The 72,089-nt window shown below is 37.0% G+C and overlaps 1 non-coding gene across 1 annotated transcript; it reads right to left on the bottom strand.

The window, feature by feature from the left end:
* Positions 1-49,460: 49,460 nt before the first annotated feature.
* TRNAS-AGA (transfer RNA serine (anticodon AGA)) lies at positions 49,461-49,541 on the bottom strand. Its single transcript has one exon. It is a non-coding gene; the product is annotated as a tRNA-Ser (tRNA).
* Positions 49,542-72,089: the final 22,548 nt, after the last annotated feature.

The following is a 72,089-nucleotide window of genomic DNA, read 5'->3' as shown; positions in this document are numbered from 1 at the left end:
GATTAAGGATATAAACATACCCAGACTGTCTCTTCTAGAGACGGCTGAAGAATCCACAAGATAGTAAGATCTCCGTAGTCAGGTGCACGAACAGCTATTGAGCTAGAACCGGTGCTAGCCGAAGAACGAAGAAGAACTGGAGAGATTGTGTAATTAGCCAATAAAAAACCCACTAACTCAAATTGTGATTATGTCGAAAATCAATGGTGATTTTTATATAGGTTTGGTGGCCGAATACAACAGTTAGTTAATTAGGGTTTTAGAGTGTTTTAATTTATATATATATAGTGTATTCCTAAACCTAATTGGTTTAGGGTTAATTGGTTAATTACAAAACTAATCCAATCCTAATCTAATTACATAAATAAATACCAATAATATTTATTCTATGCAATTAGTTGTGATTAGATTAAATTTAATTACCCCAATTAAATGAATAACACTAATTAATAAATTGACATATTAATCTAATTAATTATTCACTAAATGCAATTTCATTAATTTACAAATTAATTAATTACATCCCGCAAACTAATTAATCAATTAAATACCCAACACTTAAGACCATTAATCAATTACCTTGATACAAAGTATCAATTAATCAATTAATTAACCACTAATTAATTACCTTGACATTTTACTGTCAATCAATTAATTAATTTCATCTCTCCAATGTACCGTCCTATAAGTTCTAACTCAGATGTTCGATGTGCACGATCCTATGGGACTGTCCTTAGCTAGCAGTGGGCTCACGGCCCACAGACAGTAAGTGGGTTCTAGCAAACCATTACTGCCCCTAACCAATACAGCTATTTCAGCAGTCTAAAGATGCAGAGACCCTGTAGTTATCTCTTAACGTCTTTTACCATTTGATATCGATATTATAAACTAGAGGCATGGCGGCTGTCATCCTCTCTGATGTTTATGATATTTCTTGATCTTAAGTAGATTAATGAATCAGATAAGTAAACTACTTATCAGGGTGTGGCCACACACTTATCAATCTCACTTATCAAGTGGCCTGTGATATCATCTCACTGTTATGTGAGTGGTAATTCCATCACTTCACTATCAATACTAATGTGTTCACCTGTTCACCAAATCATACCCGTATTTGGCATCCTGTTACAGACCTGTTAGGCGTATGTCAAAGTGAACTCGCTCCCACATTGATATTATAATGAAATCTAGTCTGAAGACAGTTAGAGACCTACTTAAGAAAACTAATGACACAACCACCATGTAGTTTTCTCGGGCGGATCGATCCAGTCACATGTATACAACATGTACCCATATTCACAACTGACTTATCAAGTGCTATGGCTAGTATCAATTGCTACCATACAGTCGTCGAATATACAAGTCTGTGGTCCTAATCATTCCCATGATAGAATAGACTTGGGATATGGTTTTATGATTATCAATCAATGGATTCTCTATTCATATTATAGCATAAGATATAAATGAACTAGATTAATGCCTTTATTAATGTGACACAAATACATTTTATAAGAACCAATGCATATGAACTAGGGCACACCAACAGTCTCCCACTTGAACTAGTTCCAAGCGGGTATTGCCCTAAACACTATAGATCTAGTACTACCAATTGCCTTGGTAAACTGACCAGCGACATTGTTCTCAGTGTCAACCCTCTACAATGTAATGTCACCGGGTAAGGTGTTACTATCTAAGTATGCGTTTGGATCTCTTATGTGACATGGGATCCAGGGCTTGTGCTATGACCCCTGTATTGTCATAGAAAACATCAACTGATCTTAAGAGAGTTTGACCTACTCCTAAATCAGTTATGAACTTCTTAATCCAAACTACTTCCTCTGCATTATCACATGCAACGATGTACTTAGCTTCCGTCATAAAATCGGCAATGGTTGGCTACTTTAAGGATCTCCAACTAATGGCATCACCATTCAGGAGAAATCCATAACCAGTATGTGACTGGTTATCATCCTCAAAGTCTCGATCAGTGTAACCTGATATTTCCATTCCTTCTACCCATCAAATAATAAGAAAAACATCCTTGGTACGGTTAAGGTACTTTAGGATTGCATTGACTGTCTTCCAGTGTTCCTTATCGGGGTCTAACTGGCACCGACTAGTCATGTTTGGTGCAACACGCAACATATGGCCTTGTACATAACATAGAGTACATGATGGATTCTTGTCTATGTACGATGCCTGACTCAAGCCTAGAAGTCGGTTGGATCTAACCTTGTAGATCTTGATCGGCTTCTCCTAAGTCTTTCATTGTGAAGCATTTACTCAACCACTGCTTGATCTGGCAGTGTTAATATATTGCCTCCAATGAACAGTATGTCATCGACATACAATATTAGGAAAGTGGATATGCTCCCACTGAATTTCATATACACACAGGGTTCATCAGAATTCTGTACGAATCTACTTGAAACACCACTTGTATAACCGATTTAGCCTCCTCATTATTTAGAGGATCTATATCGGTTCCCAAAGCATCCTCAGCATAAGCTGCAGGAGTTTGTGAGTCTTGAATCTCAACGAGATCAATATCACTCCCACTGTCTACTTTGGAAAGGAATTCCTTTTCCAAAAAGATTGCAAACCTAGCCACGAATGTTTTATTCTCAGCTGGGTTGTAGAAGTAATAACCCTTAGTTTCCTTAGGGTAACCCACGAACTGGCATTTAATAGATCTGGACTCTAGTTTTCCACTTATCAATTTCTTGACATATGCATCACAGCCCCAAATCTTGATGAAGGAAACATTGGGCTTTCGGCCCGTCCATAATTCATATGGTGTTCCTTCCACTGCTTTGCTCGGTGTATTATTAATTATATGAGCAGCAGTTTCCAAAGAAAATCCCCAAAAGGAGATAGGGAGAGAAGCTTGACTCATCATTGAGCGAACCATGTCGAGCAGGGTCCTATTCCTCCTTTCTGACACTCCATTCCATTAGGGCGTACCAAAAGGAGTGAGTTGGAATACAATCCCACACTCTCTCAAGAATGAGACAAACTCTTGGCTCAAGTATTCGCCCCCTCTATCAGACCGGAGCGCTTTTACTTTCTTGCCAAGTTGATTTTCTACTTCATTTTTACAATCTTTGAATCTCAGAAGAGTTTCAGATTTATGTTTCATCAGATACACATACCCATACCGGCTATAGTCATCTGTGAAGGTAACAAAGTACAGAAAACCAGATCTAGCACTTATGCTCATTGGATCGCATACATCTGAGTGTATCAGCTCCAACAGCTCTGTGGCCCTTAAACCAGTCTTGGTGAAAGGCGCTTTTATCATCTTCCCTCTTAAACAAGATTCACACGTGTCATAAGACTGCATGTCGAATGACCCTAGCGCTCCACTAGAGTAAAGCCTAGTTATGCGTTTCTCATTTATGTGGCCAAGACATCAGTGCCAGATATATGTAGGATTTAGTTCATTAGTCTTAATCCTTTTAACGTTTATGTTATGGATTGATTCACTATATTTTAGATCAAGGATATACAAACCATTTTCTAGAAATGCGGTTCCATAAACAATATTGCCACGATGTATAGAAATCATACCACGTCCAATATTAAAATTAAAACCATAAATATCCAACATAGAAACTGAAATAATATTCCTGCGCATTGCAGGTACAAGATAACAATTTCTAATTTCTAAAACTAATCCACTAGGTATCTCTAAGAATAATCTTCGATCTTTAAGGCCTCTACATGAGCACCATTGTCGACTCGAAGATCCACTTCACCAGATCCCAGTAATCTCCTATTTCGTTGTCCCTACACATTTGAACAAATGTGAGTGCCACATCTAGTGTTTACAACCCAAGATGTAGAAATAGCCAGATTAAATTCAACAATATAAATACCTGAACCAGAAGCTTCATCCTTCTGTTTCTCCCTTAGCTTTGGACACGCATTTTTCCAGTGTCCCTTCTCATTACACTCATGGTAGATATCATCTGCTGAGGCCAACCTACATTTAGAAGCTGCCACCTTCCTAGCCTTGGACTTGGCCTTTTGGGCCTTCGCTTTGGACTTGGACTTGGCCTTTCCCTTAGGTATGTTCCCTTTGTTAACCAACAACACTTCTGGAGTCCTCTTGTAGGATTGCTCAGCAAGTTTCAACATGCCATGCAATTCTACTACAGACTTATCAACGCCCTGCATGTGGTAGTGCATGATAAACTGATTGTAGGATGCCGGAAGTGATCCAAGAATGATGTCGACTGCTAGTTCTGCAGGCACTGGTGAGCCAAGCCTTGACAATGTGTCAATAAAACCCTTCAACTTTAGCACGTGTGTGCTAACAGAAGTCCCAGCTTGCATCGTAGTGCTGCATAGCGCCTTTGTTGTCAAGTATATTTCCTGACGAGCTTGATCTTGGAACATCCTTTTGAGTTGATCCATGATCTCAAAGGCATGTTGCTCCATGAACTGTTTCTGAAGATCAGGAACCATGGTACCCAGCATAATGCATGACACATCTCTATCATCCTTAACATGTCGGTCGTACTCCGCCATTTGATCAGCGGTTACGCCCTGACCTGTAGGACGAGCTGTTGGTAAGGCAGCAGTCAGCACATATTCATTCGACTCGTGTCTAAGAACTATTTGCAAGTTCCTGGACCAGTCAAGGAAATTAGTCCCTGAAAGCTTTTCCTTTTCCAGGAGTGGTCTGAGTGAGTTGTTGCTTGTTGCAGCCATTTAATTTTCTTTTCGTGTAATTTTGATGTGGAGTTTAATCTATGTGGAAAAAATTACATTAGAGTTAGAATAAAGGGCTTAAGCCAAAGATCAAATTAATAATCCATTTTAATTCGTTATTGGTGATATTTATTTGGCTATCTTGACCAAGATCCACAATCCATCAACAATCGACCGAGCTAGGGCTCCGCCGTCGACCATTGACGATTTGGTAGGATAAACTATCCAATCCTCCACGAGGACTCTTGGTTTGATGGGCTTTGTGACACTTAGCCCATCTGTGCTTAGGGCTCGCTCTGAGCTAATGCTACCCACGTTGAGTCCAACCACCATACACGCGTTAGCCATACCGAAGTATCCTAACCCTCGACGGCCCACTAATTACTACAGCATACCTGCTAGGGCACGTCATACACTGTAGCACTACCTGGGAGGAAGAGGTGTGAATCTGGAAAGCACTTTTAAGCGACTCAATATTTTATTATCCGGATTAATTAAGTGATACGACTTTAACATATAATTATCGCGGGTGATGATCTGGTGATCGTTGCTACTTATATTTCATGTTATACTAAGCAATTGTATAATTAAAATAAACATAGAGACTCTATGGGCCTTATAATACATCCTAGTGAAACTAGATATACTATCTAATCTCCACGGGCTTGCTTTAAGTCTCCTTGGGCTCCCACCATGGGCTTGGACCATCTGGGCTTCTTCACGATCAATTACAATTTTATAAATAGAATTTATTCTAAAATTACATTAATAAAAGAATGGCACGCATGCCATATTTCCCAAAATAATTAAATTACAAATCGACTTTTATTTAGGGCCCATAGAACTCTATAACACGTTGCTGCACAGTAAGAAATACAAATATAATGCATGATCATGGCATTCCAAAATCATCTAATAAAGTTAAGCCGAGTTACTTAGGGTGAAATCGCCAATTTTACCATATGTGACTAAGGCCCATAAAGGCCCAAACGGTTAACATCCATTTTAAATGCAAAATTACAATTTCGCTCCCACTGAATTTTTAGGGTCGTCACATATCTAAAATTTAGCCCTCCCAATTTAAGCCGGTGTCACGGTCTATTAGGCCAATTTCACAAATTAACCATATTCAATTTTATACAAATTATCAATTTGATTAAAATTAAATATGCATGCCAATAAAAAAACGTTTAATACCAATTAGTTTTTATTCAAAACACGTTTAATAAATTAAACGATATTAGGGTCCTGATTTTATTAAAATTACCCGAGAAAAATTTAAAGATTAAAATCAGTCCCGTCAAATCCAAAATTAGACTAATTCCGAATTTTCGACGGACCCGGGACAGTGACGGGGCTGCTGTCCGTGGACAGTAGCCCCGTGGCTGCTGTCTGGCGGACAGCAGTAGTGCTGCTGTCCACCCAACAGCAGCCGCGGGGCTGCTGTTCGCGGACAGCAGTCCCGTGACTACTGTTCCGTGTCCGAAACTATTTTTTTCTCTTTTACTGCTTAAAATTGCTGCTATATTTTTTTATTTAATTTTCAATTATTTCAAAATTAATTTCAGAACCAAATAATACAAAATACATACAGAAATAATAAATAGAAAACTTCCTAGAACAATTTCTACACGAGGAATTAATAGGAATTCTCAAAACTGATTTGGAAAAATAATAAAAACCAAACTTATTAATTTTCTATCAATCAAAACGGACTAAACCATGGCTCTGATACCACTATTAGGGATTATTGCCAGTTAATCAACTGTAGCGCAGCGGAATTGCGGTTTAAAATTTATTTCTAATCCCTTATAGCTTGATCTTTGTCCGTTAACCATTGATTGAATAAAACCTTTTTATCCGATTAAGGATATAAACATACCCGGACTGTCTCTTCTAGAGACGGCTGAAGAATCCACAAAATAGTAAGATCTCCGTAGTCAGGTGCACGAACATCTATTGAGCTAGAACCGGTGCTAGCCGAAGAACGAAGAAGAACTGGAGAGATTGTGTAATTAGCCAATAAAAAACCCACTAACTCAAATTGTGATTATGTCGAAAATCAATGGTGATTTTCATATAGGTTTGGTGGCCGAATACAACAGTTAGTTAATTAGGGTTTTAGAGTGTTTTAATTTATATATATATAGTGTATTCCTAAACCTAATTGGTTTAGGGTTAATTGGTTAATTACAAAACTAATCCAATCCTAATCTAATTACATAAATAAATACCAATAATATTTATTCTATGCAATTAGTTGTGATTAGATTAAATTTAATTACCCCAATTAAATGAATAATACTAATTAATAAATTGACATATTAATCTAATTAATTATTCACTGAATGCAATTTCATTAATTTACAAATTAATTAATTACATCCCGCAAACTAATTAATCAATTAAATACCCAACACTTAAGACCATTAATCAATTACCTTGATACAAAGTATCAATTAATCAATTAATTAACCACTAATTAATTACCTTGACATTTTACTGTCAATCAATTAATTAATTTCATCTCTCCAATGTACCGTCCTATAAGTTCTAACTCAGATGTTCGATGTGCACGATCCTATGAGACTGTCCTTAGCTAGCAGTGGGCTCACGGCCCACAGACAGTAAGTGGGTTCTAGCAAACCATTACTGCCCCTAACCAATACAGCTATTTCAGCAGTCTAAAGATGCAGAGACCCTGTAGTTATCTCTTAACGTCTTTTACCATTTGATATCGATATTATAAACTAGAGGCATGGCGGCTGTCATCCTCTCTGATGTTTATGATATTTCTTGATCTTAAGTAGATTAATGAATCAGATAAGTAAACTACTTATCAAGGTGTGGCCACACACTTATCAATCTCACTTATCAAGTGGCCTGTGATATCATCTCACTGTTATGTGAGTGGTAATTCCATCACTTCACTATCAATACTAATGTGTTCACCTGTTCACCCAATCATACCCGTATTTGGCATCCTGTTACAGACCTGTTAGGCATATGTCAAAGTGAACTGGCTCCCACATTGATATTATAATGAAATCTAGTCTGAAGACAGTTAGAGACCTACTTAAGAAAACTAATGACACAACCACCATGTAGTTTTCTCGGGCGGATCGATCCAGTCACATGTATACAACATGTACCCATATTCACAACTGACTTATCAAGTGCTATGGCTAGTATCAATTGCTACCATACAGTCGTCGAATATACAAGTCTGTGGTCCTAATCATTCCCATGATAGAATAGACTTGGGATATGGTTTTATTATTATCAATCAATGGATTCTCTATTCATATTATAGCACAAGATATAAATGAACTAGATTAATGCCTTTATTAATGTGACACAAATACATTTTATAAGAACCAATGCATATGAACTAGGGCACACCAACAGTTACAAGTTATCTTTAACCTGACAGTTAGCTAATTGATAACTCATTAATGATCTTTATGGCCGAGTCGGCGGCCAGCCGTTATAATGGCGAATCAGGTGAATGAAGAGATACGCCTCATAGGTCCGCCAGCGGATCTCTCAGAACAGATCCGTGGAGATCCGCCTGCCAGCTCCCCTTTGGGGATCACTACGCGGCGTTCTTGAGGTGAATATCCCTTTTAGTCCTCGGGTTAATATCACGATGTTATCAGAAGCCCCCCCAAAATGCCCTGAAAGTCCTTTAGGGCTTTTGAGCTCCCGCGCGCCGTCATAAACACCTGCATTAATGAGCACACTGTTCAATGCCCATGGATGAATGAGACGTGTAGTGGACGCACTGTCCCAGGAAGGAGAAAACTTTATTCTTCCTCTTTCGCTTTCCCTTTCTTCTTCACTTCTTCATTTTTACTCCATTGCTCGAAGCTTTTTCCAGGAATTTTTCAGAGTTTCGAACCAAGCTTCCGATTTCTCATGTAAGTTCATTTTCTTTTGCTTAACTTTTCTCTGGATGTTTAGAAGTTCGTCTTCATCTTCTAGATCAACTTCAGAACTTTTTAATTCAACCCCTTCTCCTGAAATAGAAGTTGATTTTAGTTGGGCCACTTCGTCATCGGAGAACTCTTCTTCTCCCGAGGGCACGATTAACTCTGATTTAGCTGGGTTTAGTAACTCGGCGCGTAATTATTACCAAACTCGTTCCACTAGGAACCCGAGTCCTTTTACTTCTGTCTTCGACGCCGCTCCGGCCGGTGCATCTAGGTGGTTTCCGGGGACAATGTCCTCTTCTTCAATTCCTCCTAAGAAAAAGAATCCCCGAGCGGAGTCTACTCCGTCTCGTATGAGCACCGCGGATCTAGTGGATTTGGAGAATCGCTTCCCCTGGATCAAGAACTATGAGACTCAGCTTGCCGCATCTCATCAACGTCCTTCCTGTCCGCCTAGCGGTTTCCTTATAGTATATTATAGTCACGTGGAGAGAGGGTTTCGACTTCCTCTTCCGAAGATGATGGCGGACATCCTCTCCTATTTTGACATCACGGTTAGCCAGCTACATCCCAACTGCTGGTTGGATATCGCTTTAGACTGCTACCTCGCCTCAAATTTAGGAGTAGTATATACGGGTCGTATTTTTAGAGCTTTTCACAAACCATCAAAACGGAAGTCCGAATCCTATCTTTCGTTCGCCAAATTCGGAGTGTATTCGCCCTTTAGTGACAAAATGTCCAATGTTCATTGCTGGGATGAGAGATTCTTCTACGTGAAGATAAAAGATGGCGAACCACTGGGTTTTCCTTCATTTTGGAATCCCAGGCCGTTACATATGGCGGGCGATATGCGAATTTTAACGGATAGTGATGAGAAGGTGGCGGAGCTCATGAAGCAGATCAAGGCGGATGCATGGACATATGCGGATGCCTTAGCTTTCATGATGAGTGATATTCCATTGATTCGCCGGGAAGGGGATCAATTCATTTACTCAAAGATTACGCAATTTGACCAAGGTACCTTTCATTTCTTCGTGAACTTTGATTACTTTAATGTTTTCTTTGGCAGGGGTTTATCTAAGGCCAATCACGCTCTTGCAGAGAAGCGTAAGAAGTTTCTGGAGGCTGAAGCACGCAAGAAAGATCAAGCGGTGAATCCTCAAGCGGATACTGGAAAACATCCTGCAGAAACAGTGGTTGAGCCGCCACTAAAGAGGAGGAAGACTACCACCACTGGAGGCCTTAAGCTTATGGCGGATGCCATGAGGCCCGCCAGGCCTGCTGGGGAGATTGCACAGGTAGGTTACCGTTTATTTTTATTTGTTCATCAAGTTTTGGGCTTGAGTTCTGATCTTTGAACGTTTGTGTAGACGGCGAAGCCCGATATTGGTGGATACTGGTCCGCCAAATTTGGAGCCCAAGGATCTTTCGAGAATGAATCCATCCTAAACGATTTGGATGAGGCCTTGGGTCAGGTGGGCGAAGTGTAGAGGAACCATAACCAGATTCCTGGTTCCATTCATGCGCAAAAGGGGAAAACGGAGCTCCTCATGGTGAGTTCCTTTAGCAAGGATTTCATTTTGCAGAAAATACTGGTCCTTCATTCCCTTTTGCTTTTTGACTGAATTGTTGAGCTTTTGACAGTTGTATTCTCGCATACGTACCATGGAAACAGAGCTCCTTCAAAATGTGGCGGATAAGGCAACCATCGAGAAGTTAGAGAAAGAGGTAGCGGAAGCCAATGCGAATATCGCTTCTGTTAATGCAAACCTCGCTTCCGCTAATGCAAACCTTGCTTCCGCCACAGCCGCCTTGGTTCTTAGGGACGCAGAAATTGAGAAGTTAAAGGCAAAGATCGTGTCTGATGCCAAAAATCACGAGGACGCCCTTGGAGAAGCGGAATATATGGCAGGTGAGCAAGCCTTTTATTACGGCGAAATGCTCATGGCGTACTTCTCACTGGCGCATCCTGAGACTAATTTCACAGATCCGCAATTCGCCGTCCCCGAACCAGAGGATGTGGTGAATTTCAACAAAATGTCAGATGCTAAGGAGTACCTCCGTGATTATGTTCGGAGATGGATGAAGGGGCCTATGGAGGAAACCAAGCCGTCCACTACTGTCACGTTAGATGAGCTTGAGGAGGTGCCCCCTAAGGCGGATGAAGGTCCGATTCTTGACCAGACTCTTCCCCTTGGTCCCACGTCCTTTGTGGATAAGGAGGTATCTCCGGCTGGCGTATCTGTGGATGTGGAGAAGGAAGATCCCCAAGCAAGCGTCGTGAGCAAGGAAAGCGCAAAGGAGGATGCTCCCATTGTTACTTAGTTTGTTTTTATTTGTGACATTGTAAAAACGCTTTTAAGTACAATTTGTTTTAATCCTTTATGGAAGCTATGTTATTTTACCTTTACGTTTGCGTAAGGAAATATATATAGGCATCTAGGATTTGGAGTAGGTGGCCAGCCATACTCCATTGTATGAACCTTTGTGAAGGTTAGAAGCTGTTCTATTCCTTCTAGAGGAAGTAAAGCTGCCCAGGGGATCAATTTGCTACCTATCTTTGAGGTGAAGTGATCCACCCGTAGGACTTGTGAATCCTTCTCTGGGAAGGATAAGAGAGTGTAAAGACCTTGCGTCCAAGGATCGTTTTAACTCTATTAGAGATTGGGATCCGCTTAGAGACGGATCCGCCCATAAGATTGATGTTCTTATGTCTTTAAGGCGAAAAGAAAGTAGCTATAAGATAGCGATACGTTGTAAATGTGGAGAGCGTTGGATGCCCCCCTTCTTTTTAAGACTGGAATATTGATATTGCTGTAATAAACTTTAAAAAGAACATAGATAATAGAACAAATGATGTTTATTAATGGGAGAGATGCTTTATTACAGCAAGTAGGTCTTATAGGTGAGCCTCGTTAAAACCTTTAATAAGAAAAACCACATGGGAAAAAGCTTATTAAAGGAAAAAGAGTACTCAAGACCGTGTGTACACTTTATTTTCTGACAAAATATTTGCGGAGATTTTGGAGGTTCCATGTGCGTGGCAGTGTGTTGCCCTCCATGTCTTGGATTTTAAATGTGGCGAATCCAATCTTGTCCACTATCTGATATGGACCCGTCCAGTTGAGCCCTAACTTGCCCTTGCCTTCTCGAGACTGGACTTTTCAGCCTTTCGGAGCACAAGATCACCCACATTTAGATCCACAAGCTTGGCGTTTTTATCATGGTAAGCTGCGATCCGCTGTTTATATGCCGCCATGCGCACATAAGATTGGTCCCTGCGATCTTCTATCTGATCTAGATGCTCCCTTAGTCGTTTACCATTGTCCTCTTCACAATAAAAGGCCACTCTATCACTGGGGACCTGTATTTCGACTGGGATCACGGCTTCGACACCATGAGATAGGGCGAATGGTGTTTCCCCTGTGGCCGTCCTTGGGGTGGTGCGATAAGCCCATAGAACGCTTGTCAGCTGGTCCGCCCACTTCTTATCATGCTCTCCCAATCTCTTCTTTATCCCCTTTACGATCGTCCGATTGGTAACTTCAGTCATCCCGTTGGACTGGGGATAATAAACGGAGGCGAATCTGTTCAGGATGCCCAACCCTTCACAGAAAGCTTTGAATTCGCCACAGTTGAACTGTGTTCCGTTATCGATGATGATGGTATGTGGAACACCGTATCTGCCCACGATGTTGTCTTTGACGAATTCCACCATTCGTTCTGCAGTAATGGAGGAAACAGCTTCGGCTTCTACCCATTTGGTGAAATGGTCCACCGCCACTACCACGTACCTCCTCTGTCGGCGAGTCGGAGGAAATGGGCCAACAATGTCTATTCCCTAGAGGGTAAATGGACGTCCTTCTATGATGGGCCTCTGGATATGTTTGGCAGTATGTGATTCATTCGCATGAATCTGGCAACTGTGACAAGATTCTACCAATTTTTGGGCATCCAATTCAGCCGTGGGCCAGTAGAAACCCGCTAACCTGGATTTCTTCAAGATGGCGGCGGATGCTTCATGAGCCCCACATGATCCCTCATGTAGCTCCTTGAGGATTTGTTGTCCCTCTTCCGGCAGAATGCACTTCAACCAGGGATGGCTAAAGGATTTTCTGTAAAGGCCGTCATTGATCATGGAGAAATAAGCCACTCTCCTAACTATCCGCCGTGCCTCTTCTTTGTCCTCATGTAAGATTCCATTTAGCAGATATTGGCGGATGACTGATCTCCAATCATCTTCTACTGTTGTGAGTAGGGATACTTCCTCTGAGGCGAAGGCTGGAGCTATTTTAACTTCGAAGGGATAATCCGGATCTGTCCAGTTCTCCTCACAAGAGGCCATTTTGGCCAAATAATCCGCCTCTGTGTTGGACTCCCTTGGTACGTGGATCAGTTCCCATTTAGTTTCCTTAGCCTCAAGGTGATCCAGCAATTTTTTGACTTCCGCTACGTATTTGACCAGAACTTCGTCTTTCACCTCGTAATTCTTGATTACTTGGTTGACCATTAGCTTAGAATCACTATAGATCACAATCCGCTCAGGAGTGATTTCTTTGAGTAGGCGTAATCCCAATATCAGAGCTTCATATTCAGCAGCATTATTAGTTGCATGGAAATTTAATTTTGCTGCGTACCGTAATTTTATGTATTGGGGACCCTTGATCACAACGCCTACACCAGCTCCCTCCGCCGAGGAAGCGCCGTCGGTGTACATTGTCCATTCCTCTATTGGAGGCTTGGGATGATCTATCCCTTCATCAGTGAATTCATTCACAAAGTCTGCCAGGACCTGACTCTTTAAAGCTGACCTGCTTTCATATCTTACATCGAATTCGCCTAGGCGAATCGCCCATTCCATCAACCTTCCTGAAGTGTCTGGTTTCTGCAATACCTTTCTCATTGGTATATTTGTTCGAACCACTACAGTATGCGCCTGAAAATATGGTCTAAGGCGGATTTCCGTGGTGACAACAGCCAGCGCCATTTTATCAAGTTTGGAATATCTGGTTTCGGCGTCTTTCAAAACCTTACTCACATAATAAATCGGAAATTGCTGGCCATCCTCCTCTCGTATCATGACCGTGCATACGGCTTTATCCGTAACCGATACATACATGTAGAGGTCCTCTCCCTTCAAAGGTCGACTCATCATGGGTGGTTCCGTGAGGAACCGCTTGATTCCTTCGAAGGCCCTTTCACAATCCTCATTCCACTCGAATGCCTTTTTCTTCTTAATGACCTCGTAAAAGGGATGACATCTGCGAGCTGAACAAGAGATAAACCTGCCCAAGGCTATGATACGCCCATTAAGGCGTTGTACTTCTCTGATATTCCGTGGTGCTTGCATTTCTAGGACAGCCTTAACCTTGTCAGGATTTGGGCTAACTCCTTTTTCGCTGATCATGAACCCTAAGAATTTTCCATACGTCGCACCAAAAGTGCACTTCTCCGGGTTCAGCTTAATGTTGTGGCGTCGGAGTACGTCCAGTACCTCCTTTATATCATCCGCATGCTTTTCTATGGTCGTACTTTTGATGATCATGTCATCCACATAGACAGAATAGTTATCCCCTTTACTATCTGCGAATATCTTGTTCATCATCCTCTGATAAGTTGCACCCGCGTTCTTAAGCCCAAAGGGCATAACTTTGAAACAATAAGTGGCTTGGTGTGTTACGAACGAGTTCTTGATTCTATCTAAGGGCTCCATGGGGATCTGATGATAACTTGACTTCACATCAGTAAAGGAGTACATGGCGTGACCGGCAGTTCCGTCTACAAGCATGTCAATACATGGCAAAGGATAATTGTCTTTGGGGCAAGCTTTGTTGAGATCCGTAAAGTCAATGCACATGCGGTAAGATCCGCCTGCTTTTTTCACCAAAATGACGTTCGCCAACCACTGTGTGTAAAGCACCTCTTCAATGGCATCTGCCCGCTGGAGCTTGGTGATCTCTTCTTCTATCACCTTCTGTCTTTCCGGGCCATGATTTCTCCGCTTCTGAGCCACGGGAACTGCATCTTTATCAATGTTGAGCTTGTGAGTGATCACGTCTGGACTGATTCCGGGGAGAATTTCATCCTTCCATGCGAAGACATCCTCCGCCTCACAGAGTACCTTGGTGATTGCATTTTTAATTTCGCCTTTGAGCCCTTTAGCCATTCGCACCTGCTTTTCATCCGCCATAAGGTACATTTCGGTCTCGCCCAAGGCCATTGTGACGCGCTCCTCTTCATCTTCCTCCTTAGATTGTGGGCGAATCATTAGTGATGCCGAATATGTCTCTTGGGCCACCTTTTGGCTACCTTTGATCATTACACCTCCCTTGGCCGTGGGAATGTAAAGTATTAAGTGGAGTATGGAGATAAGGGTTGCAACTTCGGAGATAAAGGGCCGTCCGAGGATGATATTGTAAGCTAACTGACCATCCAAGACAGAAAATTCCAGATCACCCTTCCAGACCTGATCATCGTCTGTAAGCTCACAATCCAGAGTGACTTGGCCTTTTGTTTGGATAGTATGTCTCGTCACTCCCAAGATATCGACCACCGTTGGCTCTACTTGAACGGGATCAATCATGAGTTTGGCGAAAGCTCCTCTGGTGATGACATTGCATGAACTCCCAGTATCAATCATTACTCTTTTCATCTCCCAGCCTTCCACCATCATAGTGACAACCAGTGCATCCGCATGGGGGGATATTTCAGGACCTACATCGGAAAAGGGGCGATTTAACGACGTCCTGTCAAGGGCGGCAGTCCTTGCCTTTTTTAGCATTGGCTGGTATCCAGGTCCGCCTGCTATGACATTGATGGTACCCTTTCCTTTCTTCTTTGGGTCCTCCTTGGGTCTATCACCATCTCCTTTTTTGCCTTCAGTTTGGATGAACCGATTCAATTTGCCCCTCTCTATGAGACGCTCGATCTCTCGAGCTAACTCCCAGCATGCGTCAGTGTCATGGCCATTTTTCTTGTGATATTTACAATAGTTTTTAGGATTTTTACCATTATTGGTGTACTCCCCTCCCTTCGGTTCGGGGTATGAAATGCTCCGTTTGTGTTGACTGTTCTCGATCCACATAAGGACTTCACTTTTAGAAGCATTGAGAGGTGTGAAAGAGGTGACAAACGTTGATTTGCTCTTAGAATCTCTTCGCCGGTTTCTAGAGGAAGAGTCCTGACGCTTGTCCATGTCTCTATCTCGGGGACGAGATTCGCCTTTGTCCCTTCTAGGCGACGACGGTGATCCTCGGTGAATGTCATCCACCTCTATAAAATCTTTACAACGCTCCATCAACTCTGCCATGCTGGTGGGTTTCTTTCGAATGAGATCTTCCTGCAAACTCTTACAGGTGGTGTTTCTTACGAAACACTCCACAGCTACGGAGATATCCACATCAACGATTTGTATGCACAGCTGGTTGAAATTGTCCACATACTCTCGAAGGGATTCATTCGCCTTCTGTTTTAACTTAAAAAGCTTCCCAGATTTCACCACTGCAGGAATACAGCCGACGAATTTAGCACAAAATTCCCTGCTCAATTGATCAAAGATGTTTATCGAGCCTGGAGGTAAAGATTGAAACCACAAATAGGCTGGGCCCCCCAACGTGGTAACAAACATTTTGCAGAGCACGGGCTCGGTGGCACGGTTGAGCCTAAGCAATATTCGATATTTTCTAACGTGAGCTTCTGGATTGTCACTTCCTGTGTATATTGCAAGATTGGGAATTTTAAAAGCTCTGTCTGTTTCCTCCGCCTCAATCCAAGCTGCGAAAGGCGAATCCCTATTGGTGAACGGGTTATGCCTAGCATTTTCTTCATTCATACGGAGCACCAAGGCCCTAACTCTATCATCAAAATTTTCTGTATCCGCCATGGGACGACCTCTTCGTGGCGATCTGCTTAGAGAAGAAGAAGAAGAACTTGAATCAGACGATGGATCTGATGGCGAACGCCCTCCCCCATTACCGCGTCCGCCTCCTCCTCCACTATCTCCTCCTCTGCCACCTCCACCTCCGCCTCCTCCGCCAGGGGGAGCCGGCCCGTTTCTCCCCCTGGCTTCCTAACGGGATGTGTCCAACAGTTCCCGAAGGTGGTGGTGGTGGTGGTGGTGGTGGTCCACTTGGATGGGGTGTCTCTCTTGGCCTTTTGCTCCATCCACGACCAGTAGATGGGGGCGATCTACCACGATGGGAGGATCTCGGTCGTCGGGGCGAAGGTGACCTGGACCGCCTGCCTTTCTCCTTTCTATGCTTTTTGTGTGTTCGCCCTTTGGATCCGCCAGGGGGAATATTCGTCCGTGGACGCCTGGGAATATTGGGTCCGTCCAGATTTAATCCAGATCCCGCGGATCCACCCGGTAAGGATGAATTATTTCTTTGACTTCCTTTAGCGCCATCAGGAAATAACTCACGATTGATTTGCCGTTCGCCAGTCGACGTCGTGGTGGTTATCATAGAATCCGTGTTGTGAGCTTGGAGGAATGAAGAACTTTGGGCGCCCGGTCCAAATCTTAACAAAGGCCAAGATGATACGGCCGATGTGGATGCCATGCTCCAATGTGGAGGGAGGGTCATGAATGCCCGCAGGCGATTCCCTGTCTCGGTTCCAAACCGTTCTCCAATTGCTTGGGCACACATATTGATGAAAGCATCTAGAGGCATACTATTTTCGACGTGCGTTGCAGGAGCAGTTGAATCAGTGCGGCCAGCACTAGATGGTGTAACTAATGGTGTTTCAATCCCTGAGGAGGGATTTTGATCTCCGTTTGTCATAGTTTTTTAGTGTGAACGAAAAACCCTTTGTTTGGTTAAGGATTCCACGATCACCGCACCAATTGATAACAAGTAGAGAAATTCGGATCAACTTCCGTCCCTGTGGGGGCGTCGTTGGGTTCGACGGGGGGAAGCTCCGATGCCAAAGTCAGTAAGATGATTCAAGGAAACAAACTGAATTGACAAAGGTTGTGAGAATGTGTACCTTGATAGCCTAGAGAATCAGGCTATATATAGTTGTGGAGTCGTAACCTTCAGGTAACTAGAAAGTCTCCATTAATACTCCATTAATGGCGGTTACGAGTTATCTTTAACCTGGCAGTTAGCTAATTGATAACTCATTAATGATCTTTATGGCCGAGTCGGTGGCCAGCCGTTATAATGGCGAATCAGGTGAATGAAGAGATACGCCTCATAGGTCCGCCAGCGGATCTCTCAGAACAGATCCGTGGAGATCCGCTTGCCAGCTCCCCTTTGGGGATCACTACGCGGCGTTCTTGAGGTGAATATCCCTTTTAGTCCTCGGGTTAATATCACGATGTTATCACCTTACTCTTTAATTAATTATGTAAGTTAGCCTTTATTGTAATTTTGTTTAGGGTTTTAGATGATATAAATTCATCTCTTTCTATTGTAAACCTAACTTTTTATCAATCAAATTAAATTCTTCTTCAAGAAGCTTGTTAAGGTTTTCACCTTCAACAATGGGGATTTCATTATTCCTATGGATTTAGTCCATAAAACCCGAGATTAACTCCTTCTAGTTTAGCTAGAGAAGAAATAACTTTGTTAGTTTACGATTAAAACTTTCAGACAAAACCGATCTGTATTAGTCGATATATACATTATCCCAACTTATCAAAACAATTTAAACTAAAACTACTCAATCATCCCGTATGGACGAACTTATACCTTTGTTTGCTAGTTCGGTCACTCCCACTATCACCAAAACGCACATTTTTCAAGAAATACGTTATGATTCTTCCCTAGGAGCAACGGAAAGGAAAATCAAGAAGGTAAAGGTAATCTCCCAAACTCTTCATCCCTAGGCAGACAAATCCAAAACCAGTGAGGCTTGAAGTTTTTATTGTTCGAAGGCTTGTCATTCACAAAGGAAGTCAGTTTAGAAGGAACCTTCGAAATGTACATAGCATCATTAGTTTGGTGGTAGTAAGGAGTCCAAATATGACAAAAGAGATGCCCTGTCAAGGCATATCCCAAATCTTCACAAACCTTGGCCAATCCCAAAAGGTCGAGCGAGACGTTAGGAGACAGTTGAGGAGGGCATATCCCAAGTTCTCCCAAAACATTCAAGACCCCGTCAGAAAAGGGGAGACGTACCCCATTTTCGAGGAAAATCTCATATAAACCTAGATGGCCTTCTAGAGCTTCGGTTATTACTTGATCCTGAGGGGGAACCTTGACTTTAAGGTGGGAAAACACTAGAAAATTAGACACCACGATGGCTAAAGTGAATTCATCAGACTCAGAAGGCAACTGAAACGTTTACCTCGAAAGAATAAAGCACAAATCATCAAAAAAGCCGCCAAAACACAAGATCCTAAAGCCATCCCCCAGCTGACACATTAGCACAAAAAATGCTCTATGGGGATGCCGAAAAAATAAAGACTTGAAAACAAAATAACAAAATACACCTCCCACTTAATGGTTTATTACAGAATCTTGAAATAATGTCTCAAATACCAGGTGGTGGGGAACATCTGATATCAGGCTAAATGGTATCACATGCATGACGTCATCAATACCTTTGTTACAGCCCACACCCACACATAACAAAGGCCCAAAATGGCCCCGATAGGATGGAAACAATTAATGCTGCCCAAGTCCAAACAAGCGGCGGCCTATCACCAAACGTCCAAGCCTCCAGGCCTCAATATATGAAAGGACCTTCTAGAATCCTACGAGATAAAGGAGTCCTCCCAGGATTCGGAATCCTTAAGGGTTACAAAATACTAAGCTTGTAAGGATTCCTAAGGAGGTGACAACCTTAAACCTAACCATGCACTATAAATACACAAGTATAGGCACAAGGTTTGGTACGTTAACTACTATCTCTAAACTAGTCCATTCCCCTTTCATTCGGTCTTAGATCATAAACAGACTTAGGCATCGAAGCGGGTATGCCAGAGTCTAACCCCGTCTAACTTGCTTATTGTTTTACACGCTCTAATACGATGTTGGATCGTCATCACGATCGAGTCACATGGCCAAGTTCAGATAAAAAGTTATCACACCATTTAAAAATATGTTAAAAAATAATTGATCAAGAACTTAATGTATCCATTTGAAAGATTAAGGATTTAATCAATAAAAAATGAATTGATCAGGGTTTAAATATGCATTTCACCAAAAAGATAAATCAAATTATATTGTTTTTTTACTATAAATGAAATAAGTGAAATTAATTTTAGTTTCCGCAAAATAAACTATAGTGGCATAAGTAATTTTATTCCACGGGTAATTTTTTCTTGTGGCATAAATAGATTTAGCCACGAAAAAAATATTACTGTGGCAAAATTCATGGCATAAGTATATGTTTGCCACAACAAAATATTACTTGTGCAATAAATACATCAAGAGATCCTAAGTTTATGGTGGAATCTTTTTTTCGTGGCTAAATGGAATTATGTCACGAATTTTGAATTTTAGTGGCATGATTCGTGGCGCAAGTGATTATTTATTGTAATGATGTGTGTTAAAATGTGGAGAAGTAACCTCTATTTATAGTTGAAGGGGGTTGTTACAGTTGTAACTACCTCCTAATTTCCCTCCACTAACTACCTAACTTCCCTTATTTTTAATTTATAGTTGCTAAGAAAATGAGTAGTTAAGTTAGTTAAAGCTAGAGTAAGAATAACAACTAACTTAACTAAAAACTCTACATGTTCTAGACATGTGCTCTAACTTCCAAAATTTACTTCTCTCTCCATATGGTTCTGAATTCCATGAACATATCCCAGATTCTTTAGGATGTCTAATTTTTGAAACTTTCGACTTTGTGAATAAATTCGTCCATTCGATGCTCGGATGGTCAATTGAAGTGATGTTGGTACTGCAAACACAGGCTCTAACTTCCAAAATTTATTTCTCCTGCCATTTGGATCCAAATCATATATATATATATATAAAATTAGATAGATTGGGGAAAATGTGAATTTCGATTTATTTGCATATTAGATTAGCAAGTCATCTAAAGGTAGCATGCCACCAAGTAAGGACACATCTTGGTGGACAGAAGAAGTACGACAAGCAGTAAAGAGTAAGCGAGAATCCTATAAAATATTAGGGAAGTGCAGGAGTGATGAGAACTACGAAAAGTACAAAGAGGCTAAAAGGGAAGTAAGAAGGTCATACGAGATGCTAGAGCAAAGGTGAATCGGGATCTGTAAACAAGATTGGATTCGAAGGAAGGGGAAAGAGACATATATAGAATTTCTCGGATGAGAGATAGGAAGACACGAGATCTCGGAAAAGTTAAATGTGTGAAGGATGTGGAATAAAAATTCCTAGTTGGAGATAAGGATATCAAGGAACGATGGAGGTCCTATTTTGATAACTTATTTAATGGAGAGCGTGGACAAGAGGTTAGAGATATAAGTATCCCTCACGATATGATAAATCGTGAATGCATACGGAGAATTCAAAAGGGTGAAGTCAAAATGGCATTAAATAAGATGAGATTGAAGAAAGCAGTAGGACCTGATGGCATCCCTATTGAGATTTGGAGATGTTTGGGAGAGAGAGGAATCGAATGGTTGATGACGTTCTTCAACAAAATTTGGAGAAACAATAAGATGCCATCCGAATGGAGGAAAAGTATTCTAATCCTGTTGTATAATAACAAAGGCAATGTCCAAGATTGTGCCAACTATCGAGGAATCAAATTAATGAGTCACACTATGAAACTGTGGGAGCGAGTGATCAAACAAAGGCTAAGGAGGAAGGTGAAGATCTCGGAAAACCAGTTTGGCTTTATACCGGGAAGATCAACTATGGAAGCCATCCACCTAATGAGACAATTAATGGAGCACTATCGAAATAAGAAGAAAGACTTGCATATGGTCTTCATTGACTTGGAGAAGGCATATGATAAGGTACCAAGGGAAGTACTTTGGTGGGCCCTAATAAGGAAAGGCATTTCGCGGAAATATATTGACATCATAAAGGACATGTATGAGGGAGTATGCACGAGTGTACGCACCAGTGTTGGGAAGACTAAAGAGTTCCCTATTACGATTGGAGTGCATCAAGGTTCTGCACTAAGCCCTTTCTTTTTGCCATCGTTATGGATGAACTAACGAGTTCACTTCAAGATGGTATACCATGGTGCATGTTGTTTGCAGATGATATTGTGTTGGTTGATGAGACGAAAGAAGGCATGGAGAGGAAGTTGGAACTATGGATACAAACCTTAGAATCTAGAGGCTTTAAGCTGAGCCGAAGTATGACAGAATATTTGGAGTGTAAGTTTAGCGGCGATAGGAGTAGGGAGGCAGGGACAATTACACTAGATGGGAGAGTTGTTCAGGCATCAGATTACTTTCGGTATTTAGGATCTATTATCCAAACAGATGGAGAAGTAGATGGAGATGTTGCTCATAGGATTAAATCTGGTTGGGCGAAGCGGAACAGTGATATGGGTTTCCTTTGTGACCCCGGCATGCCAAATAGATTGAAGGGAAAATTCTACCGTACGGCAATCAGACCAGCACTGTTATATGGTACGGAGTGTTGGGCAGTGAAACATTGTCACACTCATAATATATCGGTGGCGGAGATGCGTATGTTGAGATGGATGTATGGTCATACGAGAAAGGATCGGGTGAGTAATGAAATAATTAGGACAAAAGTAGCGGTTACATCTATTGAGAATAAAATGAGGGAAAACCGACCAAGGTGGTTTGGCCATGTAAGACGAAGAGCGCTTGATGCGTCGGTTAGGAGGACTGAAGAGTGGCAAAGGGATGTAGTGGTGAGGGGTAGGGGAAGGCCTAAGCAAACTTGGAAGAGGGTGATCGAGAGTGATATGAGTGTATTGGGGATTGAGGAAAATATGGTAGTGGATAGGAAAGAGTGGAGGGAGAGAATTTGTGTCGCTGACACGACTTGATTTCACGGTTTTATATGATGGTTCATGTTAGCCGACCCCGAATCATTTCGGGACTAAGGCTTTGTTGTTATTGTTGTTGTATTAGATTAGCAAGTCTTTGTTGAAACACCTTTCTACATAATTTTGATTTGACAAAATTGTTAAAATACATATTCTAAACACACTAAGTTTAAATGCTTTGATTTATCCTACTAATGTGTTTGTTCAATGTTGAGTATAAATGTTATAAGTCATAAGGATTGGATGGCCCAAGCCCAATACGGAAGCCAAGGCCCAAGTCAAACAACTCAGTACACTCGGCCCGCGTATATCAAGACGTTGCCGTTTTGTTCAAAACGCAACTCAGCAATCGGAAGGATCTAAAAGACCTTCGGGAACAACTTCAAGATGAAGCTGCTGAGTAGTCTCGACAAAGCGTACAAGACAGCAGCTGGCAAAGGAAAACTTCCAGACAAAGTGTTTCCTCTTTTGGCAAAGTTCAGACGACACAGTATGTTGTCTAGTTGACTTTACCATAAAAGGAGAGACCATCTGCTGTGCTGACCGAGGATAGAAGATACACAATTGTGATTGGCCGAGAGCTCTGTGCAAGTCAGGATGACAACGACACATAGCCGTTTCCCTCCAACAGTTATTTCGAAATTCGAAATGACCGAATGACCAGACGTCTATATAAATAGTGCCATCACAAGCTTCACAACACACAGAACTTGATCAAGCCATTACGCTGACCAAATCTCTACAAGTTCTGCAAGCAAGAAGCAAAGCAAAATTCTTACACTACATTTTCATATCTGTGTAAAAGTCTAGAGTGATTGTAAATCATCTAAAGTGTCTTAGCACATCTTTGTATTAGGACAAAAACACTTATCATTTCTAGAGATAGAAAGGAGAGGCTGAGTACTCGGTTTTAAGTACTCAGTGGAGAGATTAGGATTGAGTAGAAGTATAGAGGAAGGTACTCTTGTCATACTCAATTGCTGATATTGTAAAAGGTTTGAGGCTCTACCTTTAAAGAGCTCAGTAGAGGATTCGAAATCTCGGAAGTGTTCCGGGGACAGGACGTAGGCTTAGAAGAAGCCGAACCTGGATAAATCTGCTGAGTGAAGTATTTCTAAACCTTAACTCCTTATCTATATTGCTTGCTTTAAATAATCAAAACTGACCAAGTAAAGAGGTCAAGTTGAGTTGTGCGCGTTGAACGTCTGAGCTCAGGAATAGACTGTAAGTGCTATCTCCTGACTCAAGCTAAGAAACTGACCTAGTCACCTGTTGACTAAACCAGTATCTTGCTGTTTACTCAGCGCCGCTGTTGAAACCTTTTTCTTTAGAAAAAGAAGTCTGCCTAAATTGAGAAAAAAAAAGTTTAAATAGTTCCTAACCCCCCCTTGGAACTATACTTGCAACTAAACAAGGGACCAACAAGTGGTATCAGAGCTTAAAAGCTCATTACTAAAGGTCTAACAACCTTGAGTTGATCCATACCATGGGTGAAAACAGCACTCGGTTTCTCCCTGGAAACCAGACAACTCAGATATTACCTGAGGGGCTGTCCATTACTAGGCCTCCCCTATTCTTCGGGTCAAACTATACCTTTTGGAAGAATAGGATGAAGAACTTCATTCAAGCTACAAACATGAGTGCCTGGCTATCTATAGTCCAAGGCCCATTTGTACCTGTGAAAGTTGTTGCTGGCCAGTCAGTTGTTAAAGCTGAGATTGAATGGACAGAGGATGATCTCAAGAAGCTTCAAAACCATGCTTCGGCTATCAATATGCTTCACTGTGCGCTCGATGCTGCAGAATATAACAAAATCTCAGGTTGTGAGTCGGCACAAGAGATCTGGAAGAAGCTGGAAGTCACCTACGAAGGAACAAACAAAGTAAAAGAATCCAAGGTGAATCAGCAGATGAGACTGTACGAGCTATTCGAGATGAACAATGATGAGGGCATTTCAGATATGAACGCAAGGTTCACCAACATCATTAATGAGCTCAAGAGACTTGGGAAAATCTTCACTGAGGAAGAACAAGTCAAAAAGATACTCAGGAGTCTTCCAAAAGACTGGCAAGCAAAGAAGACAGCAGTTGAGGAAGCTCAGGATTTAACCACCTACAAATATGACGAACTCATCGGTTCATTGCTGACCCATGAGATATCCATGAAAAACTTTGAGGTGAAAGAAAAATCTGATGACAAGAAGCAGAAGTCACTTGTCATGAAGGCTGACTCCACTGACGGGAGTTCAACTGATGATGAGGAGATGGCCATGTTCACAAGAAAGATGAAGAGGTTGTTCAGGAAGAACGACAAATATTCTAAAAAGCCTTACAAAAGGTTTGATAAGTATAAGGCTGACTCAAGCGACAGCAAATACAGAAAGGACAGCTCAAAGCCCATTACATGCTTTGAGTGCCATCAAGCTGGCCATATTAAGTCGAACTGCCCCACGCTGAGGAAAGACAAGAAGAGTGGGAAGAAGGCAATGGTGGCTACTTGGAGTGACAGTGATGAATCTTCATCAACAGAAACTGAGGCCACCGAGTCAGCAAAGATATTCTTTATGGCTGACGAACTTGCTGAGCCATGCGTCTCTGAGCATGCTGACCCATCCATCGCATCAGATGATGAAGAGCAATCAAATGAGGTAATTTCTCTTCCCCAACTCAGAAACGATATGGTTAATGCCCTGAGTGATCTCTATACACTTGTTAAGAAGTGTAATAAAAAGGTTAGAGCACTCAGCAGGCGCTGTGACGAAGTGGAAGATGTCAAACTGAGTGACCTCAGATACCTTCTTCAGGACAATTCGACTCTGCATGATAACATGAAGATCATGCATGAGTATGTGTCTGAAGTCCAGTCAGTTTCAAAGAAACTTAGGAAGGACGTCACAACCATCCAGAACCAACTAAAGGTTCCTAAGAAAAATAACATCCCTCTGAGAACTCAGTACCAAGGTACTCAGCAGAGATGGAATCCCCAGCGAAAAGTCCAGTGTGACTTTTGTGGGAAGTTAGGACACACTACTAAAGTGTGCTGGCACGCTCAGCACTGGGGTGCTGACAAGTCAGTAAAAAATCCTAAACAGAAGGTCAGTTGTGACTTCTGTGGAAAGAATGGCCATACTGTCCATATATGTCGCCATAAAATAAAATATGATGCTATACCTGTTGCACCTAACAAGTCAGGACCCAAAAAGAATTGGGTACCTAAAGGAAACTGATTACAATGCAGGTAAGCCTGAGATGTGCCGAGAAGTCAAAGATGTGGTATATTGACAGCGCATGCTCAAGGCATATGACGGGTGATGAAACTCAGTTCATCACGTTTGAACGTAAACGAGGAGGGAGTGTAAGTTTTGGAGACAACAAGAAGGGTAAGATAGTAGGCTCAGGAACCATCGCAGGTAATCCTACTATTGAATCTGTCTCCCTAGTCAGCGGACTCAAATATAACTTACTCAGCGTAGCTCAGCTATGTGACAATGGGAGAAAAGTTATATTTGATGCTACTAGATGTAAAATATATGAGGGTAAAACTAATGAGTTAATTTTAACTGCCCCTCGGATAGATAATGTCTTTATGCTAGACTTAGAGAAAAAGTTTTCAAAAACTGTGTGCTTAGTAACAAAGGAAGAAAATTCCTGGCTATGGCACAGGAGACTTGGTCATGTAAGCATGGACCTCCTGGCCAAACTAGCAAGAAAGCAATTGGTTGAGGGACTGCCTGAACTTAAATTTCAAAAAGATCAATTATGCCACGCTTGCCAAGCTGGAAAACAAACCAAACAATCTTTTCACAGTAAAAACATTGTCTCAACTAAACGTCCGTTAGAATTACTACACTTGGATCTCTTTGGTCCAGTCCAGCCGCTGAGTCTGGGTGGAAGAAGATTTTCCTTGGTCATTGTAGATGATTTCTCTCGGTATACGTGGGTTATCTTGCTGACCAGCAAGGATGAGACCTTTGAGACATTTTCAAATTTGGTTAGGAAAATTGAAAATGAGAAAGACCTAAAATTAGCTCATATCCGTAGTGATAACGGTGGAGAATTCAAAAACCAAAAGTTTGTTGAATTCTGTGAAGCCAGCGGCATTGACCACAACTTCTCTGCTCCTAGAACGCCTCAGCAAAATGGGGTTGTTGAAAGGAAGAACAGAACTCTGGTTGAGATTGCCAGGACAATGCTGGATGAGCATAGGCTTCCAAAGTATTTTTGGGGAGAAGCTGTTAACACAGCATGCTATATTCTGAATAGGGCTCTAGTTAGACCTATACTTAAGAAAACCCCCTATGAACTTTGGAAAGGACAAAAACCCAACATTGGATACTTTCGTGCCTTTGGCTGTAGATGTTTTATTTTAAATACCAAAGATAGCTTAGCAAAGTTTGATTCAAAAGCTGATGAAGCTATCTTTCTGGGCTACTCAACAAACAGCAAAGCATATAGAGTTTTTAATAAGCGAACTCAAGTTTTAGAAGAGTCAATACATGTAGAGTTCGATGAAACTGACCCTGCAGGTAGATACCAGCCGCTGATCGAAGATGATCCAAACTCAGTAACCATCGCTGACTCAGAACCAGCTACTGAGTCATTCACGAAAAGGCTGACCAAAAGTAAGAGTGAACCTAAGATTACTTTTACTGACCCATCTACTTCTGCAGAGATTGTTGAAACAGGAACAACACAAGACATGAATCTACCCAAAGAAATAAGGATTCCAAGAGGGCACTCCGAAAGTGCAATCCTTGATTCTGCTGGGAATACCCTGATGACGAGGAATCAACTCAGGAAGTATCTCAGCAATGTTGCTTTCGTCTCAGTACAAGAACCGAAGAATTTCGCTGAAGCTGAGTACGATGAATTCTGGATGAACGCAATGCAAGAGAAGCTCGATCAATTTCGAAGAAATGATGTATGGGAGTTAGTGCCTCATCCAAAAAGTCAAAGGCCATCGGAACAAGATGGGTCTTCAGGAACAAGATGGACGAACAAGGAAACGTAGTCAGGAACAAAGCAAGGCTTGTAGCTCAGGGCTACAGTCAGCAAGAAGGTATAGACTACGGTGAGACCTTTGCCCCAGTGGCGAGGCTAGAGGCAATTAGAATATTATGTGCATATGCATCTTACATGAATTTTAAATTATTCCAAATGGATGTCAAAAGTGCATTTCTTAATGGAGTTATAAACGAGGAGGTTTATGTAAACCAACCTCCAGGTTTTGAGGACCCTAAGTTCCCAAACCATGTTTACAAACTCAAAAAGGTTCTGTACGGCCTCAAACAAGCACCACGTGCTTGGTATGAGAGGCTGACCAGTTTCCTGCTGACTAGAAATTACGTCAGGGGCAAAGCTGATACAACCTTATTCATTAAGAAAAAGGGTAAAGATACCCTGCTGGCCCAAATTTATGTTGATGATATAATATTTGGTGCAACTAACGAATCAATATGCAAGGAGTTTAGCAAACAAATGCAGACTGAGTTTGAAATGTCTATGATGGGAGAACTCAACTTCTTCCTCGGTCTTCAAATTAAACAAGGAAAGAATGGCATCTTCATTAGTCAAGCCAAATATGCCAAGGAGATCTTAAAGAAATATGACTTGGAAAATTGCAAGCCAATATCCACTCCTATGGGCACTGCCACTGTCCTCTGCGCTGATGAGAATGGTAAGTTAGTAGACAGCAAGTTATATCGAGGTATGATAGGCTCTCTACTTTACTTAACAGCCAGTAGACCGGACATTCAGTTTTCAGTATGCTACTGTGCTAGATATTTGCAAAGCTCAGTGAACGCAGGTTTGTGGTATCCAAATACTCATGATTTTACACTTATCGGATACACTGACGCTGACTATGGACGAGATAAGCTGGAACGTAAAAGCACCTCTGGAGGATGCCACTTCTTAGGAAGCTGTCTTGTATCCTGGTTCAGCAAAAAGCAGGCGTCAGTAGCCTTGTCCACCACTGAAGCTGAATACATTGCTGCTGGTCATTGTGTTGCTCAAGTCCTATGGATCAAGCAACAACTTGAAGATTATGGTGTTCAAACGAAGACAATTGAGGTCAAATGTGATAACAAAAGTGCAATTGATCTGTCCAAGAACCCAATTCAACACAGCAGAATAAAGCATGTCAGCATCAGACATCACTTCATTAGAGACCATGTACTCAAGGGTGAGATCAAGCTGACCTTTGTCCCAACGGACAAATAGCTTGCGGATATCTTCACGAAGCCACTGGCTCGTGAGCAGTTCAGCATATTGAGAGAAGCAATTGGTATGTTTAATCCTCTTCAGTAAATTCATGTGCTAAATGAATATGAATGCTGAGTGAATTACATACTGAATGATTTATTGTTTGCTGAGTTACTCATCGGAACTGTCTGAATATACAATAACTGAGTAAAACTTGCATACTGAGTAAATTAGTTTAGAACTTGAACTTAAAATCATCCTTAAATACTGCACTGACCACTCAGAATATCAAACGCTTGACATTCTAAATACTGAGTGATTAATCCGTTAGCATAAATGCAAAGCACGCGTATAGCCTAGGATGACGTATTCACCGTAATGTGTCATAAATTCCAGGATCATTGTCGGTACATGATCCCAAGGCAAAACTGACACATGGATTCGATTAAGATCCACACCGTTCATTTCGTCTATAAATTATGGGTATTTCCCCATCTTTTACTCTTTACGCTTAATCAATTCTTAATGCAAAGAAATCACTTAGAACTTCTTTTCTCTCAAATTCCTCTAATTCCTCCATATTCGAAGAATGACTAAGTTGTCTTTCAACGTCTCCGGTGCCGGCCACCAAAAGTCCAGCTCCGATGAACCTTCACGAAACCCTTCTACACCAAGCAAGGGTAAAACTGGCCAAACATCTGGCCAATGGAAAGCTGTTAAGATCAGGACCTACTCCAAGGTCTTCGATAATGTACGAGAATGGAAGGTAGAACCCTCCAGATGGGTTTCGGAGCACTTTGTACAGAACGAACAGCCATTTGCTGAGTGGATTTCCAAGAACGAATGGACTGAGCTGTTCTCGGTCAGGGATGAGACATATCCTGACCTAGTGAGGGAATTTTACCACAACCTCAAGGTTGCCAGTGACTCCGCCGACTACCTGAGCACTGAAGTAAAAGGGAAAACCATCTTCATCAACCCTCTGTACATAGGAAATCTCCTCCAGCTCAAAACTGAGGGAGTAAGGCTGAGGAAGTCAGGAGATCAGGACAAAACCGACTACGTCCATACCTTCTGCAAACCTGAGGGTCACTCAGGAGAGATCTCAGCATCTTCGATGGGACAGCATCAGAAGATGGCTCACTACCTGCTGAGCTACTTCATTTACCCAAAGATCAACTGCACTACATCAGCAACCAACTTTGAACAGTGCTTCATATGGCACATGCTGACGTACACCCCCATCAACATGCTGGCTTTCTTAGTTGCTGGGTTCCTACGCAGTACGGGTACAATGAGGTTGGGATCAATCATCACCAGGATCCTCATCGACCACAAGATTGACCTCGAAGGTGAGGAATCTTTCAGAGGAACCGAAATCACAGCTGCCTCTCTGAGGGCACTTAAATTTGGACAGCCCTTGAAGAAAGGAAAAGCTGCTGCTGCTGCTGCTGCTGGCCAAGCTGATCAGACTGAGGAGACATAACCCTTCAACCACTTCAACAAGTCAGGTTGAACCAAGCACTGCCCATGCTGTTTCCTCAAGCATGATGATGACTCCTCATCCCTCTGCCGTCAGCACAGACAGTGTTCGGGTTATGACTTCCATCAACAACCTCTCTACTGATCAATCAAACTTACCTCCAACTCAAGTGCAGATTGAGCCAAGTCATCCAGTCACTGACCAGGGTACTCCTTTCACCCCACTTTCTTCTGGTCATACTGATGTACATCGGGATGCCACTGAGTCCGGGAACAAGCTCCTTGACTCAGTGCAAGCACTCATCCACGATCTTCAACATTCTGCTTCGCCTGTTGCTGGATCTTCAATTCCTGACGCAACTCAGCTCTCTCAAGTCACTCTACTTCTCAACGAAGTCAAGGGACTCAAGGATCTGCTGAATGTCGTCCTGTCATTACAAGCCCAGCAAGCTAAGCAGGATTCAATTGCCAAGTTGGCAGAGATACAGCTGTCAACAATTCAACATCTGAACTCACTCCATCAGCAAGTTCAGAAGTTGTCTGCTGTGAACACTGACTACGCCACTTCCTCAGAACTCAAGATGCTCTTTGCTCAGCTTCACACTGAGCAACTTAAGACAAATGCGCAAATGGTATCCTATAGTCAGTGCTCAGTCGAGCAAATTGGTGAGGCCATACGGCTACTTAACCTCAACAAGCAAGAGATGGATACTGACGCGATGAAGCAAAATGAGTTGCTATCTCTTGCACAGCAATCCTTCAATCACATCCATCATAACAATATCCAGCGTCATCATTATGACTCAGCACTCTTGAAAACCTTCCACCAAGTCTTTGCTGGTCTCACTGAAGCTCTTATTTGGCAAGCCAAAGCACAAGCTTTCAGCGTAAATATGCTCAGTGCTGCTGATCTTCATATACCAGTCGAAGTATCAGCTGATGGAGTTGCCATCTTTGATGGAGTCAATGAAAGTGCTGACAAACTCAAAGAGCTTTCACAAGAACTGACTCGAGTTGTCTTAACCGATGCGTTTAAGCTCCCTAAAGTTGACAAAATGGGGGAGAAAGCGCAAGCTGCTAGAGCTCAGCATGAGCAACGTCAGTACGAGCAAAGTCAGTCACAGGGAAAGAAAAAGAAATAGATAGGCTAGGTCTTAACATTTGTAATCTATGTGTTATTTTCTTTTGCTGTGTAACTGCTGACTTCTTTCAACTTATATATCATACTTACTTTTCCTATTCAAATACTGAGTTATGATATATGCTAATAAGTACTGAGTTATTATGTATCTTCATTTATATCAGCCTTGTTTAAACACTTACAATATTTGACTAAAAGATATGCTGATAACATGTTTGACATGAACCCATACACTTATGAAATATTCTGATAAGAACTCATTGAACAACAAATTACTCATCGCGCTCTATATGTCTAAAAACTTCCGCCTAACACTGAGTAAATAGAATATGTGACATAGCTGACCTATATCTGAAAACTGACCTTAGACTTACTCATTTAAATCCTTAAATGTCTTAAGAAAAACTAAGTCAGTAGCTCAACCCTTACGGGGGAGTTTGCTTAATTATACTAGGTCAACTATCATGTGGGAGCTCATACTGAGTTCCTTACTGAACAGTTTTGCCAACATCAAAATGGAGGAGTTTGTTGAAACACCTTTCTACATAATTTTGATTTGACAAATTTGTTAAAATACATATTCTAAACACACTAAGTTTAAATGCTTTGATTTATCCTACTAATGTGTTTGTTCAATGTTGAGTATAAATGTTATAAGTCATAAGGATTGGATGGCCCAAGCCCAATATGGAAGCCAAGGCCCAAGTCAAACAACTCAGTACACTCGTCCCGCGTATATCAAGACGTTGTCGTTTTGTTCAAAACGCAACTCAACAATCGGAAGGATCTAGAAGACCTTCGGGAACAACTTCAAGATGAAGCTGCTGAGTAGTCTCGACAAAGCGTACAAGACAGCAGCTGGCAAAGGAAAACTTCCAGACAAAGTGTTTCCTCTTTTGGCAAAGTTCAGACGACACATTATGCTGTCTAGTTGACTTTACCATAAAAGGAGAGACCATCTGCTGTGCTGACCGAGGACAGAAGATACACAATTGTGATTGGCCGAGAGCTCTGTGCAAGTCAGGATGACAACGACACATAGCCGTTTCCCTCCAACGGTTATTTCGAAATTCGAAATGAACGAATGACCAGACGTCTCTATAAATAGTGCCATCACAAGCTTCACAACACACAGAACTTGATCAAGTCATTACGCTGACCAAATCTCTACAAGTTCTGCAAGCAAGAAGCAAAGCAAAATTCTTACACTACATTTTCATATCTGTGTAAAAGTCTAGAGTGATTGTAAATCGTCTAAAGTGTCTTAGCACATCTTTGTATTAGGACAAAAACACTTATCATTTCTAGAGATAGAAAGGAGAGGCTGAGTACTCGGTTTTAAGTACTCAGTGGAGAGATTAGGATTGAGTAGAAGTATAGAGGAAGGTACTCTTGTCATACTCAATTGCTGATATTGTAAAAGGTTTGAGGCTCTACCTTTAAAGAGCTCAGTAGAGGATTCGAAATCTCGGAAGTGTTCCGGGGACAGGACGTAGGCTTAGAAGAAGCCGAACCTGGATAAATCTGCTGAGTGAAGTATTTCTAAACCTTAACTCCTTATCTATATTGCTTGCTTTAAATAATCAAAACTGACCAAGTAAAGAGGTCAAGTTGAGTTGTGCGCGTTGAACGTCTGAGCTCAGGAATAGACTGTAAGTGCTATCTCCTGACTCAAGCTAAGAAACTGACCTAGTCACCTGTTGACTAAACCAGTATCTTGCTGTTTACTCAGCGCCGCTGTTGAAACCTTTTTCTTTAGAAAAAGAAGTCTGCCTAAATTGAGAAAAAAAAAGTTTAAATAGTTCCTAACCCCCCCTTGGAACTATACTTGCAACTAAACAAGGGACCAACAGTCTTCATGTTTTAAGATTATTTCAATGGTACACTATAATAAACTCTGTGATAGAAATATCGATTTTATATGATTGTAGAAAGAATTGGAGTGTTGAGTATAGAATCGTGACTATAGAGCAATAAAAAGGGTAATTAGTTATAGTTTGTAATGCTTAGGATCAGGGTGTCTGAAACGTCCTTAAAATCGTAAACTATATCATTGAAAATAAGTAGAGACGTAATTAAATAAAAATATCTGAAAATACTAAACATAATTCATCAACAATTATGAGACAATATTTAGGAGTGAATTATAATAAACCAAAACAATGAAATTAATAATAATAATAATAATAGTAATAATGAACGTTTTTTTGTTCTGATCATAGCCTAGGTGGCCAACAAATATCCAAAAAGCTAAAAACTTTTAAAGGACATAATCGAAAAAAGTTGAAATGGATTCTTAATTGGGAAAATTACAAAACTGGGTCAAATGGGAGACCCATTTATATATTTAACTCATTTACTCAACCTACTACATATCTAGACTGTGTTTGTGTGACTTTCCCATAATACGCCTAACCTTTCCTCTTCCCCCTTCTCATTGGTTACGCGAAACGGTTGGCACTCTTCCATTAATGATTCCCAAACTTTTGATCTTCCTATCTTCCTTTAAATTGCACGAAATCTGCACCATTTGTCCACATCACAATGTATTTCTCTTCTTCCTCTCTTCATCTCTTGATTCTTCATCTTCCTAATCCTAGAAAACGAAGCCATGGTTCTTCATCTTCATGATCCTGCTCGTTCCTTGGTTTCTTTCTTTTGGTTACCATCAAAGAAATGGTTATTCTATGTTATTTCCATCGTTTTTCCCAGTTTATCATATTGTTATTGTCGCTTTTGAGGGTGAAAGGCGCGAAAAATGTAAGTATCTACTATTTTCTCTGCGTTTTCCATAAAATCACTTCGCATAGTTGATTATTTCGCGAAGATCTGCGGTGAGAAAGAGCCTGAAACGTGATGATTTGCTTAGCGAATCGATTATTTCGCGAAGTCTACGAGTAGAAAAGTTCATGATTTCACTCGCAGACTTTGCGAAAGCATCGATTCGCTAAGTAGATCGTCACGTTTCAAACCTCACAAACTTTGCGAAAGTATCGATTCGCTAAGTAAAATCATCCTCTTCCCTGCACATTTACATTCGCATACTTCGCTAATCTTCATTTCGCGAAGCCAAATCATCCTTTTTCCTGCCTAACACGATTAATTTTTTCTGAAGGTGGTTGAATACATAACATCCCTTTCTGGAAGGCGGCATACTGAGTTGCAGGGGAGATGACTTTCCTTCCGGTATAGGGATTAACTTCCCTCAAGATTGGCACATTCACTTTGAAATGATTGGTTAGGAGAGATTGTGTCAATGTTGGTGTGCATCATGGGACACGTCCATCCTAAAAAGTCTGAACTTCCATTTCTCATCCTAAAAAGTTTGGACTTCCTGTAAAGGGAGAAATTTTCGTCCAGATTAGTCAGGTTCACTTTGAAGTGATTTGTTAGGAGTTTATTGTGGCAATCTTGTTGTAAATTTTGATAATGTTATGATTTTAATGTTGTTATTGTGGCAATATTGTGTTTGAACTATTGTTAACATATTATTCAATATGTAATTGATAGATATCACTACAGCTAATCAGAGAAAACGTAGAGGACAAATAAAGATGGATGTTGTGCATACAAGGAGGCCCGAGGAAAAAAAGGTAATTATATTAAATGACTTTACCTGTATCAGATGACGGAAAAGTAACATCAGAATTAAGCTTGTTCATAGGGACACTAGCAAGGCAATATGTGCCACTTGATTTCACAAATTGGCATAAGATTCCTGACAAGAAAAACTTATGGGAGTTTGTTAAGATAAGCCTCCTAATTGTGATGTTGGCATAAATGCTACTTGTCTGTTTTAATTTTATTGTATATTGCTAATTTTGTGTGCTTAAATTTAACTTTAGGAAAAGTACATTATTCCCGAGGAAGGCAAACCTTGGGTAATGAAGATAATTTTTGATGCATGGAGGGGGCATAAATGTCATACTAAGCAAAAAAATTACACTTGTTATGAGAATGACGAGGGTAGAATAGCAAACAAGCCAAATGACATTCCACTTGAAGAATTCAAGGTGCTCTTACGGTATTAGGCTGATGAAAAAGTTCAGGTATATTTATCTCGTGTTTCATTTAATTTCCATGCATTTTGTTTGTATCCCATTTCAAAACCTTTTATTTCATTTAATTTCAAGGAATTGGCTTAAGAAAAATACAACAAGTCGCAAAAAGATAAAAGATACGCACACTGTCGGACCAAGAAGTTTTGCCCAAATTAGTAAGAAATTTGTATGTTTTCTTAACTGATATAAGTCTATTTCATTCACATTTTTCTGCTATCTTAATTGTATGAATCCATTTTGAGGGAAGCTACATGTATAGTTTTATTCATGCCCTTTGTAATTCCTATCATCAGGAAACATAATTATTCATAAGTTGTTGTATGCTGACACTTATAACAAATTATATGAGTCCATTAAGTTGTTGTGTGCTAACACTTATAACAAATTTAAAAATAAACTCCTTTTTCATCTACTTTCCTGGTGTAATGTTTCTTTAATTCTTTTAATGCTGAGACCTATAGTAAGTTGGTCATTTTTGGTCACTTATTTCTGCTTCCTATGGCCCCATATATAAGCAAAAATAAACTAAGTTTTTAAATACTTATACAAACACCATACTTAATTAGACACCTGTTATCATTATCAAAATGACATATAGTAAGTTTATATGAATTGTTCTTCCTCTTTGTCTCTTCAAAAATAAGGCCATGTTTTGAATTCAATCTATTTGGAAAAAAGATTCAATCAATCCCTTTTAGCAATGCTTTAAAGCCTTTTATTCTTTTTTATAGTTGAACCATCAGCAACTCATATTTTAATTCAATGGTTAGCTAGATGGATTGATGCAATATCTACACTGTTCTTGACTTTGCTCCTTATTCTTAACCCTTGTTATTTATTTGCTTTTTGCTATCTGTGTTTTTGTGATTATTGGAGTAGGATATGAAGCAATCATTACCTTGCTAAATATAAATTTTCCTTAGTTTTTCTTTTCAATTTATATTTTTCTTATTGGGCATTATATACATCATAGTTGTTATTATATTGTTGTCATTCTTCTATGCTAGCAACTTGAAAAGCCAAATCAGGAGGAACCATCAAAAGCTAAATTTTTTATTGAAATTCGTAAACGCAAAGAGGGACGTGAATACAAGTCGTCAAATGAAATACTCAAATATAGACTTGTAAGTATTTTATTTTACATTCTTTTACTTTTCACATATGGATATGCATATCTAACTCATATTTTTATAGTCAACAATTGAAGACATGTGTTCATCTGGAGCAAATAGTGAAAGTGTTGAGCAACTTATTTGTGGTGACACATCACATGGATCTTCTTGGTCTGGTGGTAGGCGTGCAATATCTAAAAAAGTGAAGAAACGGTCAAATGCAAACAATTCTGATGATGGCTTTGTAAGTGAATTGACAAAAAAATATGACAAAGGAACTAAAAGCAGAAATGGAGGAAAAAATGAACCAAAAAATGATATGGATGATGCACAAATTAAGAGAAGCTAATCCTAATTTCAAGATTGATATGACCGACATTTTGGATGGTATTTCTGGTGGAAATGACAGTGTCGCACCCTCTTTTATGGAGAAGGAATGATAGTCTATATTATGGTTGTATAACAATATTATACTGTTTTTAGTTTTTTTTTTGGGATCATATGACAATGTTAAATTTCATTATTCACATATATAAAAGTACAGTATTTCAAATTAATGATATTGTTATAGCATTGTTTAAATTAAAATTTGCTTTTAAATTTTGTGTATTGCATCTATTATAGAATGTGTTACAACAAACATAATATGTTATATAAACAGTGTTGCAATTATATCCAAAAGAGTTACTAGTACCTAAAAACGTTAAATTATATAAAGTATTGCAAATGTGTAAAAAAAAACGTTGTTACATACCAAAAATGTTAAATGAGAAAGTGTTGTAAATGTGTAAAAAAAGTGTTGCAATAAAAATATTGTGTTGTGTTTAAGTGTTGCAAATTGTACTAAAGTGTTGCTCAAATTTTTTTGACAATGGTGCTACCTGATCATGGTTATGCCAACACTTTTATTGTAGTTGCCTTAGGATAAGAAAAGTGTTGCTACGCAAAATTGTGTTGCAAAATAAAGTGTTGCAAAATAAAGTGTTGCAAAACTTACTAAAGTGTTGCTATAGTTTTTTCGACAATAGTGTTACCGGATCTATGGTTATGTCAACACTATCATTGTAGTTTCCTTAGGGTAAGGAAAGTGTTGGTAATGAACTGTATGGTAACACTTTTATGGATGTTGCTATAAAGTTGTAAAAGTGTTGCTACAAGCATCTATGGCGTCACGCAAAAACCCAACACTTTTTTAAAAGTGTTGCCATTTTGTCTAAGCCAATACTTTTATGGCCTTTGCCAACACTTATTGTGTGTTGCAGTAGACCATCTATGGTGTAGTGAATCTTGTTGTAAATTTTGATAATGTTGTGATTTTAATGTTAGAATCCGTTATTGTTTGGCATTTTTTGTTATATACCACTTAACGAATTTTGTTAAAAACACAACTAGACTTCGCATATGCTAATTAAAATCATCAACTAAACCAAACATTAGCTTTGCAGTCTTTGCATATACTGGAATCTGCGAAGTCGGACGGGGGAGACAGCCGCGTCGTTTCCTTAAGCAATGATTTTAATTAATTTATGTTGAATTAAATATATAATGCTGGGTTTTACTATACAGAAAGTTCAAGTGTGATGAAGTAGCCCACTGGACTAGTTGTTGGGCTGGTAAAATTATACTCAAAGCCCAGCCCATAATTTCTTAATTTTCTATGTCCGATCTTGTTTTCCTATGAATGGTGTCATGCGTGAAGGTATGAGTAAGGAGAAGTTCAAAATAAATTGTTTATGCATACATTTGCGCCGGGTGTCCAGTGCAAGGGGTCGAATACATGAATATCGTAATTAAATATAAAATTACAACTAAGTCATATCAATAAATTTAATTCTTAATATGTCATTATTCTTTATGTATTATGATTTTACATCATAATTTAAAAATTCTAGACTTCAATTCATAAATCATAAACCCTATAAAATATATTCTAAATTAGTAATTTATAAATTCTAATCCTTAAAATATATTAAAAGTACTGATTTTACTAGTTTTACATAATCTAAAATGATGATTTGATATAGTTGTAAATAGTTTTTAAAAACTTATGTGTAATTTTCCCAATAAAAAATTACATTAAAAATCAAGTTTTACTCTGCATTTAACTACCTCTTATAAATGTTTATTATCATCCCATGTTTTTTTTAAATATATGACAATCTCATACTTTTATTTCTAGGGTCAAATACATGAATATCATAGGTATAAAATTACAACTAAGTCATATCACCAAACTTAATTTTTAATATTTTATTATTCTCTATATATTATAATTTTATACTATAGTTTGAAAATTCTAGACTCCAGTTCATAAATCACAAACCCTAGAAAATATATTCTAAACTTCTAATTTATAAATTCTAATCATTAAAATATATTAAAAGTACTGATTTTACTAGTTTGACATAATACAAAATTATAACTTGACATAGTTGTAAATAATTGTTAAAAGATGAATTTCTGTGTAATTTTCCCTTATTTCTATTGTTATCAAATTCAGTACTGATTTTTAAAAACACAAATTAATAAAATCTGATTATTTTAAATTAGTGACGTAATTAGATTTTTTTAGTACTGAACACTTATGAATATTTAACTCATTCATGAATATTGTATAACTAACCCAAAATAATAGTGTTTTGAAAACTGGATTAAACTATCCGGTTCGACCTGTTCATGCGAACCAGTTAGGTCTCTAGCCAAGTTGATGCTGAGTTTTCATATATCTATTAAACCGAATTGAAACGCTTCAACCGATCGGGTTAACTACGAATCGATCCGATTAAACGGTTTGGTCCGGTTAAGTTTTTACTCATATTTAATTGAAAAAAGAGAGAAGAAATGTGTGGTTTAAAGGATTCTGGACCACCAGATCCTACTTCAATTGTTTTACCAATCTAAATTAGTTAACTAATAGCAACGTTATTCGAATTTTCCGTGCCCGTGCGCAGATCATTTCCTGGACAATGCGTGTGGATTGGTTAAATTGTTTAGATTCAATGACGCATATTCAAGTGGTTGTCTCTCATATGTTCCGTGAGGGAAATCAAGTGGCAGACGCTCTTGCTAATTACGGACGTCTGGCCTCAGATTTACAAATGTGGAATACCCTTCCAGACTTCTGCTCCCTTCTTGCTAGAGATAATGCCCTTGGTAGGGATATGTTTAGATTTTCTTAAAACATTCTTTGTACTGGTTTCATACTTTTTTCATCTCTTCATTTATATATATGGTTCTTTGCCTTTTCGGGGATGCCAACCTGGTTGGAATTCCTATTGGGCTAGATCCGTATTTCAAAAAAAAAAAAATATAAATTTATATCTTATACTAATATTTAAATATTAAAAATTGAATTTTTTTTTAATATTTTTTATATAATTCTATAAATATAAATATTATTAAGTTAGTTTATTTTTGCAATATAATCAAAGGGTAGTTAGTATTTAAACTTAAACATAAGCAAAATAAAATTTGAAAAATCTAGTAAATTTTATAATTTAAATTAAATAAAAAAACTGAATTTTATTTTATATATATATATATATATATTATTTATAATTCATCCTGTTTAACCAATCCGAGTAATCAGTTGAACCCATTAACCACTGATCGAATTGTTAATTTGGTTCGATTTTTAAAACATTGCAAAAAAAAATCAACCAGCATGTTATTAATTTAGATGAGTTTGAACTGGGTTTAAAATTTAAATTCCAAATCCAATTCCAATAAGTTTACCTAATCCAATTTGAACTGGGTTTAAAATTCAAATTCAAATTCTAAATCCAGTTTCAAACCCGCTCGAAAAATAGGCGAGCATGAACGGGTCTCAATCAGATCTAATGTCAAAAATTTTATCCCAACCACTGGTCCATTGGATACGTTACTCATGTAACATGTCTACGATTTAATTGCGGTTGTCACTAATAGGGTTTATTTGGTTCATGGAATAGGTTAGAATTTTTTTTTTTTTTATGAAAATAGTCATAACTTCATTAGATGAAAACATAATAAGTACAACAAAAAAAAAAACTGTAATGAATCAAATCTTACCAAATCTATAAAGAGACTAAAACGACTACATGGAGCAAAAAGACCACAAAGGCATAAAAAACACAAAACAACAATGAAGCTTATATTTCTCCTAAATCTAAATCTGCAGAAAAGTAGATGCAATCCAATTTTCACCATTTAAGTCATTCCGAACATTTGGATCTGAGTCATTTCTTTTGTCTCAACCACGTAGATTTATTGATCCATGGATAAGATAAACCATTTCCGCTCTTGCTAAATCGGAAAAAAGTATAAACGGTGGAATAATAGAAAGCAAATACAATTAAGACGGATAAAGAGATCTGATATTGATAAAATATATGAACACAGAATAAAAAGAAAAAAAACAATAATAAAAAATACAGAAATCTAATCTGGTGGGAGGACGAAGAAGGAAGATAGATTTCCTTCATCCTCCTCAAAGTAGATCAACAAATTTGTTATCACCGATGGAATGGACCGACATAAATTTTTGGGTCGGAATCACCGACGAAATACCGACGAAATCTATATGTCGGAATTCTCCTACACATTCACCTACACATTATTAAAATGTGTAGGTGAATATTGGCCGAATTATTCCCTCCCCTATCACCGACATTGTTAGTAGGTGAATTTTAGTATCTGTGATGTCACCAACAAACGCGTCACATAGACCTACAGAATTGTGTAGGAGAATATATTATTAAAAAATTAAAATAAATTTCTAAAAAAATAAAGTAAAATTAAACAAAACAAAATTGTATTTTAACTAATAAAATAATAAAAAATAGTTAGTATATATAGTTGGATTCTTTATTTCCTTTAGAATCCAAATTCACAAACCCTAAAATTTTCTCCTCGCCTCTTCTACCCTACCCATTCCCAGCCACCCACGATCTACAGTAGCTTATTGTTCTTTCTCATTCTCGCCTACACAACACTGGCGCCGCTGCACTATTCTGCCTCTCCCCCATCCTCTGATTCTTAAATTTACGCATGTGATTCTTTTAGGTTCTCTAAAACGATATTGATTTGTTTAACCCCCCGTCGAGCTCGAGACGAGGAACCACAAGCTCAAACGTCTTGTTCAGTCTCCTAACTCATTTTCATGGTAAAACTCTATCTCTGTATTTATTTATTCATGTTCAGTCTCCAAATGTCTAGCTGATTTTAGGATTTTGGTAAGATATGGTGCCTGATTTCACCTTCTTTTTTGGATTTGTCTCTGGTGCAGGACGTGAAGTGCCAAGGATGCTTCACCATGTAAGTCCTTTAATTAAGTTAAAATCATTGTTTATTTCTGTTTTATTGATGTGATCAAATAGGAGTTGGCAGTTTGAAATTTGAATTGTTAGCTACCTTATTTTGGAACAAGCTACGTGAAAATGAATTTATAATATGTGATACAGATTAACTGTCTTTAGTCATTTCCAAACTGTTGTGGTGTGTAGAAACTGCCAGACTATATTGTGCCAACCAACGGGCGGGTGAGCCAGGCTTACAAAGGGTTGCTCCTTCCAAAGAAAGGGCCATTGAAATTAAATATTGTGCTTTGCATATTGTCAGTTGCTGGTAAATGTTGGTGGAGTTATACTCCAAGAATGGTGGTTTCAGCAAAAAATATATGGCTCTTCTGAGTTTTTCTTCTGTAATTTTTTTTACTTCTGATGTGGAATTTATTAACAATCAAACACCGACTTTTTGAAGATATTTTTAGCAAAATGTTAATCTATTAGATTTTAGGATAGTCTAGAATATTAATTGATTTAAAATAAAATGGTAGAAATGTCTAGAATATTTTGGAGGTTGTAAACTTTTTTAATATCCTAGAAACTTCAGTAAGTTGTGTGGCTGTGAATCAAAGTGACCACCGACATTATTATTGTATAAATAGAATAAGATAGATAGGTCATGTAGAGTGTGAAGAAGAAGTGTCCATTATTGAGTCTGGCATAATTTCATCTTGTACAAGGAGTGGGCTAAAGCATAATAAATTGATTTGTTTTCTTGTGTGTAAGAAAACTTGAGTTATATGTATCAATAAGATATATATATATATTATATATCAAATCCTCCATTTTATTTAACAAGTGGTATCAGAGCGGGCGGTCAGCGACCGGTACGTGGTCGAGTGCAAGCAAGCGGTCAGGGACCGGGAGTCGGGTACTTCGAAAGTTCGCGATCCGGGATCGTGGTGGTACGAGGTATTTTTAGCACGCAGTCCGGGACTGTAAAAATTATTGGTCGGTGTTACTTGGTTAATTAAAGGAGATAACCAAGTCATGATGACAGACATGTCTACCTCGGTAAGCACTCTGGAAAAACTCAATAACAATAATTATAGTACTTGGAGTACTCGTATGCAATTTTATCTGCTCGGCCAAGATTTGTGGGAGATTGTTGGAGGAAACGAAACAACGCCTCCAACGGAACAAAATGACCTTAAGAAATGGAAGGTCAAGCATGGTAAAGCTATGTATGCTTTATAAATTTCGGTGGAGGACGATTTGCTGCAACGCATCAAGGATGCCAAAACCCCAAAGGAGGCATGGGACACTCTAGCGGAATTATTTGCAAAGAAAAATGATGCCAAGCTCCAACAACTCGAGAACGAGTTACTGTCGGTCTCGCAACAAGATATGACGGTGAGTGAATATTTTACTAAAGTTAAAACTTTATGTAAAGAACTTTCAAAATTGGATCCTGAAAATAAAATCACTGAAACAAGGATTAGAAGAATTATAGTCCATGGGTTGCGTCCAGAATTTAATGCACTTGTCACAGCAACCCGTGGATGGGCTAAAGAGCCAAATTTAAATGAATTGGAAAATATTTTGGCTAATCAAGAGGCCCTGGACAAACAAATGTCTAAGGTCTCGATCAATAATGAAGATAAAGCTCTTTTTAGTAATAAAGAGAGAAATGATCCAAAAACCGCGAGATCGAGATTCGGAGAAAGATCTAAAGGAGACAGATGGCAGAGAAGTCCACAAAGAAGGAGTTGGCAACAAGGGGGAGCTCACCACACTCACAACCATAATGAAGAGGACGAGAAGGTGTATCGACGAAAGAACAACCAGTGCTATGTTTGTGGCAAAAGAGGTCATTATGCACGAGATTGCTGGCATAGGAAAGCAGAAGGAAACGTCGTTACATCCGCACACGCTCAAGAAGGAAGCGAAGAAGAATGGGATTTCCAAGCTTCAAGTGCCATGGTAGAGCCGATGATATGTGATCCAGTCAAGTCATCCATAGCAGATGGAAAGAAAGAGCAAGCGTTTGTTGTTGGGCAGCAAGAGGAAGAGGAACCAGTGAGACGATTGGATTCTATTCAGCTCGTCAATTCTATACGGATCATTGAAGATCTAGGTGGTCATGAGGAACCACTGAAGGAGCATTCCAATGAGGAAATGAACAAGAGAGATGTCCGAAATGAGTCACCGACATATAAACTTTTTAGTTTTATAATTTTATTATGTATTATTTTGCAAGAAGGTTCTAGCAAAAGTCAATAAGTTTAAATGCTAATGTTTAGTCTAGGATTTTCTAGACTTTTACTTCACCGACATTACAACTATATAAATAGGTGGTTGATGTTTAGTTTTTTATATATGCAGCAAATAGAGAGAGCAAAAGGAAGTGAGTGGGTGAGTCTTAATTTGTGTTCATCAAATAAGTGAGATTTTGTGTGAAGTGTTTGAAATCAATAAAACTTATATTATCAATTAAGTCCTCCTTAGTTAACATAATTTTGTAGCACAAAGATGATATAGACTTCGTGTTTCTATCTTAGGTTCATTATCTGATTCTGGATTGCTGCTCTTCAATTTGCATTTTGGCATAGTGGCTAGCTATACAATCTGATTAAGGTAAATGGTTGATATATTTCATTCTATACTTGCTTTTACTCGAAAAGTAAGGGGGCGTTTGGTTTGGGGTCTTTAGGAATGGGAATGGGAATGAGAGGGTTTCATTCCCTTTGTTCCTGTTTGTTTACAAAAAAAAATCTATTCCCTTTACCCATTTTAGATTAAGCCATTACCCCACTTTAGGTTAAGCCATTACCCATGTCTTCTAAGGAATTGGATTCCCTTTACCCCATTCCCTTTCCTAAACATATCCAAACACATAAAGGAATTAATGGTTATTCCTTTCATTTCTTTTGGTTTCCCTTTCTTGATTCCTTTTCCCTTACCCCTTGTGAACCAAACGCCCCCTAAATGTAATGATGTAATTAGTAGCTGGATACTAGGTTATCTAAAGCATGTATAGTAGCTTGATATACCAATTCATCCACATCTACACGTTACACTTAATTAGGTTTTGATGGTTACTCTTGTCACTGAGCTTCAATTATGCTTGATATTGCTGATCTACTTTTTCTTCTAAGAGAGTTTTTCAAATTTTTACTTTGTCTTTTGAAATGGGAAACGTTGGGTCACCACATAGTCAATGTGATCTTGGAAGTAGACTTTGAAATCTCTTTGGAAAATAGTGCTCAAAATGGACTTAAGAGAGCTTTCTTCAAAGGAAAAGATAACCATTTGTGCATCCAATGTATACCTATGTCCTGACCAAGGTGTGTATGCAGGTTTTTGGCGTAGAGCATGTTTCACTGCATATGAGGAAAAGTAACAGGGTAACAGATTCATCATCACCATCACCATGGTGGTGGATGTTATTCAGCTAAGTCAAAGTTCGTGGAAGGAAGACAAGAGTCGAAATCAGAGGCAAAAGCCAGCCCAAAAGCAGAGTCGAAAGCCGGGTGATGGTAAGATGTATACCTAATACTTGAGAACTTGGCAATGTTATTTTTCAATGAGATTGTGTAGTGAGCCATAATGTTTTCTTTAGGTAGTGATTATGCATTTAAAGATTGAAAGTTGCGTGGCTACTTCTTTCTTCTCGCTCCTCGTATATTATAACTAGCATTTTTATGTAATGCTTGTTGTCCTACACTGTATGATACTTTATGGTGCCAACTTTTATAGTTTTCTTTCATCTCTGTTTGGTGATTCTAATCATTTCAACTCTGGTACTTGACAAGTCTGTTGTGTGAAGTCTATTGACAACAGTTTAACTCTGATACTTGGATACTAGGGAGGTTATGTAATTGTGTAAAATTCTGCAGCTGGTATAGTGTTTTCGTGTCATTGAGAAGTGCTCTAGTTTTACTAGTAATTTGTTGGTCTTTATGGAATAAACGCATTTGCAGTTTTGGGTAACGTTTTTGGTGAATTGCAGATTTGGTCCTAATATACAAAATGGTTCAAATTTAATCCTAATGTTTTTTTGGTGAAGTACAACTTATCTAGTAATCTCTCTCTAAATGTCTAGTGACTTTTGACTTCAGATTAGTCCATGTTCATGGTTCCTCACCTAAAGTTATTTTGGTTGAATCTTGTGTCTAATATTGTGCATGAAATTAAAGAAAACAAGTAAAAATCTAGAACAGATGGTAATGCTAAGTGGTTGACTAGATTATTATTCTTCTTCATGTGTAATTGGAAAATGAACTTTCAATATTTGGTCATCATGGTAATATTTTTATGGATAGTTGCACTTGAAGTTTTCAAAATAAAATATAATCTCTCCTCTGCCAAATATTCACTGCTTTTATTTTATTTTCCTTTTCACTTTCGTTTCATTTCTGCTTGACCTTGTACTTTTTATAGTTTTATATTTTTATAATGGAGAGAATGTTTGCATATATGGCAGTTTTACATAGACGAGTCTCTGTTAGAGCAAGAATGTGAGTTGTGAAATAGCATACAACTATGAACATGCTGTTTAGACCATAGGAAGAAATGCCCAAATGGAAGACTGTTGAAGTTTGATGATATAATCCTTTTCAAAAAGAGTAATAACAATGTTGGCTGATAAAATTTTCAACTGACTTTTATGTGTTAAAGTTGAGGCCCTGTCTTGCCATGCTGAGAATTTTGATTGCGTCTTTGCCTATGAGAACAGTTCAGTAATATCCTATATGTATTACAAATCATATATGTAATTGTTCCTTGGTAATTCAACATCTAGTTGTATCTACATTCATTTGTTTTGTGTTTTAATTATGTTTTAATTAATTAAAAGTTATGATGTCCATTTCAGGTGTGTTAGTTTCTGTTGTTGCCTTGCTCACAAGGTATTTTTCAGTCAATATCTTATTTTTAAAATATTTGTTTTAGGAACTTATTGTCCAGATTTATGGTGTTTTTATGTATGTATGATTTTCTTTTTTGAAGCAATGTATGTATGATGATTAAGTCTCACAATTGTAGTTGTATTTTTTGTAGATATAGTATAATTGCTTTCCTTATAACATGTTTTAATTTGTATGTAATTCGTAATATATATATATATATATATATATATATATATATATATATATATATATATATATATATATATATATATATATATATACATACGAGCTTCCTTCAATCCAAATAAAGTGACCGAAAAGAAAATATAACCACACCAAAAATGATTTTAAATATAATTTCCGACGCAATTTCCGACCAATATTTGTCGGTAAAATTTTAAAATTAAATATTTAAAAAATAGATCACCGACACATAATAGTCGGTGAAGTTATCGGAAAGTCCGACAGAAAGTCACCTACATAGAGTAGTCGGAATTTCCCGACCCAAAACACCGACTGAATATTGTGTCGGTGATTTTTTGTGTCGGTAAAAAATTGTCGCAACTGCTTACCTACGAGGTCAACGCCAACACAGCAATATATGTCGGTCTTCCGTCGGTGATCATGATCACCGACACAAATTAAGAAATCACCGACGGATTTTTGCGTAGGTAATAACGATTTTTCTTGTAGTGTAAAATAGAAACCTTTAATAGAAAATGGGAAGAGAAAGGAAGAATAACAGAGATGCCAATTTTTTTTTTGTTTTCCTTCGAATCCAGTAGGTTATAAATTTTTATTCTAAGATTTGGTTTAATTTTTTTTTTTTCATGTGATTAGTTATTCCATAAATGAAAGAATCGGTATTCCTTGATTCAATCTAGGGATAACTATTCCTAATCAATATCATAATTTATTTCTAAAATTATCTTCTAACAAATTTCTCAAATCCTATAAATATTGGCAAATCATAAGTTATATCTTAAAAGAACGGGAAAAATAGAAAAAACAGGAAAACGTTAGAAAATACAAAAATACAAAAAAAAAGGGGAAAGGTACAAAAATAAACCTTGTGGTTACACCTGTTTTCGACCAACATCCATTTGGTTTAAAAGTTTGCAAAATGGTATCTTGAGGTTCATTCCGTTAGCAAACAAATACCAAATTGACAAACGGTGTTAAAAGTCAAAGGGAAAAGAGTTAATTTAGTCCTTATGTTTATTTATTTTATAAAGGGTAAATTCCAAAAAAAAAAACCCATGTGGTTTGATGTTGTTCCAAAAAAACCCTTGTGGTTTGGTTTTACAAAATAAAAGGACCGTGGTTTCGCCGTTACCCGAAAAACGGAAAAGGCTTTAACACCGTTAAAAATGCTGACGTGGCGAGGGGTAGAGTTGGAAAAATATATTTTTTTTATTTTTCTTTTTTCTTTTTCATTTTCATTTTCTTTTTCTTTTTCTTTTTTTTCTCCTCCTCCTCCTCCTCCTCCTCCTCCTCCTCCTTCTTCTTCTTCTTCTTCTTCTTCTTCTTCTTCTTCTTCTTCCCTTTTCTTTTTCCTTCTTTTTTTTTAAGTTCGGAAATTTCCAGATGTCTGCACTCATTATCTGTGCCACGAACCGTGAGATTTTTTCTTGCTAGAGAATCTGTGCCACGAATCTGTACTTCCCTCGTCGATAGACGGTCACGGTTTCCTGCGCACCACCGCTCCCATCCCTCGTAGACCCGACGGCCAAATCCTCCGCCGGTATTGAGGACGAGGAGGTGAAAAATTCCAGATTTCCGACGGAAATTTCCAGATTTCCGTCGGAAATCTAGAAATTTTCCAGATTTCTAGAAAATTTTTCGAAACTTACAATCGGTATAATTTTTTAGTGAAAATAACGACAGGAAGTGTCCGCATCCAAAAATCTGGAATTTTTCACCTCGTCTTTCAAAATCTTTTCCAAATAAATTCTGAAATAACGGGAGGCGTCCCATTCGTCTTCTAAAAACTTATGGACCAAACACAGAAAGTGATACTTATCTCGTGTGTGTGTTTGGGGTGGAATCTCTTGTTTTAAGAAAAATAACCATCGTTTTTTACTAATGCCCCTGTCAATTTTGTTTGTATCCCGTGAGATATCTTCGAGTAAACGTAACATCCTTTTCAAATGTTCAGGAATGAGTATAGTTGCAGGCCTTGGGACCCTATGGGGTTCTTTTAAATAATAATTTTAGTTTGTTCAGAAATTAAAAAAAAAAAAAAAGAAGAGAAGAGAGAGAGAGGAAGAAGAAGAGAAGAGAGAGAGAGAGAGGGAGAAGAAGAAGACGAAGAAGAAGAAGAGGAGAAGAAGAGGGAGAGGAAGAGGAAGAAGAAGAAGAGAAGAAGGAGAGGTAGAAGAAGAAAAAGAAAAAGAAAAATTAAAAAAAAAATTAAAAAAAAAATTTCCAACTCTACCCCTTGCCATGTCAGCATTTTTAACGGTGTTAAAGCCTTTTCCGTTTTTCGGGTAACGGCGAAACCACGGTCCTTTTTTTTTGTAAAACCAAACCACACGAGTTTTTTTGGAACAACATCAAACCACAGGGTTTTTTTTTTGAATTTACCCTTTTATAAATTAACTTCCCTTATTATCTAATTATAAAAAAAAAACTCAAAATAAAAATTAAATATACTATCTGCTCCATCAATCTCTCGCATAGTTTATCAGAATTGAGACTGAATACACGAGGACGGGGAGAAAAAAAGCGTAAACGGCAGGATTCGAACCTGCGCGGGCAGAGCCCACATGATTTCTAGTCATGCCGATAACCACTCCGGCACGTCCACCTTTTTACAATCAACCGGAAAAGTAAAAAGACTACGCAGGAAACTGCTTTCCATGAAATTGGGTGATATCGGAGGTTGTGAAGCCGCCGGCCACGTTCTCTAAACATAGAGAGAATCTGATTCAGTAAAACGAAATCAACAACAGCAAACAAATTAAAATCTGTTTATTGAGTTTAAATTCCTTTGAACTCCATAATCCTCGAGTGTAATCCCATCCAATGGATCACCAACAAATTTCATTCAATTCTTAATACCCTTTGATTCTATTCTGTGTCTCTTCAATTGTCTGTTCCATAACATATGCGTATCCGATTTGAGGTATCGCCAATAGAGCTGAACCAACTGTTGCAATCGCTTTACAACAGTGTGATACTTGAAATATACCTAAAAGGGAGTGAAAGTGAGTGAAACTCAATGATTTTAGAGAGAAATTAAGAAAGAGAAGAGAGAGATCAGAGAGAAAGAAGAAAAAAAATTAAAAATTAAAAAGAGATGAAAAAGATGGTGTAATTGATTTTTATTTTTTATGTTGGGTTTTTTTGTGATAATTAGATAATAAGGGATGTTAATTTATAAAATAAATAAATATAAGGATCAAATTAACTCTTTTCCCTTTGACTTTTAACACTGTTAGTCAATTTGATATGTGTTTGCTAACGGAATGAACCTCAATGTACAATTTTGCAAACTTTTAAGTCACATGGGTGTTGTTCGAAAACAGGTGTAACCACAATGTTTATTTTTGTATTTTTTCCAAAAAAATATGAAAACACAAAAAACGTGAAAACATTACAAAACATTGTAAAAAGGCGAAAAATACAAAAACGTGAACAAACGCAAAAACACGAAAAAAATACAAAAGCATGAATAACACGAAAAATTGGCAAAACACAAAAAATACAAAAACGTGGAAAAAGCAAAAAATGCGAAAACTCAAAAAAGTACGCAATAAACATGAAAAAGCGAAAAACGAAAAAACACAAAACTTGAAAAACGCGGAAGCACATGAATAACACGAAAAAGTGATAAAATGTGAAAAATAAAAAACGTGAAAAACATGAAAATACGAAAACCCAAAAAACGAAAAACACAAAAACAACACGAAAACATGACAAAACGCGAAAATACGAAAACGTGAACAAACGGGGAAAACAAGAAACCGTGAAAAACACGAAAAAACGTGAAACGCCAAAAACACAAAAACGTGAAAAAATGTTTAAAAAATTCATGTTTTCGTGTTTTTAACATTAAAAATGTTTTCATATTTTTTGTGTTTTCAATGTTTTTTTACGTTTTCATGTTTTCCATATTTTTAGCATTTTTTTTTTTTTGTGTTTTTTCCATATTCTTGATCAATTAATTTTTAACGCATTAAGAGCATGTTTGAATCACATATATAACTGGATCTTCTAATAGGAGCTTAATGTGTTAAAAAATAAATGATCAAGAATTTAAAAATGTGTTAAAAAAAAGCCTAAAAAAATGTGTTAAAAAATAATTGATTAAGAGATTAATGTGTCCATTTGAAAGATTAAGGATTTAATCAATAAAAAATGAATTGATCACGGCTCAAATATGCATTTCACCAAAAAGATAATCAAATTAAATTATTTTTTACTATAAATGAAATAATTGAAATTAATTTTAGTTTCCACAAAATAAATTAGGCAAAAAGCATATTTAAGCCCCTGAACTTTACCTGTTTTAAGGATCAAGCTCTTGATCAATTATTTTTCCACATTGAGCCCCTGATCATTGATTTTGTTATGGATTTGGCCCTTATTTAACTTTTCTGTCCAGTTTGGACTGGATACATCGTTAGGGCGATTCGGCTTGCTGACATGGACAAATAAAAAAAATAATTCATTGACTAGGAGAGATAAAAATTAAAAATTAAAACGAAATTATAGTAATTAATTTTCAGTATATTGCTTCCAAACTCGATTTTCTTCTCTCCCATTTTGTGATTTTCAACATTAAAATCGCCAAATAGATTTTCTCATCTCCTACACTCGACAAAAAAGTGAAACAAGGGCCAAAACCATAACAAAATCAATGTTCAGGAGTTCAATGTGGAAAAATAATTGATCAGGGGCTTGATCCTTAAAACATGTAAAGTTCAGGGGCTTAAATATGCTTTTTGCCAATAAATTATAGTGGTACAAGTAATTTTATGCCACGGTTAATTTTTTTTATCGTGGCATAAATAGATTTAGCCACAACAAAAATTACTCATGGAATAAATATATAAAGAGAGCCTATGTTTTTGGTGGAATTTGTTTTTCCTGTGGCTAAACAGAATTAAGCCACAAATTTTGAATTCTAGTCGGATGATTCATGATGCAAGTGATGATTTATTGTAGTGATATTGTTAAAATAAGGAGAAGTGACCTCTATTTATAGTTGAAGAGGCTTATTATAGTTGTAACTATCTCCTAATTTCCCTCCACTAACTAAGTAACTTTCCTTATTTTCAGTTTATAATTGTAAGTTAGTTAGAGCTAGAGTAGTAATAACAACTAACTTAACTAAAAACTGCACATGTTCTGAACATGTGCTTTAATTTTCAAAATTTATTTCTCCTAATATGAATCTGAATTAGGTCCACGAACATATCCCAGATTCCTTAGGATGTCTAGTTTCTGAAACTTTCGACCTCGTGAAAAATTTATCCGTTTGATGCCTCGATCATTTGAAGTGACGTTGGTATTGCAAACACATGCTCTAACTTCCAAAGTTTATTTCTCTTTCCATTTGGATCCGAACCAGGCCCACGAATATACCCTGGATTCCTTGAGATGTCTAGTTTCTGAAACTTCCATCATAGTGAAAAACTCCATCCGTTTGATATCTGGAATGGTCAGTTGAAGTGATGTTGGTATTGTAGGAAAAATAAGAAAAATGATCCTTTTTTTCTTTGTTTGTCTTTTGTATACTTTCTTTTTGTTTTTTTCATATTTATTTTCCAAACCTTATAATAAAATTTACAATATTCTTTCAATGGAATAAAAATAATTTTTTTATTTTATGGGTAACAATTGCCTCAATCTTTTGTGTGTAAATTAATTAAGATTTGAATTTGCACACAAAAAAGCATAGATTAGAATTTCATCTTTTCCAGATTTTGAAGTAAATGTAATTAAAAAAAAATGCTCTTATTGCTTTAGAACTTCACAAGTAATTTGAAATGCTTTCTGTTATAAAAAAAACATATAATATACCTTTATTTATAAATTTTTAAACTACGTGTTTACAAATAAAGCATACATAATAATTTTTTTTGGTACTTTGCCTAATAAATAATATAAAAATAATAATAATGATATGCTATGTACTTATTCATCAATACTTTTGTTATATACTTATTCATCAATATTTGTTGACTCAGTAGCAGCTTTAGATTTATTGATGCCAAATAGATTGTCTAGATACTCAAGAAACATAAACATAAAATAAATATTAACTGTGATTTAGGTTATAGGTAAATTAATAATTATAATTTTGAACTATTCTTCAACTTGTTAATTATATTATTTTTAGATTATTTGAGTTGTGTTTATAAAAGATCAAACTATAATTATATGATTTATAATTTGGCTGAACTATGTAACTTTGATTCTTTATTTGAAAATATCGGTATACTTATGAAGCTTGATAATAAGATATTATCAAGTCCAAGCCATATATATATGTAAAATTAGATAGATTGGAAAATGCGAATTTCGATTTGTTTGCCTATTAGATTATTTCAATGGTAAAGTGTAATAAACTCTGTGATAGAAATATCGATTTTATATAGTTGTAGATGGAATTGGAGTTTTGAGTATAGAATAGTGCTATACATCAATGAAAAATGTAATTAGTTATAGTTTGTAATGCCTAGGATCAAGGTGTTAAAAGAAATAGACTTGTCTATGGGCCCGGGTACCTGCCCAGCCCATCCAGACCCGTGTCTATTGGGTCGGGTTTGGACAATGATAATTGTTGTTAGGTCCAGGTCGGTCCAGGCCCGTCTATTTTTTGAGCGGGTTTGACATTAATAAAAATAGCACGGGCCGTGGCCTATTAATATTAATTAATAAATTTTATATATTTATATATTAAATATTTATTTTTAAGTATTAAAAAATATTTTTTATAATTAAAAAATTATGTATGTATGTTTAGATGGGTTTACATGGGCTGAGCTTGTGATTTGATTTTTAAGCCCGAGCCCGCCTAAATTACTAGTGGGTTGGGCTGGGCTTGAGCTGAGGAATTTTATAGAAAAGCCCGCCTAGCCCATCCCGAGCCCGACCCATGGCCAGGTCTAAAAAAAACTATAAAACAACATCCTTAAAATCTTAAACTATATCTTTAAAAATAAGTAGAGATACAATTAAATAAAAATATCTTAAAATAATAAACACAATTCATCAACAACTATGAAACAATGTTTAAAAGTGGATTATAATAAACCAAAACAATGAAATTAATAATAATAATAATAATAATAAACAACGTTTTTTTTTTGTTCTGATCATAGCCCAGATGGCCAAAAAATATCCAAAGGGCTAAAAAAATAATGCTGGGTTTTACTATACAGAAAGTTCAAGTGTGATGAAGTAGCCCACTGGACTAGTTGTTGGGCTGGTAAAAATAATACTTGCTTTGAACTTTATAGCAAAGCCTAGCCCAGCCCATAATTTCTCAATTTTCTACGTCCAATCTTCTTTTGCTATAAAAAGTGCAGTTATACAATTCAACAAGTCAAACATAATTACTAATAACTTAAACAACTTTATTTTTATTTGGAAAAATTACATACAAATTCACTTTTTAAAAAATATCTACAATTATATCGAATAGAATTTTAAATTATTTCAAACTAATAAAATCATTATTTTTAATATATTTTAAAAATTAGAGTTTATAAACTAAAAATCTAGCATATAATATATAAAAAAAATGTCGAGAATTAAAATTGTTTTGGTAATATGGTTTAGTTCTACTTTTATAGTTAATTAAGCAATTGTGTAATGATTTGTTGGTGCAGGTATATGAGTAAGGATAAGTTTAAAATAAATTGTTTACGCATAAGTTTGGGCCGGGCTCGGGCCGAATCCAGTGCACTTCTAAAAAAAGGAAATTACATTAAAAAATTAAGTTTGAACTTTATTTACATTTAGCTACTTTTTATATATGTTTATTATCATCTGTTAAACCGAACTAAAACTGACCGGATTAACTATGACTTGATCCGATTAAACAGTTCGGTCCGGTTAGATTTTCATTCATGTTTAATTGAAAAAAATGTGTGGTTTAGAGGATTCTGGACCACCAAATACTAATTGCCACTAAACTAGCTTTCTACTTAGTGACTAGTAGTAAGCATATAAATTTATATATTATACTAATATTTCAACATTAAATATTGAAAATATTATTTAATATTATTTATATAATTCTAATAATATTCTTTATATAAACAAAGTTTAGTTAGTATTTCAATTTCAATTAAATAAAAAATATATTATATATATATATATATATATATATATATATATTTATTTATTTATTTATGTTTAACTGAACTGAATTTTATTTTATATATATTATTTATAACGTCATCCTGTTTAATCAATCCGAGTAACAGTTTGAACCTATTGATCCAGTTGTTAATCTGGTTCGATTTCCAATACGATTTTTAAAATATTATTACAAAAAAAAAACTCAGCCAGCGCAATGTTGACGGTTCTTTGTTTCGGGAGGCAGGTAGGAGCGGGTTTGGAGCGATCGTTCGTGATAGCTAGGGAGGCTTTCTTTGCTGTCACAGCAGTACCACTGCCGGGCTTTTTGAAGTGAAGATTGTGGAAGCAATGGCTCTAAGATATAGCATTCTATGGGTTGCTTCGTTAAATCTCCGTAATGTCTGTTTTGAGGTTGATGTAAAGCTAATTGTGGATGCCATTCACTCCTCTAAAAGCAAGATTTATCTGAATTCGGAGGGATCATCCAGGAATGTCGGGTGCTACTTCATCAATATACCGATTACACGGTATCGTTTGTTCTTCGGTTAGCGAATGAGGCGGCCCATGTTATTGCTAGGCAAGCCTTATCCAATGCTAATCTGTTTACTTCTGTTTTAATTCCAAGTTGGCTTGAAGAAACTTTATGTACTGATATGTTACCAGTGTTGAGAAAATTAATTATTAATTTAAAACAATTAAATAAAGAATGAATTGTTGTGAAGTCTCAATTAATAAATGACTATTTTTGTAATTTGTAGTGATGAAAGATTGGTTTTGTAATTTGTAATTTAAAAAAAAAAAAGTTGACCACCGAATTCGGTGGTCAAGTGAATTAATTGTGCCAGCAAATTGCTAACACAATTAATTGATAAGTTGGATCCTTGGCTTATAAAAGCCAAGGATGGATGCATTATATGATGAAGAATAGAATAAAAAGAAAAAAGGGAGTTAATAGAGGGAGCAAAAGAAATGTAGTGAGAGGAGGCACAATTGTGCCTTGTGAATTTTGAGAGTTTATTTTAGAGGGTAGTCTAATTATTTTGGAAAGAGATAAAAATAGTAAAAATAATTATTTTGGGTACTTTTGGAAAACACCCGAGTGCTACTATTTTTGTTTTATCTTGTAACTCTAGAAAGTTTTTAGAGAACACCCTCTTATAAACCAGTTGAGTAATAAAGTTTCGGTTTGTTTCAAAAAAAATATATTAAAATTTAGGTTTAAAATAAATATTTAATATATAAATACGAATTTAATAATTAATATTAATAGACCAGGTAACCTACTCGAAAAATAGGTTAGCTTGAACAGGTCTCAATCGGATCTATTAGATACGGGACTAGACAGTATGAGTACTAGATCACGATCTTCATATACAGAATTGAGAGAGAACAAAAAGTAAAGGTGTTAGAAAATGTGAAGATGTTAGATCTTTAAAATGGTAGTGCTCTGCACTCAAAATCTTAGTGGATCCTATTTTCTAACTTTTAACTATGCCAGTTGAAACCCAAATAGAAGTTTTTTTTTTTTTTCCTTTTTCCTTTTTAATTAGTTTTTGATTGTTTAAAAACTAAGGCCGGTTTGGTACGCTGTCTATTGTAATAGACGTAGTAGTGGAATGACCATTACAATTGAGGCTCATTACCATGTTTGGTTAGTCATATTGATGAGTGCCGAATCCACCAAAAATAATCCCAACTTTCTCTAAACGAATAAATTGTAATAGAGCAAGTAGAGGTCGAACCCAAGGGAATAATATTGATTCAAAACTTCTCACGACCTAACAAAATAATTAAATGGGGGTTTAGAATTGTAAAGTTTATTAAATCTAAAGGTAACAGGTAAAAGATCAAGACAACACAAAACAAGAATTAATGACGGTTTGTGAATAATATTTTGATGAATTCCGTTAAGGGGAATCGCAAGATAATTCATACGTTAACGATCATTGACAGATAAGATTATATTCTCATGTTTTCGTCGGGTCAGTTTGAATGTTCTTCCTTAATAACGAATTAGTTAAGCACGGCAAATAACTTGATCCTAATCAATAAACAATCCTATCTCAGCGCCTAAGATTTAATTTATTGACCTCTTAAGAATTAGAAGAACCTGATCTTAGTTAATCGTCTCTCAGCGTCGGCGATTTTGGACTAACTTATCTGTTCATTTGACTCAGATAAACCCAACTAGATTCGTATTAATGTCACGTGGAAGACAAACTCAGGTTTGTCCGACTCGAGTCCGTTCTTCCAAACACGAAGCTAGCTTGATTTAAATAGTCAATAGCTACTTTATTTGGCTATCTTAGGTGAAACTCTAATAAACCAAATTAGCCATATGATTATTCGATTCGGCAAACAACCTGCAGTTATCATTCATAGAACAAACAATCAATTGAGAATAATTCTCTAAACACGATGAACAAATAAACGACTTAATAAATTGAGAAAAAAAGGTAACACAACAGTCTCACGATAACGGAGAAAATCTCCCTTGAATTATCCCTTAACCGAAATTAAAGAAGTTAGCTCCGAATAGCCATGGAGCGTATATGTTTTCTGTTGGAAAAATAAAATGTAAAAACTGATCATCTGAACTTGGAAAATCTGATGTTCTTAAGTCTATCCCGATTCCTAAAAATAGGGAACTAAAATCCCTTCAAATTAGCTTTAGAATCCTTCTTCAAATTTGAAATTAATTGCCTCCTCACTTGTCTCCTACAAATTCGTGCTTTAGCTGAAAATCCTGTTCTCAAATCGTCCAATCCGGATCAGGAAAGCAATCATATTCGAAGCAAGAAACTGTCAGCCCGCAACTGCCTTAGTCTTGTGCAAGACTAACTCTGACTCACACCAATATTTGCCCAATCAGCTCCGGATCACGACCCGTCATCAGCTCGGCCCAAATTAAGCCCAATTTATCTCCCTTTAGTCATCATTGGCCTGTAGAGATGAAAATACCAAAAACAAACAATAAAACCCGCAAAAATAACAAAACATGACAATTATAAAGCACAAAAGCAGGATTATTTATTATCGAATTATGCACTTATCAAACACCTCACACTTGCCCAATGCTTGTCCTCAAGCATACCAGATCATGGCATTAGCTCCGCATACTCTTAGGTTGTCTTGTCATTCGTTCCTAATTCCCCTAAGCGTTATAAAGACATTAACTACCAATCATCCAAATCAAGAATCTTTCGATTTTTAGAATACTTCTAACTCCCAAAAACGTCTCAACAACACTGCACGTAATGTGTAAAACAAGAAACTAGAAGCAACAACACCCTCACGTGATCACTCTATGCACTCTTGTGTTTAGGCTTATAATTCATTTTAGAGGATTCACTCAAGTCACAATCATAGAATGTAATTACCATAGGCTTGCCAATCAATCGAACCTCCACCACATAGTATGAATTCAAACAGAAAATCAAAGGGACTTAACAAGGGTGTAACGTAGGTTCGGCTCGTGGGTTGGAAAAGAAAGGGGAAAAAAACTTTAGGGGATCCGAGAGTAGTAAAATAGTACAAACTACTCCAAACTAGGCCAAAACAAAAGTAAAACTGCATATTTACAAGTACAAGGTTAACACATAAGACGACAAACTCATAATCTCACATGAATATCTAGAAAATAATCCGAGATAATCATGAAAACTAATGAGAACATAAACAAAAGAAACTAAAACAGTAAACGAACTAGGACAGGCAAATGTATGTAACCTATTTATTCTTTTCTTCTCTTTTTTTTTTCTTTTTCTCTGTTTTTTTTTTTTGCTTTTCTTTGAGGCTTTTTCTTTTCTTTTTCTGCCTCTATTCTCTCTTTTTTTTCTCTTTTTTTTCCATAACCACAATAAGTAATTATAGAGCACAACAGTTTGTTGTCTCTTCTTTAAAGAGCTTGTGGTTCAAAATATGACACGAAACACAAAATCAAACGACCCAACACTTTGTACAAACTTCAACTGGACTCTGAAGGCTTAAAACTTATCCTTGGCCAAAGGAATAAACAAGGTATCAAAAATGGGGAAAAAGGCTCAAATTGGCAGTCTAAAGGCTGATTCAATTTTGGTAAATTTTTTTCTTTTTCAGGGTTCAAAAGTGTGGAAAGGTTAACAGCAAAAGAAACCTAATGCCCTTATTATTTTAATAGTTTGAATTCATCAATCGGGTCTTAAAACGTATATCATGGCAAGTTCTAGAACTAACATACTATGCGAACGCACTCAGAAAAGAAAATAGAGCAAATGCGTAATGTGTTTGCTCTTTCCATTACGCTCAAATGCTTACCAGAAATAGGGTGTAAAGTGGTGCTGCTGCTTCTAAGTCAACTTATTAAAACGAGTTTTCATGCAATGTTGGAAACAATTTAGTTTGTCAGCGTGTAGGCAAAGCATTTACTTGACTCTGACTATTCAGAAAGGTACTCGCAAGACTCGATAACACTTTAGGGGACTCAGTACTAAAACAACAAGCAACTTTACCAACTATTTGGAAGATAATGAGCTAGCAATGGTAAAATCTCAACGAAACAAAACAAATGGCAGCCACCTCACACTAGGTCAAACATATTCCTTTTTTTTAGGCGATTACCTCACACTATTCTAGACTTATAACGATAGTTGCACAAATTTCCAGCCTAAAGAATGTGTGTTAAACATACACAAAACTACTAACAAAATGGACAGCAAAACATCTATAGAATGCAACAACCATATTCACATGAAAGCACTTCTAACATATCATCCCTCCCCCTCTTTTCTCCTCGCACGGTCCTCGGTGCGGAATTTAATCAACTAGGGGCAAGGGCAGCAACCTCAGCAACCAATTAAATGAGAAGACAAAATATAAACAAGTGAGTGAGAAGCTTACTACCCTTTTTAGGGGAGGGGACCCCGAGTGGTTGTGGAAGGGATGGAGTTCGGCTTCCGCTTTCGAGACGTTGTTGCAGCTCGCGTAGGGGGTGCTCTTTGCTCTCTCGACATTTCTGTTTCAGTTGCTAGAGTGGCCGGTGTTGGAGAATCACCAATGGTCGGAGCAGATTCGCCGGCGAGCACCAAGCTCAGATTTGCCGGTGACGGGTGTTCCGTCGTTGGAGACGGTGGTTCCATCATTTGAGGCGACGACGATGTTTGGTGAAGGAAACGAAAACAAGGTGGCGGTGGTTTTTTTTTTTGGTAATGGAGGAGTCGAAGTGGGGTTGGCGGTGATATTTGGCAGTGAAGAGATGAAGTGGAGATGGTGGTAGTGGGAGATGAAAAGGGTGAAAAAAAGTGACGGTGAAAGTAGGTTTCTTTTTAATTTGGATAGGTAATAAGGGTTAAGTGAGCCATTTGACCTATTTAACCCTTATTTTCTCAATGTTGGGCTTCCTCTTCTTTATTAAAACTTACACCAACTCTTAGCCCATGTATCTTAAATCACCATTTCTAACCTGTAAATTTTTTTATCAAAGGACAGACAGAGTCCACTGAAGAAGAAGATGGCAGTTAAGTTAGTTAGTAAAAAAATTAATAAAAATAAAATAAAAGTAACAATAGAAACAAGAACAAAGGATACGTGTTAGTCTTGAGCAAGACTAACTCTGGGCTGCCTCCCAGTAGCGCCGCTAGTTAACGTCTTTGGCTAGACGCTCTTGAGCTCTAAGGCTAGTCTCTAGGAACTTGTAGCTCCATAACTTCACCACTTTCAATCGGGATATTCTCATAAAATGGCGTGAGACGATGCCCATTTACTTTCTGCACTTTCCTGTTCTCCAAAAGCTGAATTCCCACTGCACCATAAGGAAAGATATTAGTTACCAAGAAAGGTCTGATCCAACATGATTTTAATTTCCCTAGAAATAATTTCAAACGTGAATGGAATAGGAGCACTTTCTGTCCTATTTGAAACTGTTTCTAAACTATCATCTTGTCATCGTGGAATTTTTTGGTCTTCAATTTGTAAATCCTTGAGCTCTCATTAGCTTCATTCTGTAGCTCTTCAAGCTCATGTACTTGCAGCTTCCTGACAATTTCGATTTCAGTGCTTCCTTCAACAACCACATGTAATTCATCTTCCCTATATGACTTAAAAGCATGTTCTGTTATTGGTTTGATAACATCTATACCACAAACGGAATGCACTTCGTTAGGAAATTTCATAGCTTCATAAACATTAAATTGGACTATTTTACCATTGAATTCCATAGTCAGTGTTCCTTTGTGAACATCTATCTTGGTCCGAGCGGTCGTTAGGAATGGTCTCCCTAACAAGATTTCTGATGCCTCCGAGGAATGATCATCATCTTCCATGTCAATAACAAAGAAGTCAGCTGGAAAAATTAGTCCATCAACCTGCACCAAAACATCTTCTAACAACCCCTCAGGGTAAACAATAGATCGGTTAGCAAGTTGAAGCACTACTCCCGTTTCCTCAAGAGGTCCAGCATTTAAGGACAAATAAATAAACATAGGCATGATATTTATAGACGTTCCTAAATCACACATTGCCCTCTTAATGCTAGTATTCCCAATTTGACAAGAAATTGCAAACATACCTTTATCCTGACATTTTTGGGGCATTTTCCCTTGGATTACAGCAGACACATTCTCACCCATGGAAATCTTTTCATACCCAACTCTCTTAGTTTTATTAGTGCACAAATCTTTAAGGAACTTAGCATATCGAGGAACTTGTCTAACGATATTAATTAATGGAATATTTACCTCAACCTTGCGAAATACCTCAAAGATGTCCTTCTCTTCCTTTTCCATCTTCGATTTGTCAAACCGATTCGGGTAAGGTGCTGGAGTAACTAAAGGAGGGAGTTTATCTCGCTTTTGCATTTCTTCTTCAAGAACTTTACCCTTGGTACCCATTAAGTGCATTGGCTTGTTCCGAATTTTCTTCATACAGAACAGGACATTCATCAGTGGCGTGTTCAATGGCAGTACAGATCCCACATTTTTTCACCTGAGCCGCCTTTCCGAGAGCTAAGTTCTGCACAAGACTAGTCAGTTTATTCAATTTCTCTTCAATGTTAGAACTTCTTACCTCATATGCCTTCTTGGGACCTTCCTGAACTTTCCCAAACTGTTGAGAAGTTGCTGCAATTACTCTGATCAATTCCATAGCCGCGGTTGGTGTTTTGTCGAGGAAACATCATCCGCTTGCTGCGTCCACCATTTTTCTTTCCATGCTAAGCATCCCTTCATAGAAATATTGGATTAGAGAATATTCAGCTCTCCCGTGTTGAGGGCAATTTTCACATAACTTCTTGAACCTCTCCCAATACTCATGAAGCGACTCCACATCTTTTTGCTTGATTCCACTAATTTCTCTCCGAATTAATGCCGCTCGGGAGGCTGGAAAATATTTGTCCAGGAATGATTGTACCATCTGGTTCCATGTAGTGATTGTCCCTGATGGTAAATTTAAAAGCCAATCCTTGGCTGCATCTTCTAGTGAGAATGGAAACGCTCTCAACTTCACTTGTTCTTCCGTTACTCCTTGCGGTCTCATGCTGGAGCACACCACATGGAATTGCTTAAGATGTTTATGAGGACTTTCACTCTCCATGCCGTGAAACTTGGGCAACAAATGAATCAACCCGGATTTCAGCTCAAACGACACATCCAAGTTGGGATATGTGATGCATAGGGGCTGATTATTGACCTCTTGCGCCTGAAGTTGTCTTAGAGTTCTGTCTGCCATTGTTTCCTCTTCTGATTGTTCACTTTCTTCGCTGGATATTTCTTCTTCGTCACTAGAACTCGAAGTTTCAGCGCTTTGTAATTTCTGTAACCTTACTTCCTTGCGTAGCCTCCGAGCCAGTAATTCTATTTCTGATTCAAAGAGGAGCTATTCTGAATTAGCGGACCTGGTCATAAAAGAGAAATTAAATCAAATGAGATTATTCCCCGGCAACGGCGCCAAAATTTGATAGGTGCCGAATCCACCAAAAATAATCCCAACTTTCCCTAAACGAATAAATTGTAATAGAGCAAGTAGAGGTCGAACCCAAGGGAATAATATTGATTCAAAACTTCTCACGACCTAACAAAATAATTAAATGGGGGTTTAGAATTGTGAAGTTTATTAAATCTAAAGGTAACAGGTAAAAGATCAAGACAAAACAAAACAAGAATTAATGACGGTTTGTGAATAATATTTTGATGAATTCGGTTAAGGGGAATCGCAGGATAATTCATACGTTAACGATCATTGACAGATAAGATTATATTCTCATGTTTTTGCCGGGTCAGTTTGAATGTTCTTCCTTAATAACGAACTAGTTAAGCACGACAAATAACTTGATCCTAATCAATAAACAATCCTATCTAAGCGCCTAAGATTTAATTTATTGACAGCTTAAGAATTAGAAGAACCTGATCTTAGTTAATCGTCTCTCAGCGTCGGCGATTTTGGACTAACTTATCTGTTCATTTGACTCGGATAAACCCAACTAGATTCGTATTAATGTCACGTGGAAGACAAACTCAGGTTTGTCCGACTCGAGTCCGTTCTTCCAAACACGAAGCTAGTTTGATTTAAATAGTCAATAGCTACTTTGTTTGGCTATCTTAGGTGAAACTCTAATAAACCAAATCAGCCATATGATTATTCGATTCGGCAAACAACCTGCAGTTATCATTCATAGAACAAACAATCAATTGAGAATAATTCTCTAAACACGATGAACAAATAAACGGCTTAATAAATTGAGAAAAAAAGGTAACACGACAGTCTCACGATAACGGAGAAAATCTCCCTTGAATTATCCTTTAACCGAAATTAAAGAAGTTAGCTTCGAATAGCCATGGAGCGTATATGTTTTCTGCTGGAAAAATAAAATGTAAAAACTGATCAGCTGAACTTGGAAAATATGATGTTCTTAAGTCTATCCCGATTCCTAAAAATAGGGAACTAAAATCCCTTCAAATTAGCTTTAGAATCCTTCTTCAAATTTGAAATTAATTGCCTCCTCATTTGTCTCCTACAAATTCGTGCTTTAGCTGAAAATCCTGTTCTCAAATCGTCCAATCCGGATCAGGAAAGCAATCCTATTCGAAGCAAGAAACTGTCAGCCCGCAACTGCCTTAGTCTTGTGCAAGACTAACTCTGACTCACACCAATATTTGCCCAATCAGCTCCGGATCACGACCCGTCATCAGCTCGGCCCAAATTAAGCCCAATTTATCTCCCTTTAGTCATCATTGGCCTGTAGAGATGAAAATACCAAAAACAAACAATAAAACCCGCAAAAATAACAAAACATGACAATTATAAAGCACAAAAGCGGGATTATTTATTGTCGAATTATGCACTTATCACATATCATTTTTGTCGTAATGGAATCACCATTACATCATTCAAATTTTCTTTACTAAATTATGTAATGGGCATTACAAACAAAATAGACATGACTCCCCATTACGATTAGCCGTTGTATTTTTATTACTAATTGCAAAATACGGAAAAAAAACATAAACATTGAAACCGAAAAAATGCAAAAAAGTGAAAACCGAAAATGAGAAAAAATGCAACAAACGAAAAAAAGGGAAAAAACATAAAAACGAGAAAAAAAAGAAAAACACGAAAATGGTAAAACGACAAAAAAAACATGAAAAAATGCGAAAAGTGAAAAAACCGAAAATGAGAAAAAAATGCAAAAAACAGAAAAAACGAAAAAACGAAAAAAAATATGAAAAACACGAAAACGGTAAAACGAGAAAAAAATGAAAAAGCGAAAAAACATAAAAATGAAAACAATATGGAAAACGGTAAAACGAGAAAAAACACGAAAAAGTGAAAAAATCGAAAACGAGAAAAAAATACAAAAAAAACGGGAAAAAGCGAAAAAAACATAAAAATGAAAAAAATATGAAAAACACGAAAAAAATGCGAGAATGAGAAAAACAACAAAAAAAATTGAAAAAAAACATAAAAATGCAAAAAAACGAGAAAAATGTAAAAAAAACATGAAAATTGTATTTAACTAATATAAATATACGTATTGTAATGATATTGCATTTCATCAATTTTATTAAAATTTGTCAACCAAACATGGTAATGTAATCATGATTCCATTTCATTCCATTACACATTTGATTACATTACAACATTGATTACATTACATTACAACGTACCAAACGGACCCTAAATGTAGGGCTGGGCACAGTTCGGTCCAAGTCGGGGATTCATGAATCTCCAGTATTGGATTGAAATTCGGAGATTAATAAAATGAAATCTCCAGAATTGGATTGAAAGAATAAATCTCCAGAATTGAATTGCCCCAAAATTTCAGTCCAGTCCAGTTCGGGGATTCGGAGATTCGGTTCCGGTCCAATCCAATATAATTTTTCGGTGATTCGGATAAATATCTAATAGTTTAAGTCCTAAAAAATAAATTAAAAATTTAATTTACAAAATAATAAAATATAAAATTTTATTATCTTACATAACTTGAAATAAATGATATTTTTTTAGGAAGTAAACAACATTCATTAAAAGTTACAGTAGACAACAAGGCTAAAAAAGCCCGACAAAATCAAAGTATTAAAAGTTACGGTAGACAACAAGGCTAAAAAAACCCACAAAATCAAAGTTACAAAATAACAAATCCATAAAAACAAACAACCTTTAATTCAAAAAAGACAACACTTCATTAGCAAAATCTCCCTAATCATCATCCCAATTTGTAATTGAATCTTCTTAACGCAACAAATTCCTTGTTTTCCAAAGCAAAGGCAGTAAAAGCCAAACATCAATCTAAACATATAAAATTTACCATATTAGTGAGTCAACAAATGTTAAATTAATTAGCTTTCACTTCAATAAAATTAATCAACACACTAGCAAAAAGTAAAAGGAAAAAAATATGCTTACCAAAGTGCATTTGATTCGGTCAAAAAACCCTTAGATATCCAATTGAAATATGGATAAAAGAGATGATGCAATTTCAGGATCAGAACTAATTTCTACAAATTAAATAACATTTATATAGTTAGTATTCATAAACATTTAATTAAAATAAAACTATGAAATATAATTGCTAAGTAAATATTACCTTCTTCAATAGCTTCAAGATCTTCAACTTCTTCTTCATGCTTGAAAGCTTGAGTTGAAGTTTTCAACCAATCTTGACAACAAATTAAAACCGCAGTTGTAGCAGGAGTTAAAAAAACTCCTAAATTGATCCAAAGTTTTACCATTTGTGCTAAACATAGATTCAGAAGCCACAGTTGAGCATTGAATTGCAAAAACATCTTTTACAACTTTGGATAAAGCAGGATATCGCATAACATTAACCTTCCACCACAATAGATATGATAAAATAGAAGCATAAGACGATAAGATTCACTTAAAGAATCATATACAGAATAAACACAAAATTAATTCGGCAAACACAAAATTACAATGCGATTCAAGGTCAATCATGATTCACCAAACAATTAACATGATTTGAGACCATAATATGCAAATTTTTCCCAAGAGAATAAACAGGCGTTCCAAATTAAGACAGTTCATACTGCGAAATGGACTAAAAAAAGTAAATAACACAAAACATGTTCAATTGTTCATATGAATTTCCACTATAAATTATTGGAGATTTGTGAAGAAAGAGTCCGAAGAGTGATTCTGTATTCACGAGCCAAACATTCTTCAAGTGACTGATATCTCCCTTCTCTTATATGCATAATTTCACGAAGATTTCCTCCATTTTTTGTAGCTTTATAGGTCCCTTATACTGATGTTTATATTAGAAAGTGTAGGTAATGTTTGAAGTTTATTGCTTAGCTATAAGACCCCATAATACCCGATTGAACAAGAGGTGATGAGATGGGAAAGGTGGGAGTGGCTGTCTAGAAAATTTTCCATAGCTGAAAAACCAGGTGAAGAAAATTTTCCTAATTGATTTTCCATGAGAGGAAGTTTCTGTGAATTAATTAAGAACTATATCTAATACCCTAACATATAAAACTTCAAATATAACACAGAACATATAAAACTTCAAATCTACACAATGTACGCAACACAGAGTTTAGAAATTGAAATATAAAAGTTCAGAGTTTAGAAAACTTACCAGACTTTAGATCGGTAAAAAGTGGAGGTGGCGGTGTGCAAGGTGGAGGTGGCGGCGTGTGAGGTGGTAGCAGCGATGGAGTGCAATGGAGGAGATAGAACCGTAAAAAAAAATCGAAGCAGAGAGAATGGGATAAAGAAGCACGAGATTCTATTTTATAAAATGTTTAAAAATTTTAATATTTAAAACTTCTAATATTTGTTACTTAATTAAATGGTTAATAAGAAGTAGAATTGGTTTAGATGGTTAAGGCGATTAACAATAATAATGTTATACCTTATTAATAAATTATAAATTTATATTATTGTAATTAGTTTACCAAACCTTACAAAATATATAACTATATATTATATAATATTTCTCTTTATATAAAGTTAATGTATGAAATATAAATTTATTATTGCTAAACTTTCGGTTATTTCAGTTCGGTCCAATCCAATCCAATCCAATTCGGTTATCGGTCCGGTCCTGGATAAATTTTCGGTCCAGTTCTTTGACGAAAAGTCAACGGTCCAATCCAGTTCGGTTCTTCAAAAAAAGTCAACGGTCCGGTCCAATTCCGGAGTTTTTTCCTCGGATATTCGGTCCGGTCCAGTATCTCCGGGATCCGCGCCCAGCCCTACCTAAATGTTTTAAAGGTAAATGTTTTCCATTTTCTATTTGTATATTTAATTTCATAAATCGTGATAAAGTAATATTAGATGGTTCTTAAACTGCTTTTAGCAAAATCGATTTCGCAGGAATGATTTTTTAACCTTTTAATGTGTCAAATCTATTTGTGATTAGACAAAACTCTTTTATATTTCTATGAAAAAACATGACAACACCCATATCGTAACACATAACTTTCATACAAGAATACAAAAAAAAACAAAACAAGAAACAATCTAATCAAACATAGTAGTGATTGATCAAAAGAAATTTCATAAAAGAAAAACACCATAAAACATAAAAGGAGTTTACTGGTTAGAAGTTGGAAAAAACTCTTAAACTTCGATAAAAAAAAAAGCTTTTCTCTCTTAATATTATTTTTGGGGTTAAATGCATCGTTGGAAACTGAAATTTCATTGTTGTTTCAAAATAATCATTGAATTTCAATTTGTGATGATAAAATCACTGGCCTTTGAATTTTGTTTAAATTAAGTCACTTTTGGTAACTTGAAGAGCAAAATGACACCGGAAAAGTGAGGTGTCTGCCACATAAACAGTAGTTAACTTTCACCACTGACTGAAATGACAACTGGATACCACCTAGATGACACGTGGCTGCCACTTAGCTGGTCGAAACGACACATGTCAGTTAGGTGGCAATCGTGTGTTGTTTCGACCAGCCAGGTGGCAAACGCGTGTTGTTTCAGTCAATGGTGAAAGTTGACTATAACTGATGTGACAGTCACATCACTTTTTCGGCGTCTTTTTGCTCTTGAAGACACCGAAGTGACTTAATTGACATAAAATTCAAAGTTCAGTGATTTTGTCGAGACAATTTGAAGTTAAATAACCATTTTGAGACAACCATAAAAGTTTAGTGACCTATGGTATATTTAACCCGTTATTTTTGAGATAATAGAAGTTATACTTGGAGCATCTCCAAAAGATTCATTTGTTGAGCTCTCAAGTTAAATTTTGAGTAGTTTGGGTTAAAAACAAACTCCAATAGACTCTTGATCATTCCTCAAATAACTAAGAATCGCTTTTCTCTCTCTATTATTTAAGAGTCTCTCTTCCCTCCTAGTTTCATCCTTATTTCCATTTTTTTATTAATAATTTATTATCGAAGATTTTTTCTTCTCTCGCTATCGGTAAATATAAGAATTCATAATAATTTTAATGATAAAAAAAATAAAGAGTGAGTATGATGAGTATGGTTGAAGATAACATGTATTTTGATATTCTTAAGAGTTGGCTGTTTATATTATTTTTAGAGAGTAGACTAAGAGCCTTGGAAATACTCTTAATTACAATCGGTAAATTTCATCTAGTCAGTGATTGACTAAATGAATTTGGTCAATCACCATTAGATCTAAGCTTAATTGATTTAATTTTCACCCTACAATACAATGATAGATCCAAGATTTACTAATAGAGGGTGTTTGTGGTGGTTTCTCGTAGTTATTGGTGCTAAATTGATATTTTTTTAGTGTATTTACTTAAAAAATTAAAATCATGCACACAGTTTACATATAATTTTTTAAGCATTTTCCCACGATCAGTGGGTGTTCAAACCCCTCTGAATCTACGATTCTAATAAGTCAAAATCTAACGATGACTGGTAAAAACCACTATAATTACAACATATAGAATCTAAAAAGAATCAAGCATTATTGTTTTTAGTACTAGATCTCTTAGAAAGAGAAAAGGGAAGAAGATTCTTAAAGAATCTATCAAGATTCCAATATGAATGTGACAAATTCCTCTAGGAAAGTGACCAAATTGTGGGAGTAGAGTCTTCTCCCCTTTATGTAATCAATAATCATATCCCTTCAAAGGTATGTCCTTTTGCTATGCTACAAAGAGGGAGATAAAGAAGCATATTCTTCTTCTTTTTTTCAACAACTTAGTGGGAGAGAGCTATTATGTACGGAAAATGTTGAACATTTTGATCAAAGGGGTCTACTTTTAATTATATCTCATCCATGGTCCATGGAACATAGTTCACATTTGCTACTAATAGAAGCATAACATTAGTTATATATGTGAGACCTATAATTCTTCTTTTTTAGCACTTTCTAAAGTGAACTTAGGTCCAAAATTTTGTATATAGCATTAGTGAGGTTAAAGCATCTAATGTTAGGTCATATACAAATGTTTAATCTAGCAAACTTAATTACGAAAGGGAAGCCCGTGTGTTGAACTCTAACAGTTCGTTGTAATGAAATGCAATGTAATCAAGATTGTAATGTAATCAAATGTGTAATATAATGAACTGGAATAATAATTGCATTGCCATGTTTGGTTGACAGATTTTAATAAAATTGACAAAGTGCAATTATTATTAGAATATGTATGTTTATTTAATTAAATGCGATTTTCATGTTTTTTCGCTATTTTCTGTTCTTCTTTTTTTCCTTTTTTCCTTTTTTTCCGTGTTTTTCATGTTTTTTCCTTTTTTTCATTTTTCGGTTTTTCCCGTTTTACACTTTTTTTCGTTGTTTTCCTCATTTTTTGTGTTTTTCGTGTTTTTCTCGTTTTTCAATTTTTTCCTGGGTTTCATGTTTTTCACCTTTTTCCCGTTTTTTATTTTCGTTCTTTTTTGTTTTTTTTTGCATTTTTTTGTTTTCGATTTTTTAACATTTTTCTCTTTTTCGCACTTTTTCGATTTTTATGTTTTCATGTTTTTTTTTCGTATTTCGCCATCAGTAATAAAAATACAAGGGTTAATTATAATGGAGATTCATTCCTCTTTTGTTTGTAATGCCCATTATATAAGTTTGCAAAGAAAAATTAAGTGATGTATTTGTGTTCATTACGAGAAAAATGATATGATTAATCAAACATGGTAATGAGCCTCCATTGTAATGTGCATTCCATTACAACGTACCAAACAAGGCCTAAACGTATGCAAGAGTAATGAGATAGTCTAATTAGTTAATTAGAGTATCTCTCAGAAACTCTTAATACAATCTTTAAAAAGAATATAAACAACTGGCTCTTAGCCATTTAAGACATTAAAATACATGTCATTTCCAACAATACTTCTCGTACTCATCATTATTTATTTTTTATCATTAAAATTATTGTGTATTGTTAATAGTGAGAGAAAGAAAACTACTTAATAGTAAATTATTAATAAAAAATAAAATAAGGAGGAGATTAGGAAGGGAGACAGCTCCTCAATAATAGAGTGGAAATAAAGACTCTTAGTGATTTGATGAGGAACTAAAAGGCTATTGGAGTTGGATTTTGTCATAAATTCTCTATAATAGGCTTAGGAGAAGCAACTTATATCTTAAGGATTAAGATCTATGGAGATAGATTGAGAAGACTGCTTGACCCCTCCAAGTCTACATACACTGACAAAGTGCTCAAAGCGTTTTGTACTAGACCAAACATCACTTTTGCTTTAAGCATGACAAAGTCGATTGTAGGTCAATCCGAGTGATGGTCACTGGATTGTTGTCAAGAACATTCTTAAATACTTAATGTAACACCATAGTCTAATACCATGTAGTTATTGTCCGCTTTGGCCCAAATCCAACACCTTGGGCCTCACAGCTTTAAAACGCGTCTACATGTATTGGATTCACACCTTACTAATAAGCTCCAGCCACTCTCTCTCCATTTCTGATATGGGATTCAGTTCATTCCTGTCCCATCGCCATCCTTTAGGGTCGGTCCTTGCTCATGCCCCCTGGCGCTACCCACTCTGAACCGGGTCGTTTGAGGCCTACCAGCTTCCGTCTAGTTCGTCTCGAACCACACATCATACGTGGAGAGTCGGCTCTGATGCCAATTGTAACACCCTAGTCTAATACCATGTAGATATTGTCTGCTTTGGCCAAAATCCAACACCTTGGGCCTCACGGCTTTAAAACGCGTCTTCATGTATTGGATTCACACCTTACTAATAAGCCGCGACCACTCTCTTTCCATTTTTGATGTGGAATTCAGTTCATTCCTGCCCCCATCGTCATCCCTTATGGCCACTACTTGCTTAGGCCTTCTACCCCGGCGCCACCCACTCCGGACCGGGTCGTTACACTTAAAATGACTGAAGGTACGTTTCGAGTATATAGAGATGATAATTTGAAAGTTGGAGACTTTCAGATACAAGTCGTCAAATAGGTACAGATGATTTCACAGAATACAAGTTTATTCTGAAAAAGGTACAGTTAGCTGGAAAGGTTTCGAGCAGGAAACCGTAGCTAAGCCAAAATTAAATTAGAGTATATAGCAGCCTCAGAAGCAACTAAAAGGAAGTTTGGAATGGAAGTTCATTAATGAACTAAGTGTGGTACCTAACAT

The sequence above is a fragment of the Euphorbia lathyris genome, chromosome 8 (assembly GCF_963576675.1).
Source record: "Euphorbia lathyris chromosome 8, ddEupLath1.1, whole genome shotgun sequence".
NCBI lineage: Eukaryota > Viridiplantae > Streptophyta > Magnoliopsida > Malpighiales > Euphorbiaceae > Euphorbia > Euphorbia lathyris.
The sequence above is the reverse complement of the archived record's forward strand: the minus strand, read 5'-3'. Positions and strand labels throughout refer to the sequence as shown.